This window comes from Helianthus annuus, chromosome 1 (assembly GCF_002127325.2).
Source record: "Helianthus annuus cultivar XRQ/B chromosome 1, HanXRQr2.0-SUNRISE, whole genome shotgun sequence".
Taxonomy (NCBI): Eukaryota; Viridiplantae; Streptophyta; class Magnoliopsida; order Asterales; family Asteraceae; genus Helianthus; species Helianthus annuus.
The window spans coordinates 6,008,909-6,080,997 of NC_035433.2; the positions used below are offsets into that span (position 1 = coordinate 6,008,909).

Genomic DNA, 72,089 nt, shown 5'->3' on the forward strand with positions numbered 1-72,089 from the left:
GAAGCTTGGAAACCCATGATTCCAATCTTCTATGTAAGGTTTGTAGGATTTTTGGCTACGGATTCTTGTCTAAAGTTAGTTCTATAACTTTGTTTTAAATTATCTGAGCTTAGAACATGATAAAGTATATTAAAATAATTTAAAAACCTAGAATCGTTAGACAAAAATCCTGCAGACAGCTGAACACGGGGCCGTGCTCACTGAGCACGGGGCCGTGTTCGAGGTACTGTTCTGCAAAAGTTTAGTTATCTTCGGCTTCTTTCGCAGAAAATGGCCAGCAGAAATAGCGGAACATCTTCGAGAAATAACCGAAATGGAAGGAGGTCGTCCACGGCGGAGGATTCCCTAGTAAACTACGTTTACGCTTTGAGGGAAGCCATAGACGAGATGACGGGAGTGGAAGAAGCATTGGTGGACCGTATTAATCATCTAACGGTAGGTTTGGAGGGCTGCCTGCGAGAAGTAAACCTCCTGCACCAGAGGTTAAACCTTCTCGCTTCCCCGCCTTTGGTTCTGGTGATAACCCAAAGGGCGTGGAATGTAGTACCCGAGGTCATCATTCCAGCCGAATGGCACGCCATGCACCAAGTGCCTCGACCAAGAGTGGTGCAAGGAGTCCCGGTGAGCATTCCTCCTCAACACACAGAAGAGAATGAAGCTACCTTCTACCTCCCAAGGGAGATAGAAGAATGGCTTTGAATGACAACCGAGGAGCCATCGGCTAGAGAGTGTTACTACATCGGGAAGCTATTCCCGGAATTTTCCTAAATAAGTAGAACCCTTATGATAACCTCATGTGTCCCCTAGTTATTTAGCTAACTTAATGTAATATCTCTCTATGTTTGCAATATTATGATGGTTTTTAAGATTGATGGTTGTTTTGCGAATAAAACACACTCATGGTGGTAATGGATGAAAAAGGGAACGAGAAAAATGGAACCATGCATAAAGAACAGAGCAACCCGACACAAATCTCCATCACAGAAGGCTCAACACGGGCCGTGCCCAACCAACACGGCCCCGTGCTGAGCCACCTGCACGAAAACACCCAGTTCAGGTAACTGGACACGGGCCGTGTTCAGCGGACACGCCCCCGTGTCCAGGCTTCTGTTTCAATTCTCTAATTTTTGTTACTGGCACTTGACCACGGGGCCGTGCCCGGTCACCACGGGGCCGTGTCCAGGATGCCAGTAACAAAAATCTTTGCTTTTTAAACCACTTTTACACATCCTAATCGACCAAAAACCTTATTTTTGGACACATTGAGGACAATGTGTAATTTAAGTGTGGGGGGATGCTAAAACCTTGAATTTTGCAAATCCTAAACACAAGCCTTACACAAAACTCTATTGGAACCGCTGAACACCCCAATTTTTTTTTCAAAAACTTTTTCATTTTTTTTACTTGTCTTAGTTTAAGTTGGGAATAACAAGTTCTAAAAAGGTTATATTTTTATAAGTTTACAACCGATAGCGTCGTGATAACAAAGAACCAACATAAGAAAATTATGAAACGGCATAACAAGTCTAGTTAAAAATTCGATTATATATACTTGATCACATTAAAAACCCATTCCCACAAAAGTGAGTTTTGAGCCTTTATTGAGCATAAAAATATACATATTTAGACTAAATGCTCATTTTTCGTTTCTTGTGTGAATAGCCGCTTGGTTCTTACAAATCTAGAACTTGCCACAACAATACATTCCCGGTCCTTACCAACTTAAACCCAAGTAAGTAAATGATGGAGGCATTAGGACTAACCATTTTTCTTTCAAAACCATTATTTTTCATTTTTTTTTATCACATACCTAAAATCGCCCTAGATAGCCCCTTTGAGCCTAAACCTTTCATTTCATTACCCCAAAACCCTTTTTACCCACCAAAAACCATTTTTTATTTTTCACCCTTTATTTTAGTAACAAGCTCGGTTCTTCGTAAACTCGCCTTTTTATGTGATGAAAAAAAAATGATGAAGTCAAAAACAAACAAAAGCTATATAAAAGCTTGTTTGGAGAAATACTTCAAAATAAAAAGTCGCTAAAGACAAGGTATTTTACGAAAACCGACGCTTTTTACGATTTTTCGCCCTTTTTACTAACCAATAACACAAACCACCCACCTTTAACCCAAGCCTAACCCTTCACCCCAAAAGTCCTCTTGATATTTACAAAGGTAAAAAGTTAAAAAGGAGGAGGATTGATTGCTTGGCAAGCCTATGGAAGGAGTAAGTCCCATGCCGCTCTCGAGTGATTCACTAAAAATATACACCTTCGGCCGAGTGTTGAGTGATTCCCCGTGAGGTATGTGAACTTGTATATAAATGGAATTTTAATAAGGCATGCTATGCCCAAATAAGTAATTTATCTTATGAAACGTTCAAAATAAATCATAACGAATAGGATTGTAAATAAATAAAAATAAAACTTACAAAGACCTTGGATTCCCGACACTCTAGGACAAGCTAAAAACTTTCTCTTCTACCTATTCCATTTGGGAGTGTAAGCCACATTTAAAGAGTTTTGCTTGAGGACAAGCAAAAGTTCAAGTGTGGGGGTATTTGATGTGTGTAAAATGCAACATATAAATCACATCAATTAAGGCATAAAACTAACCCTTTTTAAGTACTAATGTTGGAAAAAGAGTGTTTTTGTCTTCCTTTTGTATTTTCAGGATGAAATGAGCTCAAAATCACAAAAGAAGCAAAAAGACAACTAATTCTAGCATAAATACAAGAAAAGGAACAAAAGTAGACTGCCCGGACCCTCAACGGCACCTCCCAAGGCAAAGAAGAGAAAACAGAGACTGAACACGCCCCGTGTCCAGCGAACACGGGGGCGTGCCCAGGAAGCAGCAGAAAAGACAAACCAGTAGAAGCTTCCATTGCCCACCACGGGGCCGTGTCCAGCGGGCACGGGGGCGTGGTGAAAGTACAGCAGGCGCATTAATTGTAATTGCGAATTACAATTAATGAAGAGAGAGAATGTCAGACGGGCACGGGGGCGTGTCCAGCGGACACGGGGCCGTGCCCAGCCTTCTGTTCAGCCTATAAATAGGGGTGCTTGGCTTCATTCCATTTCATCCCTTGGCACACCACCTCTCTCACACTTCATCCACCACCCACCACCACCATAACACCATCATCCACCACCATCATCCATTGTCCATCGTAGAGTGTGTGAGTCGTCTCGGGATCCAAGATTGATCGTAAGAGTTCTTGACAATCAAGGCCATGTTTGCCTAAGTCTCTTACATCACTTGGTGAAGACAAGTGTTTAGTATAATACTTTTTATTTTTAATCTTTTGCACTTTTTATTTGGTTTTGTATTAATGACTTTAATAACTAGTTACTTATGTTGAAGGTGATCTTTCCTTATCGTTTGTCCGTGGTGTCTTGGCGTTATTTTACTGTCTATATAAAATAAAAGATTTTCACCATTCATATCTCCACGGTCTATATGGAGGTATGTTGGCTACCTGGTCGGGGGTTAAGGGAACGGTTTGGTAAGGGTCTTGCCCTTGTTCAGCGTTTAGAGGTCCTGCTTGGGACCTGGGTCAAATTTAGTAGGATCTCCTTCAATGCCCATAGGTATTGGATGGCGGGGATCCAAACTCTTTGACCCCCTCATAAGTTAACTACTATTAATACTATAACCCGGCTATTTAGGATTGTATCCCTGCTGACTCAGACTACTTAGCCGAGGGTAACGTCACCGCCAAAAGCGGGGCCTACCACAATTTGCATTAATAACTTAATTCATTATCTTTCAATAATCCGACCCTTTAGGATTGTATCCTTGCTGACTCAAACTACTGGGTTGAGGGTAACGTCGCCTTCAAAAGAGGGGCTTACTACAATAACTAAGATAATCTCTTAAACAAGTGCGAAAATAATCAAAGGTTATACTAACACACGTGTCGGATCCAAGTGATTCATCTTGTCTATCTGTTTTTATTTTATTTTATTTTTCAGCATTTAGTTAGTTTTTATTTTTCTTAGTTTAAAACATTTTTCTCACTTTTTGATTTGGTTAGACGTTGAGGATAAACCGGTATTAAAAGCTCTTGTGTCCTTGGACGACCTCGGTATCTTACCAACATTATACTACATCCACGATGGGTGCACTTGCCCATATGTGTGTTTAGTGTTAGTAAATATCGTGTTTTATAAATTTAAAACTTGGCTAAAAGTGTAAAAAGGGGCTTAAATATATATCAAAATTATATACACACCGACACACATCATTCGACTCGGTTCAACCGGTCGAGAACCTCCTGCTGGCGCTCCGGCCGGATTAGCTGCGGCTGCGGCGGCTGGTACAGAGGTTGAGGAGGTGGTGGACGCTGGTACCCATAAGTTGGGTAACCAGTGGTCCAAAGACCACCATAAGGTCCCTTTGGGTGACGGGCGTTGTAGTCCCATGCCTCCTGGTATGGGTCTACGTTGGCATAGTCGAACTGGGTGTGAGCCGGCTGCTCAAATGGGTTGTACGCCGCTGAGCCGGCGTAAGCAGGTATTGGGTTGTCAAAACCCAACGGAGGTGCCATAGGCACTGAGTTGACCTCTGGAATGGGGTTTGATGGACCCCCCATTTGTGGTTCTTCCTCTTCTTCCTGGAGTGACGGATAATGACTGCCACTCAATGGTTGGGGAGTGCTGATGCGGACTCCCCCTCGCACGGACATCCGTGCGTTTGACCTTCTCCGCCTCGGTGGCTCTGGAGGCGGCTGCTGTTCCACTGGTGGTGGTGGTGGCGGAGTGACTGCCACGAAACGAGAATCCTGAGAAGGATCCTATTGCTGTTGCTGCTGATAAGGAGACGAGTGGTGAGAGGGGGTAAAATACCAGTCAATGTTTCGGAACCTCTCCTCGTAGTTGTCCGGACCGCGATAAGGCGATCCGTGAAAAGAAGACCCATCTGAGATCTCGATGGGGTGGTTTGGTGTTCCAGATGCTGGTACCACGGGGTCCGTGTCTTCATCCATATCGTCAGCATGGTCACCTGAGAAATGATCATCAGGTCCTAGTGGGTTGAATCCCACGGGTTCTGGAAAAATGTTAGCCGGGTTGAACCGGCTTTGAAAAACTGGGGATGGGTCGTCAAACGAATGGTGAGAATTGGACCTTTGCAATGGTATGAAAGAGGGTGGTTGATTATTGGGCTCATTCTCTGATTGGGGCCCAAAGGAATGCAAGTATGAAGGTGAGGAGCTGAGGGAGACCGATCGCCTCCCGGGCTCAACATAGAGCCTCCACGGCTCTTGTGGGCTCGTACTCATCGTGATGGAAGGTGTTCGCCGGTGTGAGGGTCCGGCTTCATGATCGTGGCTCGTAAAAGGAGCCTTTCCTCGTCCGCGCCTCATTCGTGGTGGCATGATTAAACCTGTCAACAAAAGATATAACAACATATATATATATAAATAATGACAAAATGAAATAAAACAAAGCAGAGTTCGTCCTATGTTCTTTGTCTAGACTCGGAACTCGAGGAATGTGCATTTATTAGACTGAGATTAAACACAAAAGGCTAGTGTTTAATTCACTCAGCGTTGGCTCTGATACCAACCTGTCACACCCCTATTTTCCACGTGTCACCGGTGGGCCCGGTGGGGGTTCCGTGACGTAGTTGATATCGTCATAGTCAAACATACAATATATAAATGCACAGCGGAAGCAAAGAAAGATTTATTTCAACTTAATAATATTGTAATATCCAAGTATCACAAAATAGTCGAAATAGATCCATAGGCGGATCCAAACAAAAAGGAAACTTTATTTCAACAGACTTCATGCATCCTAAGCTTGCGAGACTTCTACGGATGCTAAGGAGTGGCCAGCCTATTACGCGTAGTACCTGCACTTAGCCTTTTTGGAAAATACGTCAGTTTACACTGGTAAATACAATTTAACTGACTCATTTTAAAAATGTTTAAAAATTGATTTAAATGCCCGTGGCATAAAACTTTTTATAACTTGGGATAATTATTTGCTTAATAATCTTGTAAAAGAATTACATGTCTGTTATGCGTTCAGTTACCCGGGTCGTACCGGGTTAAAGATTAATAGACACACCACTTAATATAATTCCGCCGCGAGACTTCTCTCGACCGACGATTATACTTTATTGAAATGCACTCCGGGTGTACGCCTACACCCGTGTGCGAAGGTCGTGGCCATTCTTTGAATGATGCCAAGGATATCCGGGACATGGTCATTAAACTCCCAAAGGCGTTAAACAAACAAAACAGCATTTTTAAACGGGTTAATTTGACAACACTTAACCACCGACCGGTTAAGGTCAATTCCCCGACCAAGCGGTATTTTATATACCGTACCCCAAGCCCGTATAGGGAAAATAAGTTAAACGTATTTACCTGAGCAAAGTATAAATCAAATACAGCGAGTGCACGTAGCTTTTACTGGGCTCCTAGATCTGGAAATTAAGGTTTTAATAACCTATTAGAATCCTAACGGGTCTTAAGCTTAGACCGGTTAGTTTTATATAAAGATTACGGTTTTAAACGCACGATAAGGCGAAGACCGTTTTAGAATGTGGTTTTGACCCAACAAGCTTGCATGCTTGTTTAATATGGGTAACATAATCACATTCTGGATTTTGAGACCGAAATGATATGGTTTGACCCGTTTTGGCTAAAATGGCCAAACTAGTCACATAAGCCGATCCGAACGCGTATAGTGCGTAATGAGTAACCATAAGAGTCAAATACAAGTTTCTGAAGTTAATATGCCTAAAATATGTCGTGATATCAGAATGATACCTTCCATTATGCCCCAAATAGTTTTAAACCCAAACTATGCCTCATAAGGGCATTTTGGTCATTTTAAAGGGTGTAAAAGAGTTTAATTAGTATTCTGAGTTACAGGTCTGAATAAATCAGTAAGTATACTCATTTTATCATGTTATATCAGTAGGATATCAATTATATGTGAAATTTATAACTTATAACCATTCTATGCTCCGTAGGGGCATTTTGGTAATTTCACATAGGCCTAAAGGGTCAAAATTGGAAATCTGAATTAATTTATTTCCCTACTGTTTAAAATATAAAATTTTACTAATTACATCAGTATGTTCAACCCCTTATGCTTAACAAGGTTCTAGAGCATACTTATGTGCTAAAAACGCTTAAAAAGGCGATTTGGAGCCATTTCCGGGTTTTCTGTAAAAAGCTGATATTTTTAATATTCCAGCAGGCTCAAAGTAATTTATTTAACATAACAAATCAGTAGAAAAAGGTTTGGGGTCAAAAGGATTTGTAAAACTCATTTTATGGCTTAAAAGGGCAAAACCGGCATAAACCGAATTAATCTTAGAACACTAAGTTATGCTCAGCCTAAAAATAAATAAAAATCTCCAAAAATCCCAAAATATTATTTTATAACAGTAGGTATAAGGTTTTGTATAAAAATTTGGGTTTAGATAGGCTATATGCAATTTACGCCATTTAATTACTAAATAAGCTTTAATTTACGCTATTAAGCATAACTCCTATTCTACACCTCAAACTGATCTCAAATTTTAGGTGCAAGTTTATAAATCAGTAGCTAAGGTGTCTACCCTTTTACATTTTCAAAAATCACATTTTAAGGTCAAATGGGCATAATGGTCAACATATAAGCGATTAACGGAAACATGCATGCGAATAGGATATCTAATGAACCAAGTTGTATAATCTCAGAGAGTTATACTAACATGCAAATAGGTCCAAGAGAAGCTCTAAGGCAATCCTAATCTTGGCTTAAACGGGTCAGAACTGAAAGTCAAAGCAGAAGTCAAACTTTGCGACTTTCGGTTCCAAACCGAGTCTAAACTGAAAATTGTCGAGTTGAACATGTTGAGACATGTTCTTACATCAATTACCATGTTATTTTAATGATCAAACAGGTTGCATGTATCCTACATTGCTAATTATGCATTAATTCACAAATAACCTTTCTGTTGACTTTTTATAATAAGCTTTGACTCGACAATTAACATAGTTAGAGTGGGAATCTGGAAATACCCTTTTAAGGGTTTATTACCCACATAATTACCTACTTAAAGGTACTTTTAATTCGTGATTTGACTGAGCACATATTAATTAATCACGAAGTCAAACCTTAATTACGACGGTTTGACTTTTAGCTAATTAACTAAGCTAAAACGAATTTGGAAGGGTTAAGGACACTTACAAGAGTCCTAATTATGCTTAGGGATCACAAGGAAGAGTGCTTGCTGTCCAAAGAGCTCCAGAGAGTAAACTTGTGAACTTTGCAAATGAATGAACAATTGGTTCACAACTCATGCTCCTTATATACAACATTTGATCTCATAAGATGGTGCCACCAAGGTCTATAACTGATACACCTCATGCATTACCACCCAACCGACCCCATGACCACCGCATCCCTTTGCTCAATGATAGTCAACCCGTTAACGTTAAACCATACCGATATCCGCATTTTCAGAAACAAATTATGACCCAGTTGATTGCTGAAATGCTACAAGATGGTATCATACGCCCAAGTCAGAGCCCATTTTCGTCACCCGTTCTTTTGGTTAAGAAAAAAGATGGTACGTGGCGTTTTTGCGTCGACTACCGTGCGCTCAATGCAGCAACGGTTCGTGAACGATTTCCCATTCCTACCATTGACGAACTACTCGACGAGTTACACGGTGCTACCATATTCTCCAAAATTGATCTCCGTTCCGGATATCATCAAATCCGTGTGACCGACCAAGACATTCATAAAACTGCTTTCCGTACAACTGATGGCCACTATGAATTTTTAGTGATGCCCTTCGGTCTTACAAACGCTCCATCGACGTTTCAGTCGGCTATGAATTATTTATTCAGGTCAGTCTTAAGGCGTTTCGTATTGGTCTTTTTTGACGATATCTTGATTTATAGTGCCATGACCATTATTCACACTTGAAATTTGTTTTTGAAACCCTCACACAAAATCGATTTTATGCCAAAGCCTCAAAGTGTGTTTTTGCTGTACCGGAAATATCCTTCCTGGGTCATCGAATTTCTTGCATGGGGGTATCCCCAGAACAAGATAAAATTGATGCTATACAACAGTGGCCAACTCCCAGTTCATTCACAACATTACGAGCATTTTTGGGACTTACGGGATATTACGGACGCTTTGTACCTCATTATGCTAAAACGGCCACCGCTTTAACCGACATTCTTAAACAAAAAGAATTTTCTTGATCCACCAAAGCTGACATAGCCTTTACCACTTTAAAAGAACAGATGCTTGATCTCGTCACCTTAGCCTTACCAGATTTCACTCGGCCGTTTGACCTTACTACCGATGCATCTGGCCAAGCGATTGGCACATTACTTTCACAAAACAACCGGCCCATTGCATTTTTTTCAAAGAAATTATGTTCCACAATGCAGGCGCAGTCAACGTATACAAAAGAATTGTACGCCATCACCGAATCGGTTCGTAAATGGCGTCAATAGCTTCTTGGTCGTCGTTTTCGTATCTATACCGATCACCATAGCCTCAAACACCTACTCACCCAAACTATACAAACTCCGAAACAACAGAAATGGGTCACTAAACTAATTGGGTACGATTTCGAAATTCACTTTAAACCCGGGAAAGAGAATAGTGTCGCCGATGCTTTAAGCCGTGTTAACCTTCCTACAATCCTAGCTTTATCACATCCTACAGCTCCTTGGCTCAACGAAATTAAGGAATACTTTAAAGAGTCTCCTCTTGGTCAACAGTTGGTGGAGCAAATCACAAAAGATTCCTTGGCATTCCCACATCATCTTTATCGTGACGGTCTCGTCTATCTGAAAGGTAAGATTTTGGTCCCTCCTATCACTAGCTTGCGGAGGCGATTACTACAAGAGTTTCATTCTTCGTTCATAGGGGGCCATTCGGGTATTCAAGCTACTTTCAAACGCATATCGGCCTCGTTTGCTTGGTTGGGATTAAAGAAAGATGTCACAAATTTTGTTAAAGCATATGCAATTTGTCAAGCTATTAAGGTACCTACTCATAAACCTTATGGTTTATTACAACCACTGCCCATTCCAGATTCTACATGGCAGGACCTTTCAATGGATTTCATTACAAATTTACCATGCTCAAAGGGTAAAACAATTGTTTGGGTGATCGTTGACCGATTATCCAAGTTTGCCCACTTTATAGCTTTGCCGACTCATTACACAGCTGTTTCATTAGCCACCATCTTCATGAAAGAAGTGTACCGCCTACATGGTCTACCAAATACAATCGTGTCGGATCAAGACCCAACATTTCTAAGTTGTTTTTGGAAGGAATTATTCAAACAAATGGGTACTAAACTTCTCCATTCCAGTGCATATCATCCACTAACTGACAGTCAAACCGAAGTCGTCAACCGTTGCTTAGAGAATTACCTTCGGGCATTTGTTTTCGATAAACCGTCAACATGGGCAAGGTACTTGTTTTTGGCAGAATTTTCATATAACACAAGCAACTGTCCACGCTTTTCTGTTACTGGCACCATGACGCGGCCCGCGTAAGGTCATAGGGGACCTTTACGCGGGTCGCCTGGACCTGCAAAACCTGCCAAACAAGTTTTAAACTTTGCATTTTCGGTCCCTGGTCCTTTGTAACGTGGTTTTAAGTCCCTAAATTGCATTTCCAGCCTTCTAACTTGATTTTTAAGGGCCTTGGGACTTTTACTAACTTGGTTAAGTCCTTGAATAACCTTGTAACCACTCATAAGGCCTTAGAATTCAACGTTGACGCTTTTAACCCCTCGTACACGAATTTGATCATAACTTTCTCATACGATAACGAAACTTTATGAAATTTTAACCACATATTCTAGTGAGTGTATTTTATTGTTACAAAGCTTCGGGTCTGCCAAAAGGTCACTCAGAGGTATACTTTGCACATGTTGACACATTTAGCCCCTGCAGTTTGTAATTCCTCACTTTCTTTCATATTTAGCTTCGTATGATCCATGATTTATTCGTTTGAGAGTATAAACATGGTGTGGGGCTATTTTTGAATATATTTATCCATTGTTGACACTTTGGACTCTTATATTCACATAGTTTCCCCGATTGTCAACTTTAGTCCCTCTAAAGTATTCTTTCTCACGTTCAGAGCTTATGACACGTGTTTATACATTATTGGACATAAATTTTCAAGGTGTTACAGCGGAAGCAATAGCCTAGTCCCCGTATAATACTTTTCACTTGCTTGAAATAAAAGCACCACCCTCAGCATAAAAATGATGAAACATTGCAAAATGCTAATCATGTGCTGTTGAAGAAAAGATTCTCTAAAGGGAACCCACCAAAAGTCGAGCCATCATTTCTCTGTACGAACGGAAATTCTAACCTGAGCTCTCATGGCCTCGCATTTACCCTTTACAGATATCATCTAGGTATACTCACCTGTAAGATTGAATATTGGGATCTGGATACGGGACTATATTCGGAGATGGGACACGCAAATAAGTTTAAGTGCTTAAAACACTAATATCATATCTCAAAATAGTTGAACTTTGTGTGAAAATTTAAAGTGGATCAGTATACTGACAATCTACGTGAATCGTTTAGAACTTAAAATGTTTAAAGCTTAACGGTGTTGGTGATTTGTCTCATAAACTGATATGATCCTCTTACACAAACTCACAAAAATATTGTCTGTAAATATTTCTTTAATCGCATTTCTTTATAACCAAAAACCCAAAAAGATTTTTGATAACTGATGTTGAAGAGCAGATTTTCAAAATTCCAAGTGCTAAACATAACGAACAGGTTTGGGAGAGTGTGGTTAGAAAAATGTTTTATCTACAGGTGGTCATCAGTGATTTTAAATGAATAAATCAACTGTGAATTTGTTTCTTCAAAGTGGTAAACAAAGAATAAATTTGTCAAATTTTAAAATTTGTGAAATTTACTTTGAGGTAGAGGATGTGCAAGTTAGCCAGGTTTCGAATTCTGAGCAGAGAGAGAGAGAGCCAGGAATCGATCCTGAACCTGTGAACTAGTGAGAGACAGACTACGATCCCAGCACAACTCAAGGGGGAGTCTGCTAGTAAAAGGAGTCTGAAGAAGCAAGAGCCAGATTTGATTCTTGATGTTCATGCTAGCTGCTGATGCTGATGAAATTAAGGAATCAAGAGATCTGATCAAGAAGAAGAGATAAAGACTGAGGATGCTTGCACTATCTGATTCTCTGGAAGAGCCCAAAGACTGATGAAGACTGAAGATTGTGAAGACTCGACACCGAAGACTTCGTCAACATCCGAGGGGAGTCTGTTGGTGCATACGTCTGTCGACTTCGTCTTGTATCGAGTCTTGTATTAGAATTGTTAGATCAGGGCATGTAGTACAAGAAATCTAGGGTTTGTGTATGAATGTTTGATTTCGCACGAAATAGCATTTAGCTATTTCGTACGAAATGGCAACCAGGTCATTTCGCACGAAATGACTTTCTGCCTATTTCGTGCGAAACCACTACCGCTATATATACCCTTGATGCGAATTCATTTGTAACGTTCGTAATTCCGGTACCGAAGTGCTGCCGACGTGTCGTTTGATCTGTAATCGTGTCAAATCAATAAAACAAGACAATTAGAAGTGAATCAAGCTATTACAAAGTCTAATCAATGAATTCCGCCTCTGATTAGACCGAGAACTCTTCTGATAGACTCATTTTGATCGTCTCGCGATCCTACAATAACACTCAGCAATCGGGACAAAGGCCGAATAGTGTGTGTACCCTTTCGTCTTTCGGCTGTCAACGCCACCACATGATGCATGATTAACCGTCCGCCGCTTTTAACATTTTTTCACGAAATTAGTAAAATAACGTTAAAATCAGTGCAATTTCACTTTTACTCCCCAATGGCCCACACATATATACATTATATGCACACACCGCAAGCAAGGCGTCATAATTAATACGAAGTAAATACACAATTAACACGTAATACAAAGTTTAGTTTAGGTATAATATTTATATTCAACTCACAAATGCAATATGATTAAGCCTTGAATCTTAGACCAAAAGAGACCCATCCATGACTGTGGTGGCTTTACCTCGAAGAAGTACTCTTTGATTCTCCTTATCGAGATGGACATGTAATACGCCGCTTCTAGGTGATGCCTGGATTGACCAAAAAAACATACAAATGATGTAAGAGTTCGACATAGATAACAGCAGGTTTCTAGCTCCCCTTATAGGACGAGATTCACTTGTAGTCATTAGTAAATCATAAAGTGTTAGTATAATATCACCAATAATATAAGTCAAACACTAAGAAATGTTCATGACACAACACACAAAGTGTTAAGTTGGGAGTAGGCCTGTAAACGAACCGAACGAACACGAACATAGGCCATGTTCGTGTTCGTCCATTTAACTTTAACCGAACACGAACACGAACATGTAATCGAACACATTTTTTTGTTCGTGTTTGTTCATTAAGAAATTAGGCATGTTCGTGTTCGTTATGTTCGTTTGTTTAAAGCCTAAACGAACAGTTCACGAACATAAACGAACACAAACGAACATAAACAAACATAAATTAACATGATTGAACAACCATAAACGAACACAAATGAACGTGACTGAACAAATATAAACAAACACAATATAAAATTAGTGAACACAAACAAACAAGTCTAATATATTAAAGTTTATCCGAAAACACATCTAAAGGGTTCATAGATGTTAAAATTAAGTATGTTTTTATATAAATATTATTAAGTAAGTGATCAATTACGATATAAGAAAAAGTTTAAGATTCATTTTTTTACTAGAAACTTAATTACAAATTAGTTATATTTATATAAGTAGTTAGAAAAGCTAATATTCATTTAAATATAACTATTGATGTATTTACTAAAATTTAAATGAACATTCACGAACATAAATGAACGAACATAAACGAACGTTCACGAACATTAATGAACGAACACGAGGTGTGTTCATGTTCGTTCATTTAATTAAACAAACAAAATTTCTTGTTCGTGTTCGTTCGTTTATTAAATAAACGAACATCAACGAACTTCCCGCCGAATAAGTTCATGAACAATTCATGAACGTTCAGTTCGTTTACAGGCCTAGTTGGGAGTGGTGAGAGTCAAAGTCATAGTTGAGAGTGACAGCGGTCAATATCTAATAGTTAAAAGTGATAAAATCCAATAACCTCTTTTATAAAGAAGAGTTACATAACGCACAATATGTTGTGGCTAAGACACAACTTATAGCAATAATGCTAGTTAGTAATAACACATGATTATATAAGTTACAGAACTAGCATAATGTGGGTTAAAAATAATTTTGAACATAAACAATGTGAGTGTGTTTGTTATTCAGTTGAAATAATACACTCGTGATATACAGTGTGAAAATTGTTAGTGAGACCTATTTGATGATACCTATAATTGCAAAGATTTATTTAATCTATTATCATTTAAGGTAAATAATAAATTGTATACAACGTCTGAGTTAGGCTGCAGGGTATGGGGTCGTCCTCATACCGTCGAGCTCCGACGACGACAGCTTCACCATCCCGCCCCACCCCGTCTCCGTCCTATCCGTCGCATAGTCGACGTTGGCGACGAAGCAAATAAGGTGGGCCCCTCTCCAAAAGTAGCCGTTAGAAATAAATTTAAAAAAAAAAAACCAAAAATGAGTGATTTAGTGAATCTTGTATATGTGTGTTGAAATTTGGAAGAAACCCAGCAAATCAAGCAGGAGAAGATGCTTACCGTACAAGTGGTTATGCAGTATGTACAACTTTGAAAATGTTTGGAAATTGTTGGAAAATGGAAGGCTTCTTTTGTACATTTGAGTTGAGGGAGTGCTAAAGGTGACGGTGGTGGTACGGTGGTGGCACGGCGGAGCAAGCGTGAGGTAAAGTGGTGAGAGGGTGTGATTTATGGGTGGAAAATTTGGAGTAAATGGGGTGCTTGCTTTACTTTGTTCATTCTTTTCGGGATAAAGAATTGATTTTAATTAATGTCCTTTTTTTTACATTCTTTAATGGTAAAAGCTTGATGGAAAATAATATATTTTTTTAACTATATATGTTTTGATGAAAATATAGAATAAAAAAAAGTAGAAGATTAAAAAAATATATAAAAGTGGTGGGGAGGACTATGACTAGGACCATCCTCCATAACCTCTAGTTTTGGGGGATGGACCATCCTTGGGAGGACTATGACGTGGCGCCTACGTGACGGATCATCTTTCTTTGGAGGACCATCACCATACCCTCTAGCCTTATGTTTTATAAACCTTATTTATAGAAATTAACCACGCTTATCAATTGACCGTCAGTTATAGATATAAAAATGTATATAACAAAGATTATATAGGTAAAGGATCCTGTAAAAAAGACTAAAACTGTGAGAAGAGTAAGAAAGAATCTACACCATTAGATCTTTGATCTAATGGTTGAGATTAATAGGGACCAAATTGTAAAATTTGGTTTATTTTTTTGGACTGAATTGTAAATTCTAGGGGCAATAAAGTCTTTATACACATTAAAAAATAGAAATTGTCAATCAAAAATCCCTACAATATCTCTCTCTCTTTCTCTCCACAAATTACAATTTACGTTTTCATCGGAGATTGCCACCACCGGATCCGGCCACCACAACCCCACTGCCACCGAATCCAGCCAACGTATAACATCACCACCACCTCTGCCTCCATCTTTTTGCTCGGTTTGTTTCGGAACCCGACATCACCCGTCGCTGCTTACCGACATCACCATCGGAGATTGCCACCACCGGATCCGGCCACCACAACCCCACTGCCACCGAATCCAGCCAACGTATAACATCACCACCACCTCTGCCGCTGTGCAAGGAATCTCGTTTTTGCTCGGTTTGTTTCGGATCAGAAGATATAGGTGAGTTGTTAATGCGTTTTATGTCCCGGCGATTTAACGTGGGATGGGGTTGTCTTTCGATTCCACGACGACACGATGTATGGGTTCCATTTACAACATATGTTTACCCGTGTATATGTGAATGGTGTTTTTTTGTACTGAGTGGTGTTATTTTTTGTATCGAATTGTGTTATTTTGTACTGAATGGTGTTATATTCTTTGTACTGAATGGTGTTATTCTTGTACTGAATGGTGTTATTTTTTACTAAATGGTGTTATTTTTGTACTGAATGGTGTTTTTTTTATTTTACTGCTGAATGGTGTTATATTCTTGTACTGAATGGTGTTTTTTTATTTACTGCTGAATGGTGTTATTTTTGTGCTGAATGGTGTTATATTTTCTGAATGGTGTTATATTTAAAACACCATGTATGAACATACTCTGAATGGTGTTATATTTATGGACGGTTATAAGTCCTTAAATCCAGGATTTTCTCTCTCCAAATCCTTAAATCAAGGATTACCATATTTAAATTTGTTAATGCATTTACAATCCTATCCTTTTCAATTAATTTTAATCTAATGGTTGAGATTCTTTCTTACCTTTCTCACACTTTTGGTCTTTTTTACAATAACTCCACCCTAACTATGTATACTCTATATAATGGATAACATACAGACATTTTAAGATAACCCCGAAAGATTTTTTTTTTCTTTAATAAATAAGCTAAAATCTAGTATGAGAGTAAATTAGTCTTTAAATACTAATTACACTTTAATCCACTCATCTTAATTACACTTTGATTCCATCATGTTTAATAAAATTATAGATAATTAGTTACTAATTACACTTTATCACCTTATAAAAAATTAATTACCCTACGATTTTTAAACGGTCATAACTTTTTTAAACATTAATATATTTTTTTTCTTCAAATTACACCGTAAAACGGGTATTTTATTCTCTTTAACTTGAGTATAATATTGCTATATTTTTTTAATTAAAAAAATTGATATGTTATGTAATTAACAATGTCTAAAGATGAACAATAACTTAATCATTAACCGAAAACATACGAAATCGAAATCAACGAAAAACTGTGAAAACTGATTAACTGAAACCATAATTAACCAAAAATCAGTTATCAACTTTTTTGTATACTCGTTTAACCAAAATTAATCGAACCAAACCACTCATATTTTCATATATTTTTAGCTTGTACACCTTCGGTTTGTTTGTTTCACTTTTTATGCCTCTATTTTATGTATTTATACTTCCATTTTATGTATTTATATATCCATTTCATATATTTATACCTCAATTTCATGTATTTATAAGCAAAAGTTTAGCCAAAGGTTGCTTTTGCTATTAACCGAAATTAAGCCAAAGTTTGCTTTTGGTTACTAACCGAAATCAAACGAATCAAAACAAAAACCAACAATTTAACCAAATGAACCGAACTGATTAACTGAAAATTGACTGGTTAATAAAACAAACTAACAGATGACTTCGGTTTCAGTTGAAGATAATATTCGAACCAACCGAACAATACACACACTGGCAGTGTTTCCTGCTGCATCGCGTGGACACCCTTTTAGTATAATATTTGTGTGGTGAGAATCAATGCTGAACTATATTATTGCGAGAACAAAATTAACTAATTTAAACCATTAAATCTGTTTATTGACGACTCATATTTTTTAAAACTTTGTATTTTTTATACACACATGTAAGGATTATGTACATAAAAAAACATTCAACCAGTGTTTTTAATTTTGTATTGTTTGCCTACACACAAATGAACAATTAAACAAACTTCATGTTTTCATTTTTAAACTCAGTAAGAGTCGAAGGAGAAACAATAGACATTATAATTTTGTTTCATTTTTCACTTTTTTAATTAATTTAAAAAAATGAATGCTTCATTTTGTTTAGCGTGTTTTTGTAACATCCCAAGTTCGTAGATAGATTAATTATAAATATTCAAGGTTGCATGATAAATGTTAATGGTTTTGCTTCCCATTGGGCTAATTAAATAAAATGAATTTTAGATTATATAAGTTCCAGAATATTAGTGAACTTAATTAAAATGATGGTTTATAATGGATGAAGGGTTGTTCAAGGAGTCTTGAATTCATTTATTTGCTTATGAATGTAGGTTCATGAATTCATTTATACATGTAAATTGATGTCAATATCTTGTTTTCAATATGATGTGATGAAACATAGTAAATTGGTTCAGGGAATTGAACATGAATGGAGAACTTAAGAATGATCTACTCTTAACAATATCATTTAAGGCTATGAGTGCTCTGATAAATTGACCCATATTGGTATATGAGTATTACACCATTTGACTTGCTAAATCATGAACAACTTTTGTTAATAGGTCAAAGAATCAACAAGGAAACTTACCTCAAAAGTCGTCCCACAAGCAAAGGTAAGTGGATTATACCGTTAACCAAATCATAAATATATTCTATTTATAACCAAAAGAATACATGGGGTTTGATGCCTTAAGAATGGATTGTTTTTATTTATCTATTTATTTTAATTTTAATTTCTCAACAGTTATGCTGATACGTCTCATTCAGACCCAGTGGTTAGTGAAGTCCAACAGGAGCAGGCTCAACAGGCTGAAGGGTGTAGCAACAGGCCCAAAAGAGTAATTAAAATGCCCAGTAAGCTGCTGGATTAGTGGATTGCATTCGGAAGTTTGGAAGCAGAATTTAGTCACGTGTTTTTCAATTATTTTAAGTATTAGTGGAGATGTGTTCCAAGAATAAAGGGGTAGTGGATCCATGATCCCCTCCATGTGCTAGTAGTAGGGTTCCTTCTTTAAATTGTTTGTTTGATGTTAATGAAAAAAACGTTCAGAAAATTGTCCTAGTCCTCTTGTTCTCTCTTGATCTTCTTTGGAGTGTTTGCCTACTAAAAAAGGCTCTATCAATCTGGTGCTTTCATTCCCGACTCACCTTCCATCATGCCTCCACGTCGAGACACTTCCGGCTCCGACGAATTTCCACCTTCCCTCACGGATCAACTTTCGCAGTTAATCCAGATTACCACAACGGCGGCCACCACGGCTGCCACATCCCAAGCCGATCTCAAAACCCAAATCGCGGCAGTTGTTCAGGCCACAACCAACCTAAACGCCAAACTGGATACCCAAACCGAAACGACCGCTCGGCTGGTTAATCACGTAACCCAACTCACCGATACCCTTGACCCAAACAAAATGGTCGCTAGGCCTAACTCTCCGGTTCGTCAAGATCGCCCCAACCAAAACCCACGACAACCAAAAATTACGTTGCCACTCTTTGACGGTTCGAACCCACTCGGTTGGATCTTTCAAGCCGACCAGTTTTTTACTTATTATAACATTTCCCAAGATGAACAAGTGTCCCTCACGGCCTTCCACTTCATTGGTGATGCACTTTCGTGGTATCAACATCAAGCTAACAATCATTTGTTAGGCACTTGGATTGAATTTAAACGCGAGGTCAAACTTCGTTTCGGTCCCTCAACTTATGAAAACCATGAGGCCACCTTGTTTAAACTCCGACAAACGGCTTCGGTTTCTGAGTATCAAACCGAATTCGAAAAAATTAGTAACCGCATCACCGGTTTGTCGCAACAGACCTTACGCAACTATTTCGTTTCCGGCCTTAAATTCGAGATACAAGCAGAGCTCGCCATTCTCAAACCCACGACGTATCATGACGCGTGTGGTCTAGCCTGTAAATTGGAAGATAAATTCGTGGCCCAACAAATTAAATCCAAATCCTATTTTTTACCAAGATCCTATTCACCTCAAACTTCATCTCCACTCACAACAATCTCTCCTAATTCCCCGCCATCCTCTTCTGCAAATCCTAAACCTGCTACAACAGTTTCTACACCACCATTATTACCAACTCCACCAAAACCACTTCCCTTCACAAAATTATCTCCCGAAGCAATTCAACAGCGACGAAAAGACGGTTTGTGCTTTCGGTGTCCGGAAAAGTTCTACCCTGGCCACAAATGTTCCCCTCCTCAGTTCCTATTAATCGTGGATAACGACGACTTTCCGTCCACCCACGACACAACATCACTCGAACCGAACGATAACATCGACCCACCATAATTCCTGTCGTTATCAGACGCGGCTTTTTTTGGTATGTCTTCCATTCAAACACTTCGTGTTATGGGTTACATTAAAGGCAAACCGGTTACGGTGTTGATCGATTGTGGCAGCACCCACAACATTATTAAACCGCGTATTGCGTCAAGCCTTCACTTGCTTACGAAAGCCCTACCGCCATTCGCAGTTATGGTATGGAATGGCCAATTTATTCACTTTGAAGGTCATTGTCCACAACTTTCAAATACCGTTTTTCGTCTTTCCGGTTCAAGGTGCCGACGTTGTTTTGGGTATCTCGTGGTTAGGCACTTTGGGATCGATCATTGCGGATTTTTCCATTCCGGAAATTTCGTTCGTCAAGGATGGCGTTAAAACGACATTACGTGGTGACCCACTAAGTCAACAGGTATCCCCGAGTTCTCTTTCAGCCTTACTGCGTCAAAGGTCAGTGGCTTCTCTGCATACTTTAGTCATGGATACGAGTCAGCCCGTAATACAAACCACATCTCCATGCACAGACCCTAGCATCACCACATTATTAGAAACTTTTCACACTTTATTTGATACACCTCATGCATTACCACCCAACCGACCCCATGACCACCGCATCCCTTTGCTCAATGATAGTCAACCCGTTAACGTTAAACCATACCGATATCCGCATTTTCAGAAACAAATTATGACCCAGTTGATCGCTGAAATGCTACAAGATGGTATCATACGCCCAAGTCAGAGCCCATTTTCGTCACCCGTTCTTTTGGTTAAGAAAAAAGATGGTACGTGGCGTTTTTGCGTCGACTACCGTGCGCTCAATGCAGCAACGGTTCGTGAACGATTTCCCATTCCTACCATTGACGAACTACTCGACGAGTTACACGGTGCTACCATATTCTCCAAAATTGATCTCCGTTCCGGATATCATCAAATCCGTGTGACCGACCAAGACATTCATAAAACTGCTTTCCGTACAACTGATGGCCACTATGAATTTTTAGTGATGCCCTTCGGTCTTACAAACGCTCCATCGACGTTTCGGTCGGCTATGAATTATTTATCCAGGTCAGTCTTAAGGCGTTTCGTATTGGTCTTTTTTGACGATATCTTGATTTATAGTGCCACCAAAGATGACCATTATTCACACTTGAAATTTGTTTTTGAAACCCTCACACAAAATCGATTTTATGCCAAAGCCTCAAAGTGTGTTTTTGCTGTACCGGAAATATCCTTCCTAGGTCATCGAATTTCTTGCATGGGGGTATCCCCAGAACAAGATAAAATTGATGCTATACAACAGTGGCCAACTCCCAGTTCATTCACAACATTACGGGCATTTTTGGGACTTACGGGATATTACGGACGCTTTGTACCTCATTATGCTAAAACGGCCACCGCTTTAACCGACATTCTTAAACAAAAAGAATTTTCTTGATCCACCAAAGCTGACATAGCCTTTACCACTTTAAAAGAACAGATGCTTGATCTCGTCACCTTAGCCTTACCAGATTTCACTCGGCCGTTTGACCTTACTACCGATGCATCTGGCCAAGCGATTGGCACAGTACGTTCACAAAACAACCGGCCCGTTGCATTTTTTTCAAAGAAATTATGTTCCACAATGCAGGCGCAGTCAACGTATACAAAAGAATTGTACGCCATCACCGAATCGGTTCGTAAATGGCGTCAATAGCTTCTTGGTCGTCGTTTTCGTATCTATACCGATCACCATAGCCTCAAACACCTACTCACCCAAACTATACAAACTCCGAAACAACAGAAATGGGTCACTAAACTAATTGGGTACGATTTCGAAATTCACTTTAAACCCGGGAAAGAGAATAGTGTCGCCGATGCTTTAAGCCGTGTTAACCTTCCTACAATCCTAGCTTTATCACATCCTACAGCTCCTTGGCTCAACGAAATTAAGGAATACTTTAAAGAGTCTCCTCTTGGTCAACAGTTGGTGGAGCAAATCACAAAAGATTCCTTGGCATTCCCACATCATCTTTATCGTGACGGTCTCGTCTATCTGAAAGGTAAGATTTTGGTCCCTCCTATCACTAGCTTGCGGAGGCGATTACTACAAGAGTTTCATTCTTCGTTCATAGGGGGCCATTCGGGTATTCAAGCTACTTTCAAACGCATATCGGCCTCGTTTGCTTGGTTGGGATTAAAGAAAGATGTCACAAATTTTGTTAAAGCATATGCAATTTGTCAAGCTATTAAGGTACCTACTCATAAACCTTATGGTTTATTACAACCACTGCCCATTCCAGATTCTACATGGCAGGACCTTTCAATGGATTTCATTACAAATTTACCATGCTCAAAGGGTAAAATAATTGTTTGGGTGATCGTTGACCGATTATCCAAGTTTGCCCACTTTATAGCTTTGCCGACTCATTACACAGCTGTTTCATTAGCCACCATCTTCATGAAAGAAGTGTACCGCCTACATGGTCTACCAAATACAATCGTGTCGGATCGAGACCCAACATTTCTAAGTTGTTTTTGGAAGGAATTATTCAAACAAATGGGTACTAAACTTCTCCATTCCAGTGCATATTGTCACACCCCGAAATATCAGAGCTTGGCGTGACTGGACCGGTATCTTCATTGCACAGCGGAAGCAAATAAGCTAAGACTTCTAAACAGTGAACGCCGCTAAGTACCCGAATTCCCATGGGTTCTCCTATTCCAACCGTTCCATAGTTTTGATAATGCAACCTGAGAAAGAACATGCGAAAAGTCAACATAAAGTTGAGCGAGTTCATAGTTTGTTTTGAAAAGATTTAAAAGAAATCTTTTTGATAACTGGTTTTAAAGTTTTTGAGAAAATATAGTAAAAGCATTTTCTTGGCATGATATATGAGAACTGTGAGTCTAGCCCACGAGAGTGTTTGTGCATTGCACGAGAGAGAATGGGCCGAGCCCAAACGAACCTTTGTAAGCAGGATCAGCGCTTCCTCTTACTTAGGTATAACTTGAAAACGTTACCAAAGTTTGTAATTCATGTATTTGTGAGTTTCTATCAAATGAATCTTATGAATATATGAAATTTTTAGTGTTGTAAATGGGCATGTAAAGCGTCTATGAACAGGTTGATCGTTAATGTTTCGCGAGGACATTAACATATGCGACGACATAGGAAGTACTCAACCTGTGTAGACGATTTTTAGTGTCGAATCACCTCGACTGTGTCGAATCCCCTCGACTGTGTCGAATCCCCTCGACTGTGTGAATCACGTCGACTGTGTCGAATCACCTCGACTGTGTGAATCACCTCGACTGTTTCGAATCACCTCGATTGTGTCGAATCCCCTCGACTGTGTCGAATACCTTCGACTGTGTCGAATCACGTCGACTGTGTCGAATACCCTCGACTGTGTCGAATCACCTCGACTGTGTCGCCCGTACCCATTAGAAAATCATGCACGTTTCGTAAATACGCATGTGTTTTGTAAAACCGGTATGTTAGAAATATGAGTTTTCGTTCATCGAAAAGTTGTTTATTTTTGCAAAACTTGCATGTCTTTCCACCCCCGAAAACATTTATAAACATGTAAAACAGTAAAAAGTGGGGGTTATGAACTCACCTGGTCAGCAAGCATAAGCTCCAAATACAACAAATGACAAGCAAATAGCAAAGTCCGCGTCTACGTGAACCGACCTACTCGTTCCCTAAAGCATAAAGGACATCTTAAGGTCTATACAATGATTCTAATGTGCAAGTTGGTCATGTGTCAAATTCACCCAACTAGCTGGACTTGAAAATGTATCTCCTTTTTTAACGTTTTAGACTCGACGAACCATTGGTGATATGCCCTTGATTTCTAGAAAGTATATTTATATAAGTTATATAAATATAGATGATGTATACACATCATGAACTGTGTTCGGGTTTATATAAAATAAATAATCATTTTAACCTGATTCGTAACTCATCTCGTACAGTAAATAAATAAATAAATATATATATATATATATATATATATATAATTATATATTTTCTATAGCAAAATATACCATGAAATGTGCCTGGTATTTAATAAAAAAAAACATAGATTATAGTTCTAATCTATTAAGGACTATCTTTGTGAAACATCATACTTAATACAAAAGTTATATCTTCCCTCCCAAAATACATAACATTTACCATTTTGTTATAAGATGTGATAAAATTTAGGAAAGTATGTGGTTTAAACCATACATCATTTTTTGGGTTTTCAACCAACTAAATATATTTATATGAACTTAAAGTAATATTACTGAAATCATATTTTGGATCCTTTAATATTTACTATCTAGTATTTAGTAAAAGATAGTTACTTGTAGAGTCTTAAAAGAATAACCTATTTATTTACAACTGGGTAACTTATTTAAGATATGTATATACATATTTGTATGCTTAAACATGTTCTTGGAATTTAAATACCATTTAACAATGACTTCATGGTTTTCATTAATTATTTTCTATTAAAATTACATAATGAAGATCCGTCAAAAAAAATTTGAATTAGTCATGAATTTATCATAAAATTCCATATACCAAGTTTTAAGGTCATCAACTTTCAATATAAATCTTTATTATCTTTGTAATACCCTGAGCAAATCATGTATTCTAAGAAACTAGCTTTTTTTTTTGATATGATCCTTTAAAATCATAGTTTAGAACTAACCAACCACTAGTTGGGGTGAACATATCTACACAACTATACTTGAAACATAAGTAAAAAAAAAATAAGTATTTTAAGAGATTATTACTCACTCAAATCAAGCAAGGATCTCAAGGATTTGAGACTAAAACTTGAATCACACTTGAAACACTTGAAGCTTGAGAGTTAGAGGTTGGTTTGGTTTGGTTTGTGTAGGGAGGTGGGGAGCCGTGAGGAATGAGAGAGAGTTAGGAAATTCTTGTGAGCTTTCAAGGGTTTAGGATATGTATGTAAGTGTGAGTTTTTATTGATGGAAAGTAGGATCACATGGAACAAACCAAGTTACTTAAAATGCCAACTAGAAAGCATGGGCATGAACCAAGTTTGTGGGTCTGTGATCAGTTTTAAAACCGATTACAAGAGAATGAATATGGTTGTTGTACTTGTTGGTTTATTTAGTCAATAACCCATGGCTCTTGCAGGTTTGTAAGAAAGATAATGTAATTTACATCATAATAATGGAAGCAACGCACCTTACTTGTCAATGTGATATGACTAAAATAATTGTCCTTATTCTTTCTCTCTTGCCTCCTCAACGTACAGGAAGAGAAAGAGTGAAAAGTAAGGAAAGGCATGTGAGAGTTGGTAAGAGTGCAAAAGTTTGACCTACAATCATGGCTAGTAGGTTTTAGTTCATACATGAGTTTTATAATTTAATAATACTAGAAAAAAAAAACTCATGTGCACTTTAGGTTAAATAAAATTCTTTGGTGAAAAGGGAGGAATTTTAGTTAGTTAATTTTCATATGACTAACCTTTGAATGTTTTGAATCTAAAAAAAAATGAAGCTAAATATCAAAATATATTAATATCGAGCCGAAATTCAAGTACAGTGCTTTCGTTTCGTTGTCTATTGTCGAAGCGTTATTGTTTCCGCGTTTTTCGCTCTCGTTTGCGTCTTGTGCCGTTTTAAAGCGTGATAATTTCGCAAAACAAAATCCATAAGTATAAGTTACATGTATAAACTTCGTATTTGTCGGCCTTGTCAGTATTTTGTACGGTATCAGTTCGTTACAGCTTATCGTTTCGCAATTTTTTTTTTCTGAAAATCGCCATACGTGCACTGTAAGGTCAGATAAGCGTTCCTAGGCATTCTCATAGCCTAATTAAGTTTATTTGTGTCTTAAACACTACTTATTATTTCCTTAAACGTTTGTTAATTGCGTAATTAGAAGCCGTTAAGTACCGGTTGTCACATTCTCCCCCTGTTGCAGAAATTTCGTCCTCGAAATTTGGTCTATGTTATCTCCTCAGAGCTGTGTCGTTCCTAGGTAAGTCCGAATAATACCAAAATGAATGAGCACGTAACTGAATCAAAACCTATTCAGATTACGTGAATGTAGGGACATTTTGCATTGATAAGAACCCAACGGTTCAACTGAGTTTGTCCAAGAAATCGATGTCAAGTGAACGAAGCGTAGTGATACTATCACCAATGTGAGCAAGTTTATAGGGGTCCAATAAAAGAGGAATTTCGACCAATAGAATTCCAAATGAAAGTTCACAAACTGCAAATCAATTTTTGAAACAATAGAATTCACTACCAACAGAAACTGTTGTTGGTTGGTGTATGATTGAAACTCGAGTTTAACAAGTTCGGATAAATAGACTCATGAAAATGATTTATCAACAATCGAACCATTAAATGAATAAAATCAACGTGTTGACATTGTTGAGTTGCAAGGATACACCAAAAGGAAATACAACCGAACCTGGTGTATCATCGTCCTAATACATAGTTGCATTAAGACTACTTAAATGATGTGTCAAACGAAAAGCAGATACAATTTCGCATGAGACGGCTGATCGTGATTAGCACAAGCTTCAAGTTTATACCGACGCCACAAGGTGTCATAGTGAATGAAACAATTCAACAATAGTGGTGATCGAACAAGTAACACCTGTGTTTTGCGTGAAACGCTCGATTATGATTAGCCCAAGCTACAAGTTTATACCGACTCCACAAGGTGTCGTAGTGATTGAAATAATTCAATAATAGCGGTGATCAAACAAATATCACCATGTTTGAAATCAAATGAAGGCTCAACAAAGTAAATCTAAATGTTTGTTTCAAACAAATCTCATAGGATTTTTAATTGAAATGAAAAAAATAAATAATGTTTTCGATCGAAGATGGAAAGCAATGAATATCACAAGATGTTCGATCGATACTGAAAGAATCGTTAAGAGGTACACCGAAATATGACATGAACTTGTGTACCCTTATCTTAATACACGATTGTATTAAGACTGCTGTAATATGACAATTCAGCAAAACGGATTTAATACAAATAAACAAATAAATAAATAACTAATTCCGTGCATGATGTGTGCAAACGAGATTAGCGCAAGCTTCAAATTTGTGAGTATGTCACCACAAGGTGATCGTGATCAAGGAAACAATTCAACGAAGTCGAAGACCAAACAAGCTTATTATGATTCGATACAAATGAAGTGCCCGTTGGAATTATTTCGAATATGAGGACACAAGTCCATCATATGGAATCTTGAATCGAATATATATTATGAGCAAGTTCAACAATTGAACTTGGTTTAGTCACATTCCAACGATGAATGCATGTGTTAACAAGAGATTTCGACATGGTTACAATGAACAAACCATGTAATGTATTCAAAAGAAAAGAGTCTCAACTAGTTCGTTGACTCGATATCAAAAAGTCAACACTTCGCAACAATGCAGGTCATCTAAATCACAATGCAAAGATCAAGTATAGCGAAATAATATATGAGATGTTGACAAAACAACCATTCGAAGTGAAACAACATGCGTAGCAAATAATGAATGTGTAGCGTACGAATTTGTCAAGAAATAAGAAATGAGTGTTCGCTATCATGAAATAAAATCTTGGTGATGCAATGACCATTAGGCGGAGTAGAAATGCAAAAATCTACTCACTATATGCAAGAAGTCGAAATTTCAACAAAAGAAATTCAAGGACTTTACCTGGAAGTTTACGTGATGATTGGTTGTTATGTGACATTACCATGGAATGTTGTACGTAGCATAATCACCATGAATGAAGTAGGGGGAATGCGAAGACATGTGACTTCTTTTGCAGTGCCAATAGTTGTGAGTCTCATTAGAGTAAGTATAGATTGTTGTGAAATACCAGTTAAACGTACCTCAGCGTGATTCGTGTCATTTGCAGGATCATGTGGCATATTGCCGCATTTCGAGCAGTAATTCTCTCGCCGACAGAATTAGCATCATTGTTGTCGTGCCCAATCATGTTTTCCCAAGGCCTTGTCTCGAAAGTCGTGTGTGATATACTCTGACGTCTGCTGACGTATAGTTTAAGGTTCATGTATAGTTACTCAATAGCGTTTCATTCCACGTAGATTACCTGCTCGGGTAATTAAGATAGCATAGACGACCTAATGTAATGGCACTTGCGCGAGTTAATAATCACAGTTCCTACGTGAGGACCTTTAACGAATTTCGTCATAAGTTTTCCAGAGGTCCTAAATGTGTGTTACCACAACTCTCAAAGTCTTGCTTTATGTGTGTAATTGTTTCGTGTACTGTGTATTGACACAACATTTGTACATGTTTAAAATCAAAACAGTCGACTCATTCTTCTTGGTAACGGTTGGAACCCCTATTCGAGTCTTAGGCGTTCTGTACGTGTTCAATTCTTAATAGTCTAAGTCCCCAGAATGAAGTTGAGGTTAAAGCCTAGGTATCTCTACAGAAACCTAATTCGCTGAAACCTAATGCTCTGATACCAATCTGTCACACCCCGAAATATCAGAGCTTGGCGTGACTGGACCGGTATCTTCATTGCACAGCGGAAGCAAATAAGCTAAGACTTCTAAACAGTGAACGCCGCTAAGTACCCGAATTCCCATGGGTTCTCCTATTCCAACCGTTCCATAGTTTTGATAATGCAACCTGAGAAAGAACATGCGAAAAGTCAACATAAAGTTGAGCGAGTTCATAGTTTGTTTTGAAAAGATTTAAAAGAAATCTTTTTGATAACTGGTTTTAAAGTTTTTGAGAAAATATAGTAAAAGCATTTTCTTGGCATGATATATGAGAACTGTGAGTCTAGCCCACGAGAGTGTTTGTGCATTGCACGAGAGAGAATGGGCCGAGCCCAAACGAACCTTTGTAAGCAGGATCAGCGCTTCCTCTTACTTAGGTATAACTTGAAAAACGTTACCAAAGTTTGTAATTCATGTATTTGTGAGTTTCTATCAAATGAATCTTATGAATATATGAAATTTTTAGTGTTGTAAATGGGCATGTAAAGCGTCTATGAACAGGTTGATCGTTAATGTTTCGCGAGGACATTAACATATGCGACGACATAGGAAGTACTCAACCTGTGTAGACGATTTTTAGTGTCGAATCACCTCGACTGTGTCGAATCCCCTCGACTGTGTCGAATCCCCTCGACTGTGTGAATCACGTCGACTGTGTCGAATCACCTCGACTGTGTGAATCACCTCGACTGTTTCGAATCACCTCGATTGTGTCGAATCCCCTCGACTGTGTCGAATACCCTCGACTGTGTCGAATCACCTCGACTGTGTCGAATACCCTCGACTGTGTCGAATCACCTCGACTGTGTCGCCCGTACCCATTAGAAAATCATGCACGTTTCGTAAATACGCATGTGTTTTGTAAAACCGGTATGTTAGAAATATGAGTTTTCGTTCATCGAAAAGTTGTTTATTTTTGCAAAACTTGCATGTCTTTCCACCCCCGAAAACATTTATAAACATGTAAAACAGTAAAAAGTGGGGGTTATGAACTCACCTGGTCAGCAAGCATAAGCTCCAAATACAACAAATGACAAGCAAATAGCAAAGTCCGCGTCTACGTGAACCGACCTACTCGTTCCCTAAAGCATAAAGGACATCTTAAGGTCTATACAATGATTCTAATGTGCAAGTTGGTCATGTGTCAAATTCACCCAACTAGCTGGACTTGAAAATGTATCTCCTTTTTTAACGTTTTAGACTCGACGAACCATTGGTGATATGCCCTTGATTTCTAGAAAGTATATTTATATAAGTTATATAAATATAGATGATGTATACACATCATGAACTGTGTTCGGGTTTATATAAAATAAATAATCATTTTAACCTGATTCGTAACTCATCTCGTACAGTAAATAAATAAATAAATAAATATATATATATATATATATAATTATATATTTTCTATAGCAAAATATACCATGAAATGTGCCTGGTATTTAATAAAAAAAAAACATAGATTATAGTTCTAATCTATTAAGGACTATCTTTGTGAAACATCATACTTAATACAAAAGTTATATCTTCCCTCCCAAAATACATAACATTTACCATTTTGTTATAAGATGTGATAAAATTTAGGAAAGTATGTGGTTTAAACCATACATCATTTTTTGGGTTTTCAACCAACTAAATATATTTATATGAACTTAAAGTAATATTACTGAAATCATATTTTGGATCCTTTAATATTTACTATCTAGTATTTAGTAAAAGATAGTTACTTGTAGAGTCTTAAAAGAATAACCTATTTATTTACAACTGGGTAACTTATTTAAGATATGTATATACATATTTGTATGCTTAAACATGTTCTTGGAATTTAAATACCATTTAACAATGACTTCATGGTTTTCATTAATTATTTTCTATTAAAATTACATAATGAAGATCCGTCAAAAAAAATTTGAATTAGTCATGAATTTATCATAAAATTCCATATACCAAGTTTTAAGGTCATCAACTTTCAATATAAATCTTTATTATCTTTGTAATACCCTGAGCAAATCATGTATTCTAAGAAACTAGCTTTTTTTTTTATATGATCCTTTAAAATCATAGTTTAGAACTAACCAACCACTAGTTGGGGTGAACATATCTACACAACTATACTTGAAACATAAGTAAAAAAAAAAATAAGTATTTTAAGAGATTATTACTCACTCAAATCAAGCAAGGATCTCAAGGATTTGAGACTAAAACTTGAATCACACTTGAAACACTTGAAGCTTGAGAGTTAGAGGTTGGTTTGGTTTGGTTTGTGTAGGGAGGTGGGGAGCCGTGAGGAATGAGAGAGAGTTAGGAAATTCTTGTGAGCTTTCAAGGGTTTAGGATATGTATGTAAGTGTGAGTTTTTATTGATGGAAAGTAGGATCACATGGAACAAACCAAGTTACTTAAAATGCCAACTAGAAAGCATGGGCATGAACCAAGTTTGTGGGTCTGTGATCAGTTTTAAAACCGATTACAAGAGAATGAATATGGTTGTTGTACTTGTTGGTTTATTTAGTCAATAACCCATGGCTCTTGCAGGTTTGTAAGAAAGATAATGTAATTTACATCATAATAATGGAAGCAACGCACCTTACTTGTCAATGTGATATGACTAAAATAATTGTCCTTATTCTTTCTCTCTTGCCTCCTCAACGTACAGGAAGAGAAAGAGTGAAAAGTAAGGAAAGGCATGTGAGAGTTGGTAAGAGTGCAAAAGTTTGACCTACAATCATGGCTAGTAGGTTTTAGTTCATACATGAGTTTTATAATTTAATAATACTAGAAAAAAAAAAACTCATGTGCACTTTAGGTTAAATAAAATTCTTTGGTGAAAAGGGAGGAATTTTAGTTAGTTAATTTTCATATGACTAACCTTTGAATGTTTTGAATCTAAAAAAAAATGAAGCTAAATATCAAAATATATTAATATCGAGCCGAAATTCAAGTACAGTGCTTTCGTTTCGTTGTCTATTGTCGAAGCGTTATTGTTTCCGCGTTTTTCGCTCTCGTTTGCGTCTTGTGCCGTTTTAAAGCGTGATAATTTCGCAAAACAAAATCCATAAGTATAAGTTACATGTATAAACTTCGTATTTGTCGGCCTTGTCAGTATTTTGTACGGTATCAGTTCGTTACAGCTTATCGTTTCGCAATTTTTTTTTTTCTGAAAATCGCCATACGTGCACTGTAAGGTCAGATAAGCGTTCCTAGGCATTCTCATAGCCTAATTAAGTTTATTTGTGTCTTAAACACTACTTATTATTTCCTTAAACGTTTGTTAATTGCGTAATTAGAAGCCGTTAAGTACCGGTTGTCACACATATCATCCACTAACTGACGGTCAAACCGAAGTCGTCAACCGTTGCTTAGAGAATTACCTTCGGGCATTTGTTTTCGATAAACCGTCAACATGGGCAAGGTACTTGTTTTTGGCAGAATTTTCATATAACACAAGCCACCATTCGGCCATTGATATGACTCCTTTCAAAGCACTTTATGGTCGTGAGGCAACCACGATCCACGATTATATACCTGGGTCCAACAACAACGCTTCCATCGATATATCACTCACCGACCACCAACAAATCCGTGAAAGCTTAAAGAAGTCGTTAACGCAAGCTCGAGCTCGTATCACGAAGCAGGCGAACAAGAAGAGACTGGAAAAACAATTCGAAATCGGTGATTGGGTTTACTTGAAGCTGCAACATTACCGCCAAAAGTCGGTTCAGGATCGTAAAAATCAAAAACTTTCGAGACGTTTTTTCGGTCCTTATAAAATACTGGAACGGATTGGAAAAGTCGCTTACAAGTTGGACTTACCATCAACATTGAAGATCCATCCTATATTTCATGTTTCGCTACTCAAAGAAAGCCATGGTAGCATTCCAAATTCAACTGGTACCCTTGAACCTTTTATGGATGAAGACACTTCTGACCATTTGCCGGAAGCCGTACTTGACCACCGTAATGGACCGGAGCAGCAGAAACAGTTACTGATCAAGTGGGTTAAATGTCCGTTGGAAGAAGCAACATGGGAAGACGAATGGAAGATTAGAGAACAGTTTCTGTGTTTTCCTGACATTGAGGACAATGTCCCTTTTCCTGGGGGGATGATGATATGTCTCATTCAGGCCCAGTGGTTAGTGAAGTCCAACAGGAGCAGGCCCAACAGGCTGAAGGGTGTAGCAACAGGCCCAAAAGAGTAATTAAAATGCCCAGTAAGCTGCTGGATTAGTGGATTGCATTCGGAAGTTTGGAAGCAGAATTTCGTCACGTGTTTTTCAATTATTTTAAGTATTTGTGGAGATGTGTTCCAAGAATAAAGGGGTAGTGGATCCATGATCCCCTCCATGTGCTAGTAGTGGAGTAGGTTTCCTTCTTTAAATTGTTTGTTTGATGTTATTGAAAAAAACGTCCAGAAAGTTGTCCCAATCCTCTTGTTCTCTCTTCCTCTTGTTCTCTCTTGATCTTCTTTGGAGTGTTTGCCTACTAAAAAAGGCTCTATCATATGCCTTGCAAAGAGTAATCTATGTAGTATGGATATCTTTTTGTCTATAGCTAGTCAAAGAGTATCAATATGAGTTATATCTAATGTATAGTATTTACGTACTTGTTGTTTGGAGCTACCAATCATTAGGTGATTAAGATTAAAGGTGACAACATGCTAAATAGTGGCACATAAGTAAATTTGTAAGTCCATTGTACAAGGAAGAAATTACAACATAAACTTTAATTGTTGGCTTGAAAATTTGTTAAATATCTTATCAAGGAAATAATGGCCGGAAATCAAAGTATGCAATTATATAAGGTTTCGATTCATTGTGTGCCTTGCGATATGGTTGCATCAGAACTAATGTCGCTATGCCTGTTTGTCACGGTTTCATGTTTAGTTAAAGTTGTTGTTCTGGGTGTTTTTTAACCGCTCACTTGTGTGCATTTTTCTGGTCCAAATTTTGGACTGCAAGCGGTATACACTATACAGTTCTCAGCTATTGTTTGCACGCGTAGCTGAATTGATGCAGTTTGATGGTTTGTTTGTTTTTTAAGATTGAATAATAATCAACATGTGGAATGATATTAATGTAGACGTTATAGAAACTGAAAATGACTATGGAGTTGGTAAGAAATTTTAATGGAAGATTGATCAAGCACTCAATATGAAGCCAGAACAATACACATCTCAAAGTTACATTTTTTTTATATACTTGAAATTACCTCTATAACATTTATGAGGTATGGTTAACAATAGTTCACCTGCTTTAGGCCCAATTAATTTACGATTATGTCGCCGTTTTAAAATTACGATTTTGTCATGAGTTTAAAATTACGTTTTTACCCCAGTTCAAAATAAAATTATGTTTTTGCCCCCAGATAAGAATTACAATTTTGTCCTCGGTTCAAAATTACGCTTTTGCCCTGTTTAAATTTACAGTTTCGCCATTAGTTTTGTTTTGTTCCTCCCAGCTAAATTACGATTTTGCCCTCAATTTAAATTTGCATTTTGTCATCGTTTTTTGTTTGCTTTCCCAGTAAAATTCCGATTCCCCCCCCCCCCCCAATGTATAACTACAGACACAAGACTGAGGAATAGTGTCAGGAAACTGTCTGACACTCCCCCATTGGCCCAACCAATTTACGATTTTATCCCCGCTTTAAAATTACGATTTTGCCATCATTTCAAAATTACGTTTTTACTCCCAATTCAAAATAAAATTACGCTTTTCCCCCATAAAAAAAATTACCATTTTGCCCTCGGTTTAAAATTATGATTTTGACCCCTTTAAATTTACAGTTTTGCCATTACTTTTGTTTTTCCCCACCCAGCCAAATTACGATTTTGCCCTCAATTTAAATTAACATTTTTTTCCATCGTTTTCCTTTGCTTTCCCAGTTAAATTACGATTTTGCCCCAGTGTAAAATTACAGTTATGCCATCGTTTTAGTTTTTTTTTTACAAAACTATAGATAGGGATGGCAATGGGTCGGGTTTGGGACGGGTTTAGGTAATCCCAAACCCAAACCCGGTTAGATAAACTTGTCCCAAATCCGTCCCAAAACCCGTCGGATTTCTAGCGGGTAATACCCATCGGGTATCGGGTATACCCGCGGGTTTCGGGTAAACCCGTTAATTTAGAAAGATTACTCATTGGGTATACTCATCTCAAAACACATTGGCTATTTATCGGGTGACTACTAACCAGTTACATTTTGTATTGTCGTTATAAAAATATATATCAAATAACTACAATGTATACGGAATAGAATACATATATGTGTAAAAAATGGATGTATTATATATACATATTTAATAATATAAAAGAAATTATATTGGTATACAATCGGGTAAACGGGTACATATTTAATAGTCTATAGAAGTGCTTTGTTTTAATTGTTTGACTCGGTGTAATTTTTATTCGTGTCAGGCGGCTGCCTGAAACACGCTCATTTATCCTTAAAAATTACAATTTTGCCCCCTGTTTAAAATTATTGTTTTTCTATCGTTTTTGTTTTCCTTAAGCAAACGTATGATAGTGTTTTAATTTAGTTGGTTGACTCAATGTAATTTTTTTGAGATCATGTTATGAGTAGTATATACAAGTAAGCGAAACACTGACATACATGTTATGAAAGTGAAATATTCGGCTTAGTGTCCCGCAATGCGGACGGGACAAAATCTAGTTATTAATAAGTATGGAGTGGTAAGATTATCAAACGTCCAGAGTTTTTGAAAGTATATTTTAGCAATATTATATATGTTAAATGAATAAGAGATGTTTTATTAAAGAAAGTGTCATTCATGAAGGGTATCCTCAAATCTATACTTATCTTATATTAACTAAATAAATAATAAATAATAAATTAATATTAAATCTTATTAGACTTTAATAAAATATTATCCTCAAATCTAAATTGTTAATTTAATATATTTTTAATACAAATACCTATCTTTTCTAATTATCTTATATTAAATATATAAATAACGAATTAATATTAAATGTTATCCTAATTTATTAAAAATATAACTTTTTTTATTATTTGGTATACAAAATTAACCCGTGGAATACATAAAGTTTTTAAAGGTATAACTTTCTATCATTTGCTATGTAATACACGAGGTTTTTAAAGATATATTTTTTTATTATTTGGTAGATTTTTCAACCTGACTATACACGGGTTTTTTAAAGATACGGCGTTTTTAATATTTAATATACAAAATTACATTTATATAATCTGTGTAATATACATGGTTTTTAAAGATATAACTCTTTTTTAGATCTATTCAACACGTGTAATATACGAGGTTTTTAAGAATGTATTTTTTTTATCATTTGGTAGATTTATTCAACCCAATTATACATGAGTTTTTTAAAGATACGACGTTTATAGTATTTAGTATACAAAATTACATTTATTTAATCTGTGTAATACACATGGTTTTTAAAGATATAATTTTTTATTATTTGATATATAAAATTACATTTATTTAACCCATACAATATACGGGGTTCATAAAGATATAAATTTTTATTATTTAATATATAAAATTACATTTATTCAATCCGTGTAACACACAGGATTCTAACCTAATATTATATATGTTAAATGAATAAGAGATGTTTTATTAAAGAAAATAAATTTTTGGGGCCTAACTTTCGCACTAAGGTTTCCTAAAATGATGACGTGTAGTTGTATAAAATTTGGGTTGCAACACTTTTCTCCATAGTTTTTTTACATAAATATTTCCCTTTCTACAAAAGAGGAATTGATCTGTAATAATCTCAACTAAACATTGGTCATTGCCAGTGCTATCTTTGAATATTCCTCATGACAGTCACACCTTTCACTTATTTTTTCTCCACTGGTGCTCAGTTAAAAAAAAAAACTTAACGGAGTTAAGTTTTTTTTTTTCTGAATAATAAGCTGACGTTTTAGGGCTTTTGATCAGAACGAGGATACGAGTCAAATGATGTAAAACTTACCTTGAAATTGTGTTCCAAACAATGAAAACGGTGTTTCAATTCAAATGTCTAAACTTCCAATTAACAAAAATCAAGTCGTTTGTAGCACCGTTTCGTAGTAAGTTTTACATCAACAGACTCGTATCCTCGTTCTGACCAAAATCCCTAATACGTCAGTTTGTAATTCGGAAAAAAAAAAAAAAACTTGTTTTTTTAACTGTGGACCGGTGAAGGAAAAATATGTGAAAATTGGGACTGGCATGAGGAATATTCAAAGATGAGACTGACAATGACCAATAACGTCTAATTGAGATTATTACAGGCAAATTCCACATCTATAAATGAAGGATTAAATATGTTTCTAATTTTCAATTTGAGAATATATGAGTGTGAAGCAATAATAACCACTACATTTATGCATTTTTTATTTAATATATTTCGATATATTGAAATATAAATTAAAATGAATAGTTTATATAATGTTAAGGAGATGTGACTAAATTCCCCATGTGTGTATATGTATAATTATATTAATTAATAATAAAAGAGAAATAAATTAGCTTGTAACCATATAAATCATATTTCCCCATGTGTGTATATGTATTATATTAATTTAACAAAAGGGAAATAAATTAGCTTGTAACCATATAAATCAACCGACACCAATGATTGACATTTTGATGTGTATATGTGTCACATTTTCCCTAAAGTTTAGTGTGTAACCATATAAATCAAGGATTTGGCCAAGGTTAATTATTAATCAATCACTATGTCCATCCAAAAGTTTGTTTTTTTAATCCTTTCAAAAAAACAAAAAAAAAAAAGTTTGGTGTTTTGGTTCAAAAGTTGAACTAGAACAATCGATTGTTTTTAAAATAAAAAGAGTTAATCTTTTTTGCTATGAAAACCATGTGGGGTGAATTATGTTAAGTCATTGTTTTCATGTCACAATGATATTATCTTATATAATTGAGCATACCTTATATGCAACAAAATTACATCTCCCCATTTTCTCATGCCAATCTGTTATCAATGCATATTGGCATTGGTAACATCGACGATTTTTACGTCATTAGCCACATTAAAAAAAAAAAAAAAAAACTTACTGGGTTAAACCCTAGTTAGAAAAGACTTAATGGGTAAAAATAAAAAATAGTTTGAAAGTTAAAATTATTATGGGGTTAAAATCCAGCTTATTAAAATCCAAATATCCGTGTATATAATAACACGAAGATATGATATACCTTGTTAACCCCAAAATCAACCGGCACCGATTGACATCCAAATATTATGTATTAAATATGGCCTATCTAAAAGTCAACTTGTCATTATTTATTCAGCCCATCATAGGTTTGGGCCCCCTTTTTTTCACTATTGTTAATATTAAATTATTATTAGAAACAAATAAAATCAAATTCAGCCCATGATAAGTTTGGGCCCCTTTTTTACACTCATGTTAATATTAAATTATTATTTATATACTATTAATTTGAAAGATGTTTGTGCATAGTGGTTTGTAGATGATGCTTAATGAGATTTTTGTGCATAGTTGTGTTGTACATGATGCTTAGTGGTGTTGTATCCCATGTTTTGGGGGGTTTTTTCGAAAAAAAAAATTGATGTTTCGCTTTAAACCCAAACTACTTAACCTCACAACATTTTTACTTTCAACTTTGATCCCCTATGTTTTTCATATTTTGCAAAATTTTTCGTTTTACGTTTAGATATAAATTTTGCGACTTAACACGACACAATGTGTGTGTGTGTGGTTCAACGATTTTACGTTTTGTTATACACTTCGTTCTAAATTTTGCGAGTTAACGTGGGGCAACGTACGTGTGTGGTTCAGCGTGTTTACGTCGTCTATTTTTTCCCGTTTAATAAGTCTGTCACAACGTGCGAGTCCTAAATCGAGTTAGTTATTATTTTCTATTTTTATATGTCGGTCTAATTTTTCCATGTCAAGACGCCGCAACTTCAATGTTGGTGGTCGCTGGCTATAGTGTGGCCTTGGTGCTATTTGTCACGATTTTACACGCCCGCCGCAACACAGGGAGCTTAATATGATAAGTTATTTATATGGATACAAGTCATGTAACGTAGTAATTATGATATCATTAATTATATTGAGATTATTTGGTGAATTACTTATTTGTATAAGATCGTAATACAGATTTAACCGACAAAAACATATTTAACACATTGTAAATGTGAATCTGATCAACAACATGTCAATTTCGTTGGCCGCGGCGCAACACGCGCGGGTCAATCTTCTAGTTAGTAACAAATAAAATCAAATGAGTGAGGTTAGATTCAATTGACAAAATCATTAGAGTTAGGGGGGATCGAGGCGTTAGCGGGTACCTGGGCGGGTGATCCCTTCCCGCTCCTAAACACCGCTGCCGGTCCAATGGATAGTGGCGGGCGGGTTCGGGTTGGGGTAAGATATTATTGATCGATGTTGTGTGTGTTGTTTGTTTTTGAACTTTTTGACCGTTCACGGACTTGTTTCTTTAGGTTTTTTTTTTTTTTTTTTTTTTTTTTTGTTTTAAAGTTATACTCCACTGTAAATACATACACTCTTCAAACAAATACCCTACTATACATACACTCTCAAATACCTTTTAAAAAATGGCAAGACGGCCGTGAAACGTAGATGAAGTAGCCCTAGTAAACTCTTGGATGATTACATGCGAGGAAACGTTCGATTTAGTTTAGTCTTATTTGAAGAATTCCGTCAATGTGCAGGTGAAACCAACCGCACTTATGACCAAATTAACTCAAAGTGGCGTGCTATTTTCAATGAGGTTTGCAACTTTCATCAAGTCTACAACGTGATGGTGGCCAACGGTCAAGGCTTAACGGAGGCGCAACGGATTGCCTAGGCCCGTCGTGAATACCAGATTAGACACAAATGAATTTTTTCATACATCGAACCTTGGTGATCACTAAGGAACAATCCCTGTATGCCAGAACCATCTGTGCATCTGGATGCCGACTCCAACGATTCTTCTGATGATTAGTTTATTTCTTACGTTTATTTCTCTTAAGTTTGTTTCCGTTTAATTAGTTAGTTTGTTTAAGTTTTACTATTTAGTTCAACGCCCCATCCCACCCCGCGCTTTTTGGTACCACGCCACCCTTCTGACAGGTGCTAACGTGGATGTCACGTGGCGCTTCATGCCCTTCCACATTGGCGAAGCTTGAGATTTCCGACGGAGGGGTCGAAAATGTATCTACCCAAAATTTTCTATAGAACCGGGGGGTCGAAAACGCATATACCTAAAAATATCTATACGAAAACTACATACATAACACTATTGAGCAAAAAGTTCGGGAGATTGGACGCCCCCCCCCCCCCGGGCCCCTTCTAACCTAAGCCTCTGCCCTCCCACACCGTATAGTCTTAGGGTAAAAGGACTGAGAGGTCAGGAGTTCAATCCCCAATGTATGCAACTTTAGCCGTTTAAAAAAAGAGTGAGCATACCTCATATGCAACAAAATCACATTTCCCCATTTTCTCATGCCAATATGTTACCAATGCACAATGTGCACTCCCACATACATGATCCTAAAACAGAAAAAAAAATGCTAAAAATGAAGTCCACATTACCAATTATTTTCTTTTTCAACAGCCGAAAAATAATTACCTCGTTTGGAAAACGCGAGAATAGAAGTCGAACCCTGAGCCGTTAGGCGCGCGTGCTGTAATTATTATCGCCCTACCTGGAGCTTCTTTAATCTTATCAAACCACGGCTCCAAATCCGCAACTTCTTCTCCTGATCCAAGAACCACCTGTCGAAAACACGAAATAAAAAATATAAAGAGTTAAATGCCATTTTAGTCCATGTGGTTTGGGTCATTTTGCCAGTTTAGTCCAAAGGTTTCATTTTTCACCTGTGGGTCCAAAAAGGTTTCACCGTTGCCATTTTAGTCCACTGGGTTAACTTCATCGATTTTTTCTGTTAACGAGAAGGCCAATTCGGTCATTTTATATGGCCGAATTGCCCTTCTAGTTAACAGAATTACATATAAAATGACCGAATTGACCTTCTCGTTAACAGAAAAAATGGATGAAGTTAATCCAGTAGACTAAAATGGCAACGGTGAAACCTTTTTGGACCCACAGGTGAAAAATGAAACCTTTGGACTAAACTGGCAAAATGACCCAAACCACAGGGACTAAAATGGCATTTAACTCTAATAAAAAATAAAAAAAAAATTCACAGCCATTTTTTATTCAAATGTAAGAGCAAATTGTATTTCATAATTCATACAATGATGTCTTCAAATGCATTCTTTTTTACAGCATCAACAACAGTAGCACCGTTTAATATTTCTGATATTGCCGAAACGTCAAGATCATTGAAATCTAAAACCGGCACCACAGGGAAATCCAGTTCTATGTAGAATCCATCGTTAGCCGAAACTTTTTTCGCAAACAAAATTCCATAAAGGCTTGAGAACTCAATTGTCTTAGACTTCACCAATCCAGCCTGGAAAATATAGTGAGAGGCTGCTAAAGTTGCATGACCACATAGCGCAAACTGTGGACAGAACACGACATAACGAAATAATGATTAACACTAACTACATAAACAAATCAAGGCAAAAGATCAAATACAAATAATCTTAACATACTAAGATTTTTGTGGGGGGGGGGGGGGGGTAGGTTTTTTTAGGTTTTTGGGGGTGGGGGGTGGGGGGGGGGGGGGGTTAGGTTTTTTTTTAGGTTTTTGGGGGCTGGGGGGGGGGGGTAGGTTTTTTTAGGTTTTTGGGGGGTGGGGGGTTTAGGTTTTTTTTGGGGGTGGGGGGAGTGGTTAGGTTTTTTTAGGTATATTTGTAGAGTAACTTTGATAGTTATTGATAATTACAAAAATGCCACCTTGTCTTTTTGAGTTTTCCTTCAATTTGTATGTTTAGTATGTTAAGATTATTTGTACAAGAACTTTACCCAACAAATCAAAACTGTATTTTTTTTTTTTTTTTTGAACGGCCAACGAATCCTCCAAATGGGCTACTGGCGAAATTCACCACATCGGTATACACTCGCCTCCGAACCGGGGAAAACCCTCACCTAGGGCCGAAGCCCGTGAACACTTGCCCAAAGGCACGACAGTGCAGTGAGGTAAAACCCGCTCAGTTCAAGGATCGAACTAGCGATCTCCACCTATTCGCCTAGTCTCCCATCATCACCAGGTGCCGCAGAAAATAATGGGGAGGGCAGGAATCGAACTTGGGTCCCTTAGAACACCAAGACTCTCCCTTACCACTCCACCACCACCTCATTGGCAAATGAAAACTGTATTAAATATGATCAACAACCTCAGATACAGGACTGAACCATCTGATCTGGAATCTAGGATTTTCGGAATGGTGATCAACAAGGGGAGTCAAGTAAGCTGTCATTGGAAGATTGAATTCGGTTGCAACTGACTGCAACCACTTGTCATCTTTCATTGTGTCACCTAACCAACACACCACCGCGGGGTTTCCTTTAAACGCAGTGTCAGTAAACGCGTCCACCTGTACAACCGGAGAAATACAGTTACAGCGTGTTGCGGTTCAATAGTTCATATACTATACTAGTACTTGTTAGTGCTTGTGAATTGAGTTAAAGTGAGAATAGCTATGGGAACTATGAACTTACAACCGCGTATTTGACGACCTTTTTCGCCATTTTTGCAATGAGCTCATCCTGTCAATGTTAAGAGAGTTTTTAGAAGGAAGTTGAACATGTGAAGAGATGGTGCAGTTTTCACATATCCCTTATCATTCCTTTCTTAGGATTAAATATAGCATTTACTACATTACTAATACATTATACATCCCCCTTTATTTTGGCAATTAACAAAAAGACCCATAAGCCTTAAAGGGTGTTGTTTCAATTGTTTGGTTTCTCTAGTGTCATGCAACTTAAATTTGTCTCCACATACCTACTTACTATAAGAACTAGGTTCACTTTTTAATAAAATATATTACGAAATATATAATAAATAAAAACGAGACTCCCGTTATTTGTGAGAAATTCTACTAGTACAAGACCAGTTACATAAACTAAATAAACGAATATGAAATACAATTTAATTGTACCAATCTTGATTCAAGTCGATGTCTTTGGAAGACCTTCAACCACACCTTCTTGTTCGAAATTCCACTGCAAGCAAAATATCGTTGACGGTTTTGGTTGAGGATCGTGTTTGACACGGGGCCCTTAAAACAGATTTTGTGCCTCCTCTCAGACGGTTTGTTTCCAGGATACAACAACCGAAGCAGTAGTTGTACTGTCGAAGATGGCACTCATGCCCGAGATTACACCGAGTACTTTGGTGTTCTTCATTTTGTAGAAAAATGTTAAGTTATGTAAAAAGACAATTTAGAGAGTATTATTCTCTCAATTAGTTCTCGTTCTTTTTATAGCCATACACATAAAGAGTTACTTAAAACTCAATTAATATTGTCATAATTTAAACAGTTAAACAAGATGATTAATCTTGTAATAAACGGGTTTAAATCTCTACATAAATGGACTTTAGTGGTTCGGTCAAAACTATCATTTCTCTTAATGACCAAAATTAAACGAGTTAAAACATCTAGTTTGACCAAGTCCAACCAGTTGTATTTCCGCTGCAAACATGTGCGCGTGCATGAATTGAGCTATCAGTCCGCGCATCACGCTACATGGACCTTACATCACACCGTTGTGCGCACTACACTTGAAACCGCGCGGACACATAGCCTCATGCCATGTCATACGGGAGTCGTCACACGCCTATGCCACCCGAGGATGCGCCATAGCGGAGCTGCCACCCACCATGTACCTGACCACGTGTTCACGGTAAAAAATACAAAGGCGGCTCTCAAGCGGCGATGCGAAGTGCGCCATCAAAGCACCTTACATCAAGCCGTTGCGCGCACTACACTTGAACCCGCGCGGACACATAGCCTCGCGCCATGTCATACGGGAGTCGTCACGTGCCTATGCCACCTGAGGGTGCGCCATAGCGGAGCTGCCATCCCCCATGTACCTAACCACATGTTCACGGTCAAAAATACAAAGTGCGACATCAAAGTGCTCATCGCCACGCATGTGCAAGTGCATCTAAGAAGACAATATAAAAGGAGTGTTCCTCCTTATAAACCACTTCAAGTTTTGTCATCCAACCTATGTGGGACAAGTTGACAAAGTTGAATCCAATTTCTTATATTTGTTTGTTCCAAACATACAACTTCAAGCTTTGATATCTCATTCATCTTAGCTCCATTTTGGACATAGTTTGGTTCGTTATGAAGCTTTCACAACGTAGAACACAAATCCATAAATAATTATTCATACAACACATATATAAATATTATTATTGGTGTCCAAAATATTTAGTGAAAACCCCATTTTAACTAAAATTTCCAACACTTGCAACCTTTGTTTTGCCTATATATTCGTTTGCAGGTGATGCGCAATTGAAAGAGCTAAACTAACTCCTTGAATCCGAGTAAACTCCCTCGAGAATGCACTTAAGAATATTGGGTCACGGTCATAAACTATAATAGTGAGCGATCCATGTAGTTTATCGCATGCATTTTGTAGTGACCCCCCCCCCCCCCTTGCTGTCGATTTGTGAACTTGATCATCAATGCCATTGACCAGCCGATAATGTTGAATGATAAACTACATGGATCGCTCACTATGAATTGGTTACTTCTTTACCTTCATGCAGTTGTTGAATGATTCTTTGAACAAACCGATAATGTACGGAGCTCATTTTGATATAAGATGGCATGCGCGGTAGGATATGCGGCCAGATTTGATTCCAGTAATAACGACGGTTATGTCTATGTGACCTTAATGAAACACAAACTCTAATCTAGTAAACAATCGTTTAACCTTTTGATCGCAGCTAAAACCGTATGTGCTTGCTTGCTTCTTATATTTAAAATCACCATAACAACAATTACCATTGAGATTTTAGGGGTGATTAAGAAAGAAAGACGATAAATTCATAAGTTTGATCTAACATAACATAAGCAAAATTTTCATAAAACAACAATATAGTCAGAAGTTGACAATAGCATGTATGCTTTATTTTCATGCATCTTGAAATAAAACTTTCAAAGGGTAGATTACTTGGACCCAATATGCAGTATGTTAAGCCTTGAATCTTAGACCAAAAGAGATCCTTCCATGATGGTGGTGGCTTTACCTCGAATACGTACTCTTTGATTCTCCTTATCGAGATGGACATGTAATATGCCACTTCTACTTGATGCCTGCATTGACCAAAATAGACAACCGAACGTAAGATTTCAACATATGTAACAGTTACATCGCTCACAACCGGCAAAGCCGGCCCTCAGAATTCGTGTACCCTGTTCGAGTTCTAAAAAATGTGTCCTTAGGCCTTAACGAAATTGGGTATTGGGAGGTCTAAAGTCTAAACCTAATGACAATGGGCTAGTAACTAATCTAAACCTTAAAAATAGTTTTGTAAGTGGACCTATGTTGGTGTTTGTATGGGTATACCGTATTAATTTATTTTTTTTACATATACATATCAATTTTTTTAAAATAACGTGCCATTTGAAATATCGGGCCCTGGCCGGTGGTCCTCCCCGCCCACCCTCAGGGCCGGCCATGACAACCGGCGCAAACGGAAAGGTCCCTCACAAGCGAAAGGGCTTTTCCAATTTGGCTTTGTCGCACAACCCTAAATCTATTGATTATGAGTTACGAATCCTGTTTCGAATTTCTCAAAATTTTGATGGGATCATTTTTATTTTGTTATGCTTTTAATGTAAGTTGTGTGAAACCGAAGATTCCCTTAATCTTACATAAACAGCGATGTAAAAGATTCGCTGATTACAATATGTATCTATAAAATGGTTGCTAGAAGATAGGTATCATGCTTTCTGAGTTTCCGCCTACGTACACAAACACACGCGACGGTGGAGAGGGAAGCGCATACCTGATACGCAACAAAATCACATTTCCCCAACTTCTCATGCCAGTAGAGCGCTAACGCGCAATGTGCACTGCCACAAACCGGATCCTAAAAGATACCAAAACATAATAAAGGTCAAACAATCCTGCTAAAACCAACTATATTCCAACAAATTTAATCCCAAATTTACCAACTATTTTCTTTTTTTGAACAACCAAACAATATCTACTTCCTAACATAACAAAATCCCAAATGTTACCAAATTGGTTTGCAACATCATTCCAACACAATTAATTACCTCATCAACCCCAATCTTCGGGCCGAAAACGCGCGAATAAAAGTCAAACCCCGACCCGTCAGGTGCACGTGCCGTAATTATCACCGCCCTACCCGGAACCTCTTTGATCTTATCAAACTGCGGCTTGAAATCCGCAACTTCTTCCGCCGATGAAAGCACCACCTGCAAGCATCCAACAAAAAACATAAAAAACACTTCATTCTTCAACCACAACCAACATTTTCACCAAAAGCATAACCGAATTAAACACATACAACAATATCATCAAATGCATTCTTCAACAAAACATCAACAACCGAAACACCATTTAACATCTCCGAAACCACGGAAACCTCAACATCTTTGAAAACAGAAACCGTCCCAACCGGAAAATCCAACTCTATGTAAAACCCATGTTCCGAATCATTGATCTCGTTAGCCGGAATCCGGTTAGCAGTCAAAACTCCAGACAGAGTTGAGAACTCAACCGAGTTACAATCCACTAATCCAGACTCAAACACAAAGTGTGAAGCTGCTAAAGTTGCATGCCCACAAAGTGGAACCTAACATAAAAAACATAACAAAATTAACTATTCACAAATTATGTTCTAGTGGTCTAGTTTCATGTAGGGATGGGCTTTTTTTCCCAAATGCCCGTACTCGTACCCGTACTCATACCGATTTTAGGTATTTGGTACATGTATCGTTACCCAGTTTTATTGATTTTGGTATTCGGTACTTTCGGTATTGATACGGGTACGGGTAAAAACGGGTACTGGTACCGAATTTTATGTAGACCTTTAAAAGTTTTTTTTGTATTATGTTTATTTCGTATTATGGTATTTATAGTACTCATATTGATTTTACCTATATGGTACCCGTATCGTCTTGGTACTCGTATTATATTGGTACTCATATCAATTTTACCTATTTAGTACTCATAGTACAAGTACTCAAAAACTAAATAAAAACAAGATGGTATCAAAACAGGTACCGTACTGAAAATACTCGTACTCGTACCTATATATTTGGTACGGTATTTGGTACCAAGTTTTGTTCAAATTTGGTACCGGTATTTTCGGTACGGGTACTATACCTCTGATACACGAGTGAACCAACGGAGGTTGAATCTTGGTTTTTCTGTACGGTGATCAACCGATAAAAAACCGGTGGTCGGAAGGTTGAACTCAGTCGCAACCGATTGCATCCAGTTATCGGCTTTCGATATGTCGTCTAACCAGCAAACGACTGCCGGATTGCCTTTAAACGCTGTATCGGTGAACGCATCCACCTGTTGATCAGAAAAATGCACCGGAATTCGATGATGATGATGCATGTAACATTTTTGTGATACAAAGATTATATACGTATAAGTTGATTGTATTGATAGAGAGGATGATGAACTTACAACGGAGTATTTGACGAGATTTTTTGCCATTTTTTTGCAGAGGTTTTCCGGTGGATGACCGTCGTATCTCCGCCGGGTTCAACACCTTTATATATAATTTATTAGTTGAGCTTTTTTTTTTTTTTTTTTTTCAAAATTGGATGTTTTTTTAATAAAAAACCACTATATATAATATATTAGTTGAGCTTTTTTTTTCAAAATTGGATGTTTTTTTAATAAAAATAACTTTTATTCAAATTACATCAAAACAGAAGGTAGATGGGTAAGTTCGACTCCCACTTGGTGCAGAGTGAGGCATTGGTGGGCAATGATAGGAGACCCAGGGAAACCTGGGTTGGATCCTTGAGCCAAACGGGTTTTACCGGTAATTTCACCGTCGTGCCTACGGGCGGGTAGGTTACCGGGTTTTCCCCGGAATTGGTGGTGGACTCGGGTTACTCTCGGAGTACTCCGTTTGTCCAGTGGGTGCCCCGAGAGTGCTCGGGATTGAGTTTGTTGGCCGTTCAAAAAAAAAAAAGATGGGTAAAAGGCTGCGTTGTCACCCCTTTCTGAATTGTAAACCCTAACCTTTTAAATACAAACTCTTGTCCCCCCCCCCTCGGGGCTGAACAATTACTATGGATGACTCGTTGGACTCTGGTAAAAAGTGGATAGTTTTTGACGCTAGGGAACCAAATGTATCAAAGGCAAAAAGAACAGAAACATGCTGGTTCTCAGTGCAAGCTTTAACGTGTTTATCCAGTTTCTTTGATTGCTAAAATTGGATGTTAAAATAAAAAAGGACTTTTTCGCCACAAAGGTGTTGGTTCAAAAAATATTTGTGAACAAAAGTACTTTTTTAAAGTTAAACACAAATATTTATGCTTCAATTAATTAGGAAGACCGGATGGTGTGGTATATTGTCCCCTGTTAAAGTTAAACACAAATATTTATGCTTTAATTTATTTGGAAGAGTGGATGGTGTGGTATACCGTCCCCTGTTAAAGCAGCCAAAATGGAGCCCTATAGTGCCCCTCCCCAATTTCCTAGGCGTCAGAAGGGGGCTCTATCCCTGTAACGAGCGTCAATATAATGTGCAGGTGGGGCTTAGTGATTCCGTCCAAGTTTTTCCTTTTTGATTTTTTTTTTTGTATTTTGTTTAATAAGGGGGATTACCGTCCAAGTTAACAATAAAGTTCCTCGCTTATATGGTGCACACGTGGCTCTGACTTGATACTAGAGGTTTTATACCACAGTACCCAACCTAAATGATTTGCTAAATTGATTAATTTTTCCTATTTTGGATATATTTTAGAGCTGGTTTTAGTCTAGGAAATGAAAGCTTTAGGGTGTAAGGGGCACTCCCCTAAGAGGGGAATCCTCTCTCTTACGCATAACCAATCCTCGTGTGCCACGTCAACTCCCCTCTTAAACTCCCCTCACACCCTAATTTGATGGCACCACTCCCCTATTAGGTGACTTGGCTTTTTATTAAAAAAAAAAAGGAATAATTTGATTGGTTTGAGAAGAGGCTGGCCCACCATCACCCCCTCTCCTTCATCGGTGAATATGCCCCGAGTCCACACCCCGATCACCCTCCACCCGCCTTCGGCGGCACCCTCACCGATCGGTGAATCCGGTCCTCGCATGGGGTCACCGAGGGTGCCCCGGACACCCTTAGTCTAGGAAATGAAAGCTTGATTTGTGGAATTGTGGTTTTATTGTCTGAATGATTGTAGATTATAATTTATTTAATATTTAATACTACTATTTTTTATTGTATTTTTTTTCTCTTAAAAGCATTGTAATTAATTCATATTGTATCGTATTGTTATAACATTACGTTACATAACATTCTTTAAAATTCAACAGCTGTAAAATTTTAAGTTAAATGAAATTAAACTGGATTGAGAATTTTAACTTAAATGAAATTAAATGTAAATGTGTTAAAATAATCTTGTCAACAGAAAATCCTTATAGATGCAACGTTTAAAAAAGAGATAATGAAATTAAAAAAAAGTCAAATGTATCCAAAATTTACACTATCATCGAAACGTTAGGGATAGTGTGAGCTACCCCTATTTACAAGCTATATCCGCCTCTGCTTGTCAAACTCAAATAATCTATGGGGTTATTTAGTCTTTTAATTGAGTCGCCATATTATTAGCCTTTAAAAATTAAATAAGGAGTTAACTGTCATTTTCGTCACTGTGGTTTGTTTACTTTTGTCATTTCAGGCCAATTTTCAAAAATGTATCAGTTCCTCCCTGACATACTGGAAACGTGTCACTTCAGTCCAAAAATTAAAACCCAGTTAAGTCAGACAGGTTAAATGAAAGGTATAATTGTCAATTCATAAAATAAGGTGAAAATAAAAGATATATGAATTGACAATAATACCCTTCATTTAACCTTTCTGACTTAACTGATTTTTAATTTTTGGACTGAAATGACATGTTTCCAGTATGTGTGCCTTTTTTTAAAATTGGTCTGAAATGGTAAAAAAATGAACAAATCATAGGGACGAAAATCACAATTAACTCTTAATTAAGATTAGATCATTATGGGTCACTTTATTTTTAATTAAGATTAGATCATTATGGGTCACCTTATTTTTATTTATTTGTTAGAGTTTGAGTTGAATTAGGTTTGGGTTTTATAAGATTATTTAAAAGGTATTGGTTGTAGCTTTCTATTAATAAAATAGAAATTTATCTATTTGGTTTACCTCTTCAAATCAGAAGGTTGCTTTCTAAATTGTAGCAAACTTTGTTTCTTTTTTTTCTATTTTTGGTCAAGGTAAAGCTTATTGTTGTTCTTGTTTATTTCTATGGCTGCTTATTTTTTATCAACACTTATTGAATATTGATATCCATTAATATTTAGACAATTTCTTTAAACATATTTACACACTACGGGTAAGATCAAATTAAAAGTTTAATTGTTTAATTAGGATGAGAAAAAATATTAACCATTCATTTTTCAAATCAATAGTTTAGATAAAAATGTAGGGAAAAAAAGGGGTGTAAGGGTTTTTACATCACGACGTGGCAATATAAGTTTGTGTTTTTGTTTTACGATTTTCCCGGTTTTGATCACTTAGCACGGTTTGAGCACCCTGCGTCCGCAATGCGATGACACTAGTTGAAAATAATAAAAGGACTTACATAATTATCAGAAAAAAAAAATACATGATTTTCAATTTTCAGTTATCAAACACAAGAATAGATGGCAACAATAAGTTGATAATTTGGTTTCAAATATTGCAAATGTCATAATACATCATACAACATACACATTAGTTTAGCTAAGCATATATGCTTTATTGCAATGAGAGGATGATATAAGCGGTCCGAATTTTAGACCAAAAGAGATCCTTCCATGACTGTGGTGGCTTTACCTCGAAGAAGTACTCTTTGATTCTCCTTATCGAGATGGACGTGCAATACGCCACTCCTAGGTGATGCCTGCGTCCACCCAAAACAAACAAACGACCATAAGACAACAACGCAATAGTCATAAAATGAGCGCATCGTGGAAAAACGAAAACAAAAATTTCTCACATGCATAACTTGTGATATGTGAAGAGTTATAGAGCTCAATACATTCCATGAAAAGGTAGAGGGTGTCTCAACTAAGGGTGCTAAATGGGTCATGTTCGCAGGTCAAACCCACAACAAACTTGAAAACTTTACACAAACCAAACCAAAACATGATATGAACCCGAAAAAAAGTGTCAGACATATGAACCTGAGCACGACATGTGTATTTGGGGGATGACACGAATACGACCCATTAAACCAGAAAAAAAAAAAAAAAAAAAAAAAAAACTATTTTTTTAAAGGCAAATTGGATTTAAATAATCTTAACTTTCTCGATTGGCCGATAATAATCCTAACTCAGTTATTTGCCGATAATAATCCGAACTGGTCCACTTTTGGCCGATAATAGTCAGCTGTTAAAAATAGCTTAATAGAGTTAATTTTTTTTCCAAATTACAAACCAATGTTTTAGGGATTTTGATCAAAATGAGGATACGAGTCGATTTATGTAAAACTTACCTCGAAACGGTGCTCCAAACGGATTGATTTTTGTTAATTGGAAGTTTAAACACCCGAATTGAAGCACCGTTTTCGTCGTTTTGGGCAGCATTTCGAGTTAAATCTTACATCAATCAACTCGTATCCTCGTTCTAATCAAAAGCCCTAAAACATCGGTTTGTAATTCGAAAAAAAAAACTTAACTCCGTTAAGCTATTTCTAACGGCGGACTATTATCGGCCAAAAGTGGACCAGTTCGGATTATTATCGGCAAATAACTAAGTTGGGATTATTATCAAATTTGCCTTTTTAAATAAACAAGTTAACAGCTTAATCCCCAAGATCAACCCGAACCTAACCTGCTTAGCTAGACGTATTCGCGAGCTCACCCCAAAACTAACCCGAACCGATTTAGACTAAACCCACAACCGCGAATTTCGTGTTAGGTTCATGTCATGTCAGAAATTCACACCCCTAGTCTAAACAATCCACACACAAGTAAAAGGGCATTGCGATTTGGCTATCAATCGAGCTCCGATTTCACAATTAACCAAAATATCAATATTAAAGCGGTACGTGAGGAGAGAGGATACCTGATATGCAACAAAATCGCATTTCCCCAACTTCTCATGCCAATAGTCTGCTAACGCGCAATGTGCACTCCCACAAACAGGATCCTAAAACAGAAGAAAGCATAGTGAAGGTCAATAATCCTGCTTATATCACTTTTTTTTTCAAATTACGACAAGAACAATACTCGAAATATTTATAACTAGAGTCCACCATCCAACATTTTCTAGGATTAACGATACATTTGACTCGGTTTTAAGACCATGTGTAGTGGTACACATGAATAATGCCCCCACCCTTGGGCGTTTTGCGCCATGTGGCAGTCCAGTCAGCAATGAAGCATTATGGGGCGTTTTTCATAAATGGGTGTAGTGGGGATGTGGGGCATTATATTAAAAGGGGTGTAATAGAATTAAAAAAAAAAAAAAAAAAAAAACATCAAAAATATTGCATTGGCCACCATCTTCTCAATCAGGCGTTTTATTAAGCACGCCCAACCCAAAAAAAACCATAAAAAATGCCCCTCAGGGCGGTTGCAGGACATTATTGGGCGTTTTATGGGAAAAAACGCCAAAAAAAACCCCACTACGGGTGGTCTAAACACTTGTGTTTCTTAAACTGGCATAGGAAAAAAAAGAGTAAACTGCCATTTTGGTCCCTGAGGTTTGGTTACTTTTGCCACTTTAGTCCAAAACTCAAACCTTTTGTATCTGGGTCCCTGTGGTTTCAGTTTTATTGCCATTTTGGTCCAAAAATGAAATCAGGTCATACTTGTCTTATAAAATCCTGCAATTTTGTCATTTTCCTCAGGGGCAAATCAGGTCATATTTGTCTTATAAAATATGGTATTTATTTATAAAAAAGAAATGATCATTTTGCCCCTGTCCAAAATGACAAAATAACAGGATTTTATAAAACAAATATGACCTGATTTCATTTTTGGACCAAAATGGCAATAAAACTGAAACCACAGGGACCCAGATGCAAAAAGTTTGAGTTTTGGACTAAAGTGGCAAAATTGACCAAACCACAGGGACCAAAATGGCAGTTTACTCGAAAAAAAATTAATAAAATTACCTCGTCAATTCCGTATTTCGGGCAGAAGAAGCGACTATAAAAGTCAAACCCTGACCCGTCAGGCGCACGCGCTGTAATTACTATCCCTCTACCCGGGGCTGCTTTAATCTTATTAATTTGCGGCTTGAGCTCCACCAGTTCTTTCGCTGATGAAAGCTCCACCTGTACGAAAGAACAAAGAAAAACATAACTTTAAAAGACTACAAAGACTTAAATATGCAAACGTGAGACCGGTTTCAACACATACATAGATATCATCTAGTGTGTTTGTCTTCACATCAACAACGGAAACACCGTTTAGTATTTCCGAAATTGCAGAAACCTCAAGATCATTGTAATCTGAAACCGGCACAACAGGGAAATCTAACTCTATGTAGAAACTATCTTCTGATTCGCCGTTGATCTTGTTAGCCGGGATTCTTTTGGCAGTTAAAATTCCGGAAAGTGTTGAGAATTCGATTGTGTTAGAATTTACCAAGCCAGAGTTAAAAAGAAAGTGGGAGGCTGCTAAAGTTGCATGACCACAAAGCTCCACCTATTAGCAGAACATAACAAATTAAGATCAATAGAGCTACATTAATTAAGTTAACACACTCACCAAAGGGATCTTGGACATGTTGTAGGCTTGTTTACGGCTAGTTTAGGTTGTTTTAGGTTGGTTTCAAGTTTGTTTAGGGGTCGTATCACGTATGGTTGTTTCAGACATGTTCAGATGATTTTTGGCTGGAATTTGATCGGAACTTGGCCTGAAAAATGCGTCTGAGGGACTGAAATTCAGGTTTTTAAAGCAAAGCTTAAAACTACACGTTTCATTTCATCTATATTTAAAGAGCATGACGGGGAATAATGCCATGCAGCTGCCGCTGCCTGGCACTTCCACATTGGCCCGTACAAATTCCGATTTTACCCCCAGTTCAGAGTAGCAATTTTGCCCCCAGGTTAAAATTACAGTCTTTCCATTGTTGTAGCTTTTGACAAATTACGATTCTACCCCCACTCAAAATTATGATTTTGCTCCGAGTTCAAAATTACAGTCTTGCCATCGTTGTAGCTTTTGACAGATTACGATTCTACCCCCACTCAAAATTACGATTTTCCCCCGGTTCAAAATTACAGTATTGCCATCGTTTTCGTTTTTTTAGCAAAATTATGGTAGTGTTTTGTTTTAGTTGATTCACTTGATGTAATTTTTATTCGCTAGCGCTCGCTCATTGGTCCTGGAAAATTACAGTTTTGCCCTCAGCTTAAAATTACAATCTTGCCATCATTTTAGTTTTCTTTAGCAAAACTATGGTATGTTTTGTTTTAATTGGTTGAAAAATATTTGGCCTAGGCATAAAACTAGTTCATCACAAAACAAAATACTCTGACAAAACCATTTTAAGTATGCAGAAATTTGACCTAAATCTATACCTAATAAACAAGTAACTCGTTGCATCACTAGTCACAACTCTGCGAGTCCAAGATATTTTTTCAGCTTCTCTTATTTCACCGCACTCGTTTTATAATAACTAAATCTTCATTACTATTACTAACTATTTAATATTTCATTTATTCAACTAGTGTAATACACGGGTTTCTCACCTAAATAAACAAGGGAAAATTGGATTTTAATAATCCCACATAGAGGTGGTTGGTCACTGACAGTCCCACCTTTGAATATTCCCACTGACAGTCCTACCTTTTAACTATTTTGCCTTCAACAGTCCACAGTTAAAAAAACTTAACAGAGTTAAGTTTTTTTTTCCGAATTACAAACTGATGTTTTAGGGTTGCCTTCAACCGTCCTCACTTAAAAAAAAAAACTTAACGGAGTTAAGTTTTTTTTTTCCGAATTACAAACTGATGCTTTAGATGTTTTAGAGCTTTTGATCAAAACGAGGATACGAATCGATTTGATGTAAAACTTACCTCGAAACGGTGCTTCAAACGACGAAAAAGGTGCTTCAATTCGGGTGTTTAAATTTCCAATTAACAAAAATCAAGCCGTCTAGAGCACCGTTTCGAGGTAAGTTTTACATCTATCGGCTCGTATCCTCGTTCTGATCAAAAGCCCTAACATCAGTTTGTAATTCGGAAATAAACTTAAGTTTTTTTAGGCAAAATAGTTAAAAAAAAAAAAAGGTGGCACTGCGCCAGTAGGAATATTGATCCGTTATTAAAATCCAATTTATCAATATACAATTATATATGTAAAAAATATTAAAAAATGTAACCTCAGCTACAGGTGTGAACCATCTGAGATTAAATCTGGAACCGGCAACCGGAGTCAAGTAACAAGTCTCGGAGATGTTAAATTCAGCTGCAACTGATTGCAACCACTTATCATCTTTCTCAGTGTCATCTAACAAACACACAGCCGCTGGGTTTCCTTTAAACGGCGTGTCTGTAAATGCATCCACCTGTTAATTTATCAAAGGAACAAAAACCAAACTAAATACTATCCATCCAATATTGTGTGTGTGTGTTTGACCGGTGCGTGAAAACTGAAATGGTGATTTATAGGAGAACATCATGGGACTTACAACGGAGTATTTCACGAGCTTTTTCGTCATTCTGTGGGTGTGTATAGGAAATAATGGGGGAGTTATATTTATATATGAAGTTTTTAATACGTCATCACTTACATAAAACTCTTGGATTTTTGTTAGAATTGCTTGGAAGGTGCAATGTGCATATTTTTTTTTTTGTTTAAATAACTTATGTTATGTCTCACTCATTCACTAACCTTTTTTGTTATATTTTAGTAAAAATAATAGTTTTTTATCTATTAGAAATCATTTTTTTTTTTTGTTTAAATAACTTATCGTTGACAACTTCGGTTTTGTGAAGTGGAAATGGGTAGAGTTTATAAAAATTTGGGTGAAATGTGAGAGTTTGTAAAAAGAATAGAGGAAGAGGGTGCTTTATATAGGGGAAATTTTTGTTTTTTTAAAAAGTAAAGTTTTTAAAATTTTTTAAAAAACAACCGTTAGTGTCAAACGGCTAATATCCATGCCACTTGAAACGTGCCACGTCAATGTCATTTTCATCTCAACGCATGTGGAATTTCCACCGCTGAAGGACCCACGCCGTGGTCGGGCCGGTGTGCACGGCGTTGACAAGTTTTCACGCGGCTCGTAAACGCCCACACAATGTGGTCTTACAAACAGCTTATCTTGAACCAATATTATTGCGATGGTTATGTTATTGAGGTTTAAACAAAGGCATAAGATATTAAATATTTAAACAAAATAACTCTTAACTTCATTTAAATATTCTGATCAAACATAATAATATTAAAATAATAGAAGTATTAAAAAACTATATATTATTATAATATTAAAATCACTATTCCTTTTAATTCGTTTAGTAATATATAGTAATATATAGTAATAATATATAGTAATAATAACACATATAAAGTGAAAGAGACATGACTCTATGAGCTAATTAATTATGAGAAACACTTTATTTCTTATAAATTACAACCCACAACTTGATACAAGTTCAAGTAAGACACAGGGTATCATTATTCAGCAAACATATGAAATACAATTACAAGTAAAAAAACATAAACCCTAGACCCTAAACCTTAAACTCACTTTACAGGAATTCAAGAGAAAGCATCTTTAGCTCTCCCATTAGTGGGCGGGTAGAGCACAAATAACTAAATAAGTCTACATTCAGGTAAACTTTAGCTATCTATTTACATGGGTCGGAACTGATTAGGGCTAAAAACGCCTACCAAAACCCATCTTTTGCCATTTTGAGAAACTGGCAAAGAGTGATGGTCGGGAGCTCATTACTGGCCGCTTTTTTCTTCTTGATCTTGGTCATCTTCAACATCTTTGTACCTTTGGTTTCTGATTCGGTTGTTGAGACCAAATTGTAGAACTGTCAACGACAACATAAAAGAATATTTTAACATTCTATAAATAATTCGTGTGTTGAAATATAATTGATGATTTTAGAGGTTTAATGCATCATAAAGATTTTACGTATTGCATGTTTCCTTTATACCATAAGAGATAAAACATACCTTGATCAACCCATCTGATAGTAAATGGGTCGAAAGTGCCACGCCACTTGAAACGTGCCATATCAACGTCATTTTCGTCTCAACGTCAGTGAAATTTCCACCGCCGAAGGACCCACGCCGTCCTCAACGCCGTGGTCGTGCCGGTGTGCACGACATTGAAAAGCTTCCACAGAACTTATAAACGCTTATACCATGTGGTCTTACAAACAACTTACCTTGAACCAATATTATTGCGATGGTTATGTTATTGAGGTTTAGACAAAACGAGTTATTTGTGTATCTTGTGTATTTGAAAATTTATATCTTAGTATTTATAAAAAAATGTAATTGGTTTAGCTTGAAAGCATATTATACCTAACAAAATGTGGAATCAAACACATGTTTTAAATTTTTTTCAACTATCATATTTATATAACACCGACAATGCAACACATGAGTATAAAGCATTTTCCACTCTTTTAACATGCAATACCTTACCTATTCTCTATGGGGGTACAAATTATCTCTTGAACTAAATAATATAACCTCACTTAAAAAATATCTTAAAACTTGGATTGGTTCATTTAAGTCCCTTGAACCACCCATATGTTCACTTAAAAAAATGCCATATTGAATTTCATTTGTTAAGTTAAAGTTTATTCAATTAAATCATTGATTTCACAATTGTATAATGCTGGTTGTATTACTTAGGCACATATTTTAATTTGTTATAATATTAAGTGTTATGTTATATCTTATATTAATTATACATATGATATGTTAATACATTGAAAATTGAATATCACATTAGCAATATAAGGAAACTTATATTTCTTTGAGTTAATTGCTAAAATCGTCTCTGAGGTTGGGGCATGCTTGCCTTTTTCGTATAAAATGACTTTTTTGTACCAAATAGCCCTTCACGTTTGTAACTTTTTGCCATTTTCATCCAAATTCCTAACTAGGTTAGAAACAACCGTTTGATGAGGGTTTTTTTTTTTTGAAATTTCACAAGTACAGGGTCTGAAATGTAATTTCTTTTTAAACTCTAACTTTATAAAAGTAAAAATTTACATGTTAAACAAATTGTAGAATTATATAAAACAATAGCGGACAAAAAATAAAATACTTAATTAATTTCCATTGGTGAAGAAACACTAGATAAATGGTCGGGACCGAGATATCTAGGGGGTTTGAATCCGCATAAAAAGGTTAGTTCCCACTCGATCGATTTAAGTCTTGACAGACCTTCTCCGGTAATTCTGCAAAAAAGAGCACCGTTAGCCTCGTCAAGGGGAGAAGAGGGTTCTCTCCTTGACCCGACTCCGGTGTGAGAATAAGTATTGGTAATGAAGAAGAAAATGTATTTGAGAAGTGTGTGTCACTTGTGTTCATACCTGATTTTTCTCTTATTTATAGCCGGGGGTCGTTCAAAAGGCGGGAAAACCCGTTAGTGAAAAGAAGACGGAAGATGCTAACTCCGTAAGCGGTTATGCTTTCTTCCGTTAATATTCCTTGATCCGATGTGATAGCACACGGATTGTCACACCCCAACCAATGGCGGAAACATCGGGATGAGACGAAGTGTGAAGATTGCTCGAGACATCATAACGCTATTTGTGACAATAATTTAATAATCCAAATTTCATTTCCAAAATAAATGTCAAAACATTACAAGAAAAGCAAATAACAACATTGTTCAACATAACATAAACAAAATTGATACAACACTTTAAACCTAAACGTCTAAGTGAGTATTTAGGCATCTTTGCTATCCGTTTTCATTTCATCATCATCAACCTGTAACATGTTTAAAAATACAATTCAATGCAAAAGCAAAGGCGAGTATACAAGTTTGGTACGTACATAGCATAAGTTAAAAAGTGTGATCAATTCCTCATGGCAAGCATATGATTCAAGATAAACATTAAATATGGCATGTGTCTAACATATCAAACCAAGAAAACGCAATATGCTCAAGACATAACCTCAAGTTTACGGGCGGGTCGTTAATCCTATAGCGCTACATATGTCAAGGTTTGGCTCGTACGAAGTTAATGATAAGTTCAACACATAAGAATAACCCAAGTTTAAAGTATCAAGTCATCACGTATACAAGCATGTTATAGGAACGTTCATGTGTTTAACAAAGTGTTCATGTGTAAGTTAATAGGTAAACATGTTACACCCCAAAAGTGGTAAAAGTAAAAAGGGGGAAATACGAGTATACTCACGGTTTACAAGTGGTGACTTGAAATTCCGAGAGCAAGTTTGTAGATGAATTAGTTCGGAGCACCTTGTCCTTCTACACAAGGAAACGTAGGTGTGTGAGTTTGGCGTATAACGGAAGATTATAGATTCGGAGTTTTTAATATATAGAAAGTAACATAGGTGAAAATAATCATCTTGTACGCATAACTCTTGTTCTTGACACTATTGAAACTCAAAAGAGTTGGTATGATTTCATGGATTCTAAGATCCATTAGAGTCGTAACAAGGGCATGGTCATAGATGATGTAACGTCCACTTAACAAATAACTATTAAGTCATCATCAAGTCTTAGTTACTTAGATGTATACATATAGAATAACTTAGATATTATATAGTTTACAAGTCTTATGATTCAAGCATGAGGTAGGAGATTAATGTCTCCATTTAGGTACCTCTTTGTGTCATAGAATACATACATGAGGTAGGAAGAACAAGCTTCCATTTAGGCACCTCTATTGTTCACCACTACACTTGTTGTTATAAACAACAAGGAGGGTCATGAACATACAAGTATCAAGGTATTAACAACAACTAATCTATAGCAAAACATCAAGTAATGAGTGGATTCTTATGAAGGATAGCCCAAGCTAATCCAACCATCACACATTCAACAAGTTTCACACTTGAACATTACTTGTGGGTAAAACCCTAATTAAAAACAGAAAGTTTATGAGGTTTTAACCTCTGATTTAGATGTCTCAACCATGTTTTTAAGCTTAACCAACCATAAGAGGGGTTGTAAGCATTAGGACATTGGTTTGAGATGTGTTTCACACAAGTTAGATGAAGTTTGCATAAGTTTGAAACAAAACAGAAAGTTTTTGGTCAATTTCGGAGCAATTCCAGGTCTGATTTCTCCAAGGAGAAGTCTAGGAATCGAACCCCATGATTATACAAGCAAGTAGGAAAAAGAATCGAGTGAATCGGATAAGAATTGAGTGAGTTATGCTCATTTTCGTGAAGGGGTGTCAATCTACTCGAACCTTTGCTTTCAGCTACGGTTTGGAGGATGTTTTGAGAGTTTTTAGTGTTGCAAAAGTGGTAGGGAGGCTGGTTATAAGTGGTATTTATAGGGGGAAGGATTAGGGTTTCAATGGGTTGGGCTTTGGAAGTGTTTAGAAGGGGTTACACCTTGAAACTAGCCCACAAAACCCAACTATATGGGGCTGAATTTTGCTGAATTTGGGCTGCCATGTTTCTTTATTTTTTTATTTTTTAAAACATTATAATGAGTAATTTTGTTAGTTAAGTTGTGTAATAATATGCAACAATGTTTCCCCTAACTTGTAATAAGGTGAAATATGAAATAAAACATGATTTAACTAGGTAAAAAGTGTAATGTACAAGTATGTAACATGTTTGTAAGTGACAAGTATATGTCACATATTTACAAGTTCAACATATGTTTGTAAGTATCACAAAGAAGTATCAAATGATCTCATGATTAATCGTATTATGGTGTATGTATAGTATGTAACAAGGAAATGCAAGTTTTCATTCATGATCAAAATCTCGAGTTTACAACGAGTACTAGAAGGAACGAGTACAATGATACAAAGCTTCCAAAATTAGCAACACGAGTAAGACAAGCTATAAATAGAAAGTACAAAACACAGGGCGTTACACGGATCGTGGTTTAGATCAAAGGCTAGGGATTTGCCACGTGTAAAGTGACTTAAGTGAAGATTACTCCTCATTTGCATGCATTCGTTGTGAATTTGGGGACGACTGATATAGTGACACGTGTCCAGACGGTTGTAACCGTCTTGGTAGTGCACAATTGTATTATTTCTAGAAGATTACTGCTGTAATCTGGTGTGACACCTTATCGTGTGGAAACAGATGAATAAATCCCAAGTCTGGGCAGATAATATCCAAGTCTGAATATTAAGCGGAAGTATCTAACTCCGAATTCTTATCCTTTGCTTTGTGTAGGAAAGGCGCAAGGTCTTATGATTCCTTTTAGGCGCAAGTGTACTGTTTGTGGGCCTTTTAACCTTTCTTTTGTGAGACCAGTGCGCGGCCGCGCAAGGTGCCAAGCTGAAAATTAGAGTTGTGGTATGGTCCCAAGCACTTTTTATAAGGTTTTTGGGACCTTACCCCTTCAAGTCCCCCCCCAGTCTAGTATTGTACTTATGTAAGTAAGTGGAGCACTGGACTTGTGAGAGGGAAATGCTTTTGGGCGCGAAAAATGAGGAATCTTCTATAGGAAGATTTAATTTTGTTTTGAAGGTTTTGAAATTTTTTGACTTTAGTGGATAGTACAGTCAGGACTGTGTGACAGGCTGTCACTGTCAGGTATATTTTACTATCCGTGTTTTTCACGCGCTCGTGCAAACGCGTGTGTATTTTTCCTGTTGTTTGGAGAACTGTGATATCCAGAAAAGTCGTTGTGACGGTTACCGATGCTATTTATTGCGATAAGTATATAACGTTTGGGTAACCTCTTCGTGCAATCATTGTTTTGTTGAAAACTTTTCCCCTTCCTTTCTTCTTTAATTGTTTGAGAAAAAGATTGTCAATCTTTCTTCTTCTTATGTCAATTGGAGAATATCACGAAGATTTATCGGAGGAAATGTCTGCTGAACTTCCACCGCTGAAATGGCCTAGGGCGACTTTTGACAGCCTGGTTCAGAACTTTAGATTCCCGGAGACCTGCGGTGCCTGGTACCCTGAGGAGGGTCAGACGGCAGCAGATGCTCCGGCTGGGTATATTACCCTGTTTTGGGATTTCTTTTGCGAAGGCAACTTTCGCTTGCCTGTAACAAAGTTCTTCCTTGAAATTCTTGGTTTTTACAACATTCATCTTTCTCAACCGCATCCTATTGGCATGGTTAGGGTTCGTCATTTTGAGTTTGTGTGTCGGACCATGCATATTGAGCCGACCATTCCCCGATTTAGGGTTTTCCATCAAATGCATTGTACCCAGGGGTTTTATTCATTTGTTCAGAGAGCATCTGCAAAGAAAATTTTGCAGCATCCTCCGAAATCTTTCCATGATTGGAAGCAAAAAATTTTCTTTATTAAGGCCGGAGTGATTCCGGTGAGGATGGTGTTAAGGGGAAAGGAAGATGTTCCCGTTGAAACGCTCCGGACCCCTTCTGACGAGAATTGGTACCAAGATTTGAAGGAAATTCCTAACATTGTTCTGCCGGAGAAAGCCCTCGTCGGGGCTAGTATGAGTTTAAACTGGAAGATGGACCGGGATGACAAGCCGGTGTATACGGAGGGAGGTCATGGTATGATTGGGTTTTCTTTCCCCCCCCCCCTTTTTTTTTTGAACATGTTTCCCTTTTCTTGTAGTTGTTTCGTTGTATGTTGCATATAAGAGAGAAGGGGGAAGGATGGGTACCATTAAGAAAAAGCCTGACGAAGAGCTTTGGTATCATCGTATTGTGAGGAATTTTGCGCTTCCGCGGGATGCGGATTTGTCTGAACAGCCTGCTGCTGGTGTAGGTAAGATTGTGCATATTGTTTGTTGTTTATTTATCATTGCGCGTTTGAGTGAACTATTCTTTGCTCTTTATAGGTGAGTTGTCAAATTTGGGCATAGGCCCTGAGAAGAAAAGACACGTGACGACTAGTAATGTTGCGCCGAAAAAGAGTGATGCTGAAAAGACTCAATCTTCTAAAGCTAAAATTGTTGGGGAGAAGAAAGGTATGTGCCATTCTTCTGACAACTGGTGTGATTATGTGGTGGTTTCTGATACTTTGGAGGGTCTTGCGCCTGCAGTTACTGTTAGGCGACCGAAACCAGAACCAAAAGATTCTGCTGACATTCCTCCATCTAACCCAGAGGATCCAATTGATTTGGAATCCAGTCCTGAGCATTTGGTGCAAATGGGAGCAAGCAAAAGGAAACAAACTGATACTGACGCGGAGGGTCAACCTCCTAAAAAAGTTTAGAGGAAGAAAATTACTAGGAAGGGAAATCTTGATGCCTTTGTTACGGAATTTGTTCCTGGTAAGTGGCGTCTTTCCTTGTTTTCCTTATGCGGATTAGATCCTTACGGATTTTTATTTTTCCAGAGGTTGCTGTTGCTCCTACTCCCACAGAGCCGCAATTTATGGAAAATGAAGAACTTCCTTCCACCCCTCCACATGCTTCTGTAGCTGACCAGCTGAAACCTACAGAGGTTGCAGACGATGGTGTGGAGAAGACTGTTGAAACTGAGAAGCCTGCTGGTGTTGATCCAGGTGTGGTGAATGATGCTGATAATCCCCCAACCCCTGAGGTTGTTGTTCAAGATTTGGGGAAAGAGACAACTGAGAACACTTCTACTTCTTCCCCTAAACCTTCTGATACTATGCCGGAGCATGTTGAGAAGGTGACAGTTGAGGGGGAAGATTCGTCTGCTGGTATTAGTAAACATTCTCCGATCCGCCTAGAGGAAACCTTGGGAGATTACTATTACCGAACTTACACGGAGAAAGATGCTGCTGATCCTCACGCCCCCGTTTGGAACTTAAAGAAAGGTGATACTTTCTCAGATTGGCATGTGTGCCAAGATTGGTTGCAGGGGACACTTCCACCTGGAGAGATTAAATTTCAGGAAGGTCGAGCTTATGAACAGACCTACCAGTCTTATTGTACAGAAGCTGCTTCTCATGTTTCTACCACTCACCGCATAGTACGTGAGTGGTATAACATGCATAAGGAGCAGGAATCCTTTACGGCATCTCGGAAGAAATTTGTCAAAGATGAGAGACGTCTGGCTCAATTGATGGCTAAATTAAAAGATGATCAAGCCAAGTTTGAGGCTGAGCGCAAGACTGAGGAATGGTCTGTTGCTGGTTGGAAAAGAAAAGCGGAAGCTGAAGCTGCTCTCCTTTCCGAGGAACGTAAAAATTGGAGAAAAATTTGCGAAAAAGATAATGCTGAGAAAGCAAACCTTCGTAGTATCATTAATAACCTCAAGGCTGAGGTTGAAAAACTGAAGAATCAGGATGCGGAGGTAGAAAAATTGAAGAAGGAGAAGGCTGATGCAGAAGCTGCGCTGGCGGAGGCGCGTTCTCATAGGGAGCGCAGTGAGCAACGAGAGTTACAAGCTTTTGCCACCCTTGCCCTTAGAGATAAAGAGTTGAAAGAACTTATTGCTTTGGTTTCTGATCAGGAACAACTTAAGAAGGAGCTGGAGCTTGCGCATTCCAAGAATACTGAAACCTCCCGCCGTTTGACTGAGGTTGAGGAAAAGTTAGAAAATTGAGAAACGGCGCGGGTTACAGCGGAAAGCGAGCTTGATCCTTTAAAGAATGATATGGCCTGGTTGAAAGATCGTGGGATTGCTTGCGTAAGTTTCTTCTCTCCTTCTTGTTTGTGGAAGGCGCTTTCTTTGATACTTATTTTTGTTTGATTTCATAGGTTGCGGAATCTGTGTTAAACTCTGAAGAGTTAGATAAAACTGTTGCCAACTTAATGGTTGCTGCGCGACGTGATGTGTATGCGCAAGGATATGCCGAATGTTCCCAACGTGTGAATAGTGCGTTACAAGTCAACTGGGATAATAGCAAGTCTGCAACTTTTGGCGTAAATACTGGCGCCGCGCTTGCTTCCATGAAGACAGAGTTTAACAATTTGCAACTTCCGATTATGGATTTGATAAACGCGGGTCTGCAGTCGGATGACCACGTAACGCGATTAAAGGAAATCTTCCCGGATGAGGGTGAAGATTTAGAGTAGTTTGTTTTAAAATTGTATTTGAACAATTTTTCATGTAATATGCGAGATGTAAATCCCTGTTTTGATGGTGCGCTGTTGCGCAAGTATTTTAAGCACTGCCGTGTTTGGAAATGTTCAGGACGTATCCGTACGCTTGAGAACAACATGTTTCTATTTGTTTTGTTTAACAATTTTACAATGTTTTGCATGAGTACAATTGCTTTTATCGAGTAAGGCGAATGAAGTTGGTATAAAGCTCATGTGTGGATTTATGGTCGTTTGTGACATGATCACTGACCGCGCATGGAGCTTATTTTGTAACTACCATAATGTTTTTGCGCTTACTACAAGAAATTGCATGCATTTTGTAAAGACAAAAATAATAGAAACTTTGCAATTTTATTCATGGATAGAGCACTGAGGCTTTTACAAAGTTTTTGTAATAATTATGTGGAACTTAACTTACTCTCTAGTATCTCCGCCATGTCTGATGGATCATGTCTTTCCACGGGGAGCTTATAGAGCTGTCACTTAGGTTTTTGCCCGTTTACTTGGGCCTTCCTCCCCTCGGGTTATCTGCTTAATCTCTTTTCGTACATTTTGGAGTAGGTGCGTTAGTTCGCCGCTCTTGAGGGCTTTCTCTATTTCTGTACGCAGAGAGTGTGCCCGTTGTCTTTGTGATACTCGCAATATTGCGCCGGGTCTTGTCCACGTTTATTTTTCATCGGAATCGGAGGCTTGAATTGATAGTCTTCAGTACTTAAGACCTCCGCCGGGGTTTTTGTTAGGGGAGTCCACTGTCTCTCCCTATTTTCCTGTTTGCTTTCTCGCTGTGCGGAGAGTTTGTTGATTGTTGTACGGGCGTCTTCGGACGAACGGCTCCCTGTTCCAGACTCACGCCATGATTTTTTAAACCTTCTTTCGCCGGTTAAGCTTAAATCCGCGGGCCTATTATGTGGTGGCGGTGGTCTGTTTGTCGTGAGGTTTTTCTCCGTTTGCGCATAAACTTTGGCTGCCGCCATTATCTTCTCCCAACTTGTTGGAAGGCCTTCTGTTCCAGATAAAACTTTGATCATGTCATCGCATCGAACCGCGTACTTGAATTGCGCACGGATCAATTGTTCATGAACACCGCCAATTTCCAATACTTCTTTATTGTATCTGGTGATGAAATCTTCCAGATTTTCGTCATCCCTGCGCGAGATGTTCATGACGTCAGATGTATCACGGATGGAACGCCGCTGCTGGCTGAAGTGTGTCAAAAACTTTTCTCGCAGATCTTTCCATGATTCGATTTGCCCGGTTGGTAAGTTATCGAACCAAATACGTGGTGGGCCGGTCAGAGTTTGTACGAACAGATGGCACCATAGCGGGAGAGTCCAACCCCCAACTAGACCTGCGCTGGAAAATACCCTTAGGTGATCGTCGGGGTCTGTTAACCCATTAAACTTCCCTATGTTGGATGGTAATTTAGCCTTCTCCAATGGAGCTAAAGCTATTTCTAGTATGAACTTTGAGTTTTCCGCTGCTTCTGCAGGGCGGTAAACCAAGTCATAGTTGTGTTCTGCCTCAGGGTTATAAACCGCTCGAGGCCTGTACTTGTTATAGTTTGGTTGCAATCGATGGAACACACTAGTATTTGCACTTAAGCGATATGTTGGATCAGATTCGTCAGTGTGGGTATTTCGTTGAGAACCCAACCTATCATGAACTGATTGCCTTCGGTGTGTTCCTGTCTGAGTGTGTTGTGATGTAGATCTAGCATAAACTTCTGTACCTTCATAAGTTGATTCTTCTCGTTGAGAAGCATGAGCACGAGATCCCGGTCTCCGTGATTGAGTCAGGGGAGCAGTTTGAGCACACAGATGTGTGTATACTGCGTTTAATGCCCCTTGAGACCGGACATACCAGGATATCGGAGTTTCTCCTGGTGGTAAAATTGATTGAGCAGGGTTTGTTGGTAACATTCCTGCAATGATAGGATCATTTGCTCGGTTGGATTGAACCTCGTTATCGTCGGAGGCATCCTCCGGAATTCCTTCTACTTGCAAATTGTTTGGTCGAGGACCATGTTGCCGGTGAGATGATGAATTCTCTGCCATGTGTTAGAACAGAGGATGAAAAGAACTAAATCGAAACGAGATGAAAACTGGAAAAAACAGAGGAATCGGTGGGCGCCAATGAAGAAACACTAGATAAATGGTCGGGACCGAGATATCTAGGGGGTTTGAATCCGCATAAAAATGTTAGTTCCCACTCGATCGATTTAAGTCTTGACAGACCTTCTTCTCCGGTACTTCTGCAAAAAAGAGCACCATTAGCCTCGTCAAGGGGAGAAGAGGGTTCTCTCCTTGACCCGACTCCGGTGTTAGAATAAGTATTGGTAATGAAGAAGAAAATGTATTTGAGAAGTGTGTGTCACTTGTGTTCATACCTGATTTTTCTCTTATTTATAGCCGGGGTCGTTCAAAAGGCGGGAAAACCCGTTAGTGAAAAGAAGACGGAAGATGCTAACTCCGTAAGCGGTTATGCTTTCTTCCGTTAATATTCCTTGATCCGATGTGATAGCACACGGATCGTGGTTTAGATCAAAGGCTAGGGATTTGCCACGTGTAAAGTGACTTAAGTGAAGATTACTCCTCATTTGCATGCATTCGTTGTGAATTTTGGGACGACTGATATAGTGACACATGTCCAGACGGTTGTAACCGTCTTGGTAGTGCACGATTGTATTATTCCTAGAAGATTACTGCTGTAATCTGGTGTGACACCTTATCGTGTGGAAACAGATGAATAAATCCCAAGTCTGGGCAGATAATATCCAAGTCTGAATATTAAGCGGAAGTATCTAACTCCGGATTCTTATCCTTTGCTTTGTGTAGGAAAGGCGCAAGGTCTTATGATTCCTTTTGGGCACAAGTGTACTGTTTGTGGGCCTTTTAACCTTTCTTTTGTGAGACCAGTGCGCGGCCGCGCAAGGTGCCAAGCTGAAAATTAGAGTTGTGGTATGGTCCCAAGCACTTTTTATAAGGATTTTGGGACCTTACCCCTTCAATTGGCGATACTCCTTGTTCATAGCTTGAAGGCTTAAATAAGCTATGAATAGACACTGTAACTTTAATTCAACTCGATCATATTAATAATTAATGAAAATTTGTTTAGACCTACTTAAATCTAACACTCGTAATGAAGATGGCTTTAGATATCACTCATTACAGAGATTCTGATTCAAATCATAAAGTTTCCGTTCTAATTTCCGACGAACCGTGCGGTGAATTCAAAACACAGAGTTTCCGTTTTGATTTCCTACGAACCGTGTGGTTCCGATTCAAATCATATAATTTCCGTTTTAAATCCCGGCGAACCGTGTAAGGTCGATTTAGGTCGTTTAACCGCACAAGTGACGACGACGACCTTTAGCAGGAGAAAATTTGTTGAACGAAGCTAGTCAAAAGTTGTATCACAACAGAGATGAGATCCTCCACCAGATTTGTCGCTGGCGAACTCATCAACGGCCGGAAGTTCTTAGGAATTTCACATGTTGATCTAACCTTCTTCTTCTGATTCTGAACATGATATCTCCATCTCGTTCTTCAAGCTTAGAAGGTGACATTCCGGTTATCAAAAGCCCTCCAAACTACAAATCACAAGCAAAAATACACAAAACAATTAGCATTACACAATGGAGGTGAGTAACAGTGTGAGTGGTAGTTGATGGTTTGTTTTGAAGGTTGTTGAGAGAGAAAGGAGAGGATGATGGTTTTAGGTTTAAAAAGAAATTACATTTCAAGCCTTGTACTTGTGAAATTTAAAAAAAGTAATATATTATAATTAATATATAGGTATATATTAAAAACACTATTATTATAATGATAATATTAAAACTATTAAAAAATATATATATTATAATAATAATAATATATTAAAAACACTATTTACAAGTTTGTATAATTAATATATTAGGATAATAACTCTTGAATTTTCAATGCATCATAAACTGAAATTTTTTGGTTTGATTTTAGCACCGCTACTTCGTCGCCTTCAACCTAAATCAACCACCGTCGATCACACACCTTCACCGATTATCTCCGACTGCCGTTCACTACCACTGTCGCTCACCAAACCTCCACCATCACCGCCTTACATCCACATCACCAACCAACCTCCAATCACCGTCGCCCACCACCGTCGAGCCACTGTTCACCACCCCCGAGTCCACCGGTAGCTCCACCTCTGCCGCTTTCAGCTACACCACCAGCCTCCGCCGCGTTTCAACCACTGTTGCATCGGGTTCATTGGCTAAATATTTTATTCAATCTTATTTTCAAATCTGGGAAAATGACAGATCAATGGAGGAATAGTGTAGTAGTACCTGTGTATAAGAACAAAGGGGACGCCCAATGTTGTGGGAATTATAGAGGGATTAAGTTGCTAGGGCATACTATGAAATTATGGGAGAGAATAATTGAGACGAGAATCCGAAGAGAAACCCAAGTCACGGTAAACCAATTTGGTTTTATGCCAGGGCGATCGACTACGGAAGCAATACATATTCTAAGGAGACTGGTGGAGAAGTATAGGGAGAAGAAACGGGACCTACACATGGTGTTCATTGATCTTGAAAAGGCCTATGACAGTGTGCCACGTAGACTGATTTGGGATAGTTTGGAGAGTAGAGGAGTTTCTGGGAAGTATATAGACTTAATTAGGGATATGTATGTTAGGACTGAGACTAGTGTCCGAGCGCCTGTAGGGGATACTGATTCTTTCCCGGTGGAGGTAGGACTCCACCAAGGGTCCGCTTTGAACCCTTTTCTATTTGCAGTTATCCTAGATGAGTTGACAAAGTTAATTCAGGGGGCTCTTCTGTGGTGCCTGCTTTTTGCAGATGATATCGTGTTAGTTGCTGATAGTAAACAAAGCCTGAATGCGAGGTTAGAAGAGTGGCGAGCAGCTTTAGAGGGAAGAGGTTTAAAGATTAGTCGATCTAAGACTGAGTACTTGTATTGCGACTTTAGTGGAGTAGACAACGATGAGGACATTCAGATCACCATTGACAATCAAGCGGTCCCGCAGGTGACTAAGTTCAAGTATCTAGGATCGTTTGTCCAGAGGGATGGGGAGATAGATAGTGACGTTGCCCACCGCATCCAGGTCGGATGGTGTAGGTGGAGAGCTGCCACTGGGGTATTGTGCGATAGGAGGTTCCCAACGAAATTGAAAGGGAAATTTTATAGGGTTGCAATTAGACCTGCTATGTTATATGGAACTGAATGTTGGGCCATTAAGGAAGTACAGGCACGCAAGATGGAGGTAGCAGAGATGAGAATGCTAAGATGGATGTGTGGCCACACAAGGTTAGACCGGATAAGAAATGATGTTTTTAGGGAAATGTTAGAAGTAGCTAGTATATCAGATAAGATAAAGGAGGGAAGATTGAGATGGTTTGGGCATGTGAAGAGGAGGCAGACGATAGAACCAGTTAGAGTGGTTGAAACCCTTGAGGTGGAGGGGAGGAGGAGTAGAGGCAGACCCAAAATTACTTGGGATGAGCGGATTAAGCAGGATTTGCAAAAATTGCACCTCTCTGAGAACATGGTCCATGATAGGAGCTCGTGGAGACGTAGGATTAAGGTTAAGGATTTCTAGGAGAGGGTACAATTGTGTTTTTAGGTGTAGTGTATGGGCGTACATAAGTAACTATGTGTATAGGATGTTTTGTACAGTTGTGTTTCTAGGTGTAGTGTATGGTCATAGATATGTAACTATGTGTATAGGCTGTTTGGTGTTGTCATATTTGTTCTGTCCTACCATGCACTATTTCGCAACTCATACTACATTGGTAGCTTCATACACACACACACACACACACCTCATGCTCTATCTATTTCTTTCCTGGGTGTTTTAGAGCCGAGGGTCTCTCTGGAAGCAGCCTCTCTATCCCTAGGGGTAGAGGTAAGGTGTGCCTACATCCCACCCTCCCCAGACCCTACAAATAGCTTTGCTATTTGTGGGATTTTACTGGGTATGATTGATTAATTGATTGATTGATAATAACTCTTGACTTTATTTAAATATTCTGATCAAACATAATAAAACAAATAAAGTGAAAGAGACATGACTCTATGAGCTAATTATTTAAGAAAAACACTTTATTTCTTATAAATTACAACCCACAACTTGATACAAGTTCAAGTAAGAAACAGGGTATCATTATTCAGCAAACATATGAAATACTCACTTTACAGGAATTCAAGAGAAAGCATCTTTAGCTCTCCCATTTGTGGGCGGGTAGAGCATAAATAACTAAATAAGTCTACATTCTGGTAAACTTTAGCTATCTATTTACATGGGTGGGAACTGGTTAGGGCTAAAAACGCCTACCAAAACCCATCTTTTGCCATTTTGAGAAACTGGCAAAGAGTGATGGTCGGGAGCTCGTCATCACCCGCTTTTTTCTTCTTGATCTTGGTCATCTTCAACACCTTTGTACCTTTGGTTTCTGATTCGGTTGTTGAGACCAAATTGTAGAACTGTCAACGACAACATAAAAGAATATTTTAACATTTTATAAATAATTAGTGTGCTGAACTATAATTGATGATTTTAGAGGTTTAATGCATCATAAAGATTTTACGTATTGCATGTTTCCTTTAGACCATGTGTAGTCATAAACAGTGGCGGATCCAGAGTCGGATTCCACTGGGTTCCTTTTGGTAGTTTTTCACTTATTTTCATTATTTTTTCCCAAATCGTACAAGGTTTACACTAGTTTTTTCCATTTTCTTCGAATCGAATGGGTTCCTGGGAACCCATGGCGTTATGCGACAAGTGGCGAAACGCGTAAGAGAGGGGCTTTATATCACAAAAGGGTGTACTGGGGTTATATATGTATAGGCTTTTTATATATGTATGTATATATATGTGTGTGAGTTAGTATATGAAATAATCCCCCCCTCACGCCGCTATGATTTTCACGGGAGCTGGAAAAGAACACCCCATAGCACCCGCCGTAGTGGTGTTGGCGGTGCTATGGGGGCACCAATATATACTTTTGGCGTGATATAACTAACGCTGCACGACAGACGGCCTTATACCATAAGAGATAAAACATACCCTGATCAACCCATCTGAAAGTAAATGGGTCGAAAGTGCCACCGTTTTAAGTTTATCGTTTTAAAAGCATATCACGAATTTAAAATTTCACGTCCAGCATTCAAAATTTACGTATTGATACCGAAATCATGTTATGTAGATATAAATGTGTACCTCACAAACACCATGAAGTAACAACCTATGGAACGGGTCTTGGACACGTAGTATAAGAACCTCCTCGCCACCTGCCTCTGAAACAAAGGCCCGTACGTTCTCCTGAACAAGTTGAAGGGTATTTTAGGCATTTCAGTTGCAAAAGTT

At 37.8% G+C, this 72,089-nt stretch overlaps 3 protein-coding genes, 2 long non-coding RNA genes and 1 pseudogene across 5 annotated transcripts in view; all 6 read right to left on the reverse strand.

The window, feature by feature from the left end:
• Positions 1–12,918: 12,918 nt before the first annotated feature.
• LOC110943253 lies at positions 12,919–42,136 on the reverse strand (annotated as a pseudogene).
• Positions 22,682–25,195, reverse strand: LOC118482289. The gene is made up of 3 exons (XR_004868244.1): positions 24,771–25,195; positions 23,599–23,683; positions 22,682–22,729 (listed from the first exon to the last, which is right to left on the reverse strand). It is a non-coding gene; the product is annotated as an uncharacterized LOC118482289 (long non-coding RNA).
• On the reverse strand, positions 28,583–31,094 carry LOC118482290. Its single transcript, XR_004868246.1, has 3 exons — positions 30,670–31,094; positions 29,501–29,585; positions 28,583–28,630 (listed from the first exon to the last, which is right to left on the reverse strand). It is a non-coding gene; the product is annotated as an uncharacterized LOC118482290 (long non-coding RNA).
• A 2,290-nt stretch (positions 42,137–44,426) lies between the features above and the next one.
• LOC110943258 (uncharacterized isomerase BH0283) lies at positions 44,427–47,215 on the reverse strand. Its single transcript, XM_022185008.2, has 6 exons — positions 47,078–47,215; positions 46,766–46,960; positions 45,945–46,232; positions 45,691–45,852; positions 45,417–45,500; positions 44,427–44,721 (listed from the first exon to the last, which is right to left on the reverse strand). The coding sequence occupies exons 1-6, from the start codon at positions 47,105–47,107 to the stop codon at positions 44,614–44,616; spliced, it is 867 nt and encodes a 288-aa protein (XP_022040700.1). The 5' UTR covers positions 47,108–47,215; the 3' UTR covers positions 44,427–44,613.
• A 2,992-nt stretch (positions 47,216–50,207) lies between these two features.
• LOC110943260 (uncharacterized isomerase BH0283) lies at positions 50,208–55,395 on the reverse strand. Its single transcript, XM_022185011.2, has 6 exons — positions 55,269–55,395; positions 54,960–55,145; positions 52,991–53,278; positions 52,744–52,905; positions 51,690–51,773; positions 50,208–50,523 (listed from the first exon to the last, which is right to left on the reverse strand). Exons 1-6 carry the CDS (start codon positions 55,296–55,298, stop codon positions 50,416–50,418), a joined length of 858 nt encoding a protein of 285 aa, XP_022040703.1. The 5' UTR covers positions 55,299–55,395; the 3' UTR covers positions 50,208–50,415.
• Positions 55,396–70,804: 15,409 nt separating this feature from the next.
• The window catches only part of LOC110943263, a 4,555-nt gene continuing 3,270 nt past the window's right edge, over positions 70,805–72,089 (reverse strand). Inside the window, exons 6-7 of the mRNA XM_022185016.2 lie at positions 71,943–72,044; positions 70,805–71,206 (exon numbers count right to left, since the gene is read on the reverse strand). Of these exons, the coding sequence (XP_022040708.1) occupies positions 71,054–71,206; positions 71,943–72,044 (255 nt within the window). The 3' untranslated portion in view covers positions 70,805–71,053. The remainder of the gene's footprint in view (positions 71,207–71,942; positions 72,045–72,089) is intronic.

Coding starts and splice junctions, on each gene's coding strand:
- LOC110943260 (XM_022185011.2), bottom strand. CDS start 55,298: ATGACGAAAAAGCTCGTGAAATACTCCGTT. Junction 55,146..55,268: donor AGCTCGTGAAATACTCCGTT/GTAAGTCCCATG, acceptor ATAAATTAACAG/GTGGATGCATTTACAGACAC. Junction 50,524..51,689: donor GCGATTTTGTTGCATATCAG/GTATCCTCTCTC, acceptor GGGTGGACGCAG/GCATCACCTAGGAGTGGCGT.
- LOC110943258 (XM_022185008.2), bottom strand. CDS start 47,107: ATGGCAAAAAATCTCGTCAAATACTCCGTT. Junction 45,501..45,690: donor CGAAGATTGGGGTTGATGAG/GTAATTAATTGT, acceptor GGTATCTTTTAG/GATCCGGTTTGTGGCAGTGC. Junction 44,722..45,416: donor GTGATTTTGTTGCGTATCAG/GTATGCGCTTCC, acceptor TGGTCAATGCAG/GCATCAAGTAGAAGTGGCAT.